This window comes from Mangifera indica, chromosome 7 (assembly GCF_011075055.1).
Source record: "Mangifera indica cultivar Alphonso chromosome 7, CATAS_Mindica_2.1, whole genome shotgun sequence".
NCBI lineage: Eukaryota > Viridiplantae > Streptophyta > Magnoliopsida > Sapindales > Anacardiaceae > Mangifera > Mangifera indica.
In genome coordinates, this window is record NC_058143.1 from 9,982,869 (window position 1) to 10,054,957 (window position 72,089).

At 32.5% G+C, this 72,089-nt stretch overlaps 7 protein-coding genes across 7 annotated transcripts; all 7 read left to right on the forward strand.

The window, feature by feature from the left end:
- Positions 1–14,288: 14,288 nt before the first annotated feature.
- On the forward strand, positions 14,289–15,908 carry LOC123221446 (MDIS1-interacting receptor like kinase 2-like). Its single transcript, XM_044644296.1, has one exon. It carries the CDS (start codon positions 14,289–14,291, stop codon positions 15,906–15,908), a length of 1,620 nt encoding a protein of 539 aa, XP_044500231.1.
- A 641-nt stretch (positions 15,909–16,549) lies between these two features.
- LOC123220626 (MDIS1-interacting receptor like kinase 2-like) lies at positions 16,550–18,315 on the forward strand. The gene is made up of 2 exons (XM_044643161.1): positions 16,550–17,762; positions 17,848–18,315. The coding sequence occupies exons 1-2, from the start codon at positions 16,859–16,861 to the stop codon at positions 18,138–18,140; spliced, it is 1,197 nt and encodes a 398-aa protein (XP_044499096.1). The 5' UTR covers positions 16,550–16,858; the 3' UTR covers positions 18,141–18,315.
- Positions 18,316–21,131: 2,816 nt separating this feature from the next.
- On the forward strand, positions 21,132–23,012 carry LOC123221447 (MDIS1-interacting receptor like kinase 2-like). The gene has a single exon (XM_044644297.1). The coding sequence runs from the start codon at positions 21,132–21,134 to the stop codon at positions 23,010–23,012; it is 1,881 nt and encodes a 626-aa protein (XP_044500232.1).
- Positions 23,013–23,046: 34 nt separating this feature from the next.
- On the forward strand, positions 23,047–24,503 carry LOC123220690 (MDIS1-interacting receptor like kinase 2-like). The gene is made up of 2 exons (XM_044643245.1): positions 23,047–23,950; positions 24,036–24,503. Exons 1-2 carry the CDS (start codon positions 23,047–23,049, stop codon positions 24,326–24,328), a joined length of 1,197 nt encoding a protein of 398 aa, XP_044499180.1. The 3' UTR covers positions 24,329–24,503.
- Positions 24,504–25,012: 509 nt separating this feature from the next.
- LOC123221448 (MDIS1-interacting receptor like kinase 2-like) lies at positions 25,013–32,673 on the forward strand. The gene is made up of 4 exons (XM_044644298.1): positions 25,013–25,049; positions 29,512–29,922; positions 29,982–32,213; positions 32,299–32,673. Exons 1-4 carry the CDS (start codon positions 25,013–25,015, stop codon positions 32,589–32,591), a joined length of 2,973 nt encoding a protein of 990 aa, XP_044500233.1. The 3' UTR covers positions 32,592–32,673.
- A 13,566-nt stretch (positions 32,674–46,239) lies between these two features.
- Positions 46,240–47,564, forward strand: LOC123221449 (MDIS1-interacting receptor like kinase 2-like). The gene is made up of 2 exons (XM_044644299.1): positions 46,240–47,450; positions 47,495–47,564. The coding sequence occupies exons 1-2, from the start codon at positions 46,240–46,242 to the stop codon at positions 47,562–47,564; spliced, it is 1,281 nt and encodes a 426-aa protein (XP_044500234.1).
- Positions 47,565–47,631: 67 nt separating this feature from the next.
- LOC123220693 (MDIS1-interacting receptor like kinase 2-like) lies at positions 47,632–49,595 on the forward strand. The gene is made up of 2 exons (XM_044643253.1): positions 47,632–49,042; positions 49,128–49,595. Exons 1-2 carry the CDS (start codon positions 47,674–47,676, stop codon positions 49,418–49,420), a joined length of 1,662 nt encoding a protein of 553 aa, XP_044499188.1. The 5' UTR covers positions 47,632–47,673; the 3' UTR covers positions 49,421–49,595.
- The last annotated feature ends 22,494 nt before the right edge of the window (positions 49,596–72,089 follow it).

A 72,089-nucleotide genomic window follows, 5' to 3' on the forward strand; every position in this document is an offset into this window, starting at 1 on the left:
TTTGATTTATTTCTCTCCACGGGCTAAAAGCCTTAGTCCTCCATCATATTTCACATCATTTGAGGATGCTAAGATAAATTATTTAAATAACTTGTTCCAAGTTCCTAAACTATCAATACACATTTTAAGTTGTAAAGTCTTAAAACAAGATTGTGATGGATTGTATATCCAAAGTAAATAACATTTTTACAGTGGATTAGGTTATTTAACTAGGATATTAATTTCAATTAGCTAGGGGTACAATGCACTAGTGTTTCCAAATAGACATATATCATCCTAGATGTTATATAGTAAAACTCATCTTTAACCAAACTTACGGAACGCCATAAGGTGACAAACTACAAGAACAACAACTAATAACTTGACATACAAGTAGATGCTCCTTGTCTAAAGGAAGCTACATGCCAATTTACATTCTATCCTTACCCCACGTCTATGTAGAATAACAATAACTACAAGAATAATAACCAGGAAGGGACTTGCTAGATTACAATCAATCCTTCTTCCATATCTACGTAAAGAATCAATAACATCTTAGCAAATTGAGATTTGATCATTACCCTAAATTTGATTTAACAGAAATGAAAGGTTAATTTTGAAATGAAGTTTGAAATGTAATGGGTAAGGTTGTAGCCTTTCCTCTTCTTCCTATAAATACAAAAAATCATATAGGGGAAATTGAGAGCTTAGAACATATTAGGAAATGCTAAGATAGGCAAGGAAGTAATCACAAACAACATCCAACCTACTTATAAATCTCTAGAAAAGCTAAGTCCCTCTAGACAATTTTGTTGTATTTATTAAACTCTCTTGGAACACTTTTGTCTCTCATATTCATAACAACATATATTATCTAATATAGTGGATAATTCTTACTGTTTTCTTATTATGACCTATCATGCATAAGACTCTAAATTGTGCACTTCTAATGATGAAAATTCGCATGAAATTACAGTATAGTCATTTTTGAAGAGGACTTAATAATATTTAAAGAAGCGTTTGTGAACATAAATTCAGTACAAGACAAAGACCTTAATTGGGGGATAATGATTTTAAAGCTTGCAAGTCTTTGAAGGCAACATTTGAGGTGTTGCATAAGTTAGCCAGGTAAATGACATTGGATATTTTATTGATTCAAACCACGAAGACCAGGATTCATATCCTGAGGAGAGAACTCAAGAGTGAGTGTAAAGGTGAAATGTCTAGAGACCTTGATCCAGTGGTCCATACAAGTAATATCACTCCAAAATTCATCCTAAAGCAGAGTCATTTATGGAGAGCAGCATAACAATCTTTTTACAGTAGTCAAGCATGTATTCTGAAAATGCACAATAGAAGACGAAGAAGTGGAACGACTTTGAATCAGGTCTTGTAGACTTTTTGGCGCTGTATAATAGACGTCCATGAAAGCATCGGTTTAAACTGGGCAAGGCCAGTGACAAAAGGAGATTACATTACTTGTATCACTAAGAGTAAAGACTCAAATCCTGAGAAGTGACCAAAATCTGCATTATTTGGAATGAAAAACATTAATAACAAGGAGTACAGGACACAAGATTTACATGGTAAAACATTCAATTGATTATGAGAGAAACATCAACGGGCAAAGATTAGAAAGATTTTATCAACACAATTAAAGAACTACAATGACAGACTCTGTCTAAGATTATGAGAGTTCAATGGACTCTCTCACAATTGAGGAAAGGCACTTAAGGAGAATACAAGAAAGGTAAGACTTCTGTTCGAGTTGTGACAGTAAGATGGATTTGGAAAAATGAACCAAAATATTTATAGGCAACCATGACGCCAAATCAATAGGAAACTTACTATATTCATATTGTGAAGGTAAAAAATTACAACCATTAAATGTCTTCACATAATTTTCTCGAGTCTCTTACTGCCCAAAATTATTAACCCACCAAAAGTTTCTACTCAAATTAATTACCATACTACTTCTTTCTACCATCTAAATCATTGTGTCAAAGTTTGTAGGCCAATAATTATCCTGATGAAGAAATTAAATCAGGATTCTGAGATACTGGAAAATAAAAGATCGTAGAGTGTCTTTTTCCTTGTCAAGTACATAAAACCGTATCTTTGTATAGATGACTCAACAAAGTAACAAAAATCTGGAGTGAAAGATGGTGCATTGACATGTTCAAAGGTTTGAGCGTTCACATTTCTTTTTATAAATATGAAATTCCAAATTAGGCTCTGCATGCACTGCACAAAACAAGTTTAAGCAATGGCATTCTCCTCCCTCAGTAAACTCTCCATTTTTGGCAGGCACATATGGATACATTGCATCAGGTATAATATTTCAACAGTCTCATTTTAGAGTACCCTTATTAAATAATCAATGAAATTGAGATAAAATATTTCTTTCACTCTGCAGAACTTGCTTACACAGTGAAGGTGACCGAGAAATGTAATGTTTATAGCTTTGGGGTGTTGGCTATTAGCAAGTTGAGCTTGTTTGTATTTTTTTGTTAAATAATCTAAGTCAACTGTGGTAGTTGAAAATTAGTTGTGTTTTGTTTAAAATATATGGTGATCTTGTTTTTATGGATATTCTGGAAGCTTTTTACTGTATAAAGTATGGCTAGCATTTATTAAAGCATGGTGTAAAAGCTTGTACCACAAGAAATATATATATGTATAAAAATCCTTCATCAAAATGAGGGTTGTCATCGATTTCTTTCATACTCTGTGTTCTTCTGAAAACCTGATCTTCCATTTTTCTTCTTTCTCTCGGTTCAGCTAAATTATTTCTGAATTTAAATTCAATCTTTTGGTTTAGCATTACAACATGGTATCAAAGCTCTATTAGATTTTAAAGCGTTGTGAAAGTTGAAATTAAATTCTTTGATAAGTTTTTTCCATATTGATTTGCTTGATGGCTTCATCCTCTTCTTCCTTGGTTCCACCTGTATACAATGGAGAAACCTGTCACATTTGGGCAGTAAAGATGAAAGCCTTCCTTAGAGGAGTTTGTGGCAGTATGTTGAGGAGGAAAATCAACCTCCTTCCTTGGGGCTGAATCCTACCCTAAATCAAATAAGACTGCATGAAGAGGAGGCAACTAAAGCTCCTAGAACACTATCCATTCTTCATCAGGGTGTAACAAAGACAGTATTCACAAATATTGTTACTTGTGAAACTGTGAAAAAGGCCTGGGACGAGCTCCAAGAAGACTTTTAGGGCAATGAAAGGTCAAGGCAGATGATGGTCCTAAATCTCATAAGAGAGTTTGAAGTACTTAAGATGAAGAAGACAAAATTTATACAAGAATATGCTGACAGAACCATGAAGATAGTTAATCAAATTAGATTGATGGGATAAAAATTATCTGATCAAAGGATTGTTGAAAAAATCTTGGTGAACATTCCGGAAAGGTATGAGGCCAAGATATTTTCTCTTGAAGACTATAAAAACTTTTTAGAGTTAACTTTATTTGAAGTGGTTAATGCCTTGAAAGCTCAAGACCAAAGGAGAGCTTTGAGGCAAGAAGAAACCATAAAAGGTGCTTTCAGTATTAAAGCAAATGAAAGAAGTCTAGCAATAGTCCTCACAAAAAATTCTCTGGTGAAAAAAGGGAAAAATAGAAACAAGCAGGAAGTGAAAGCTAGAAATCTAGAGATAAGAAAGGAAGGTATCAACCTTGTCCTTACTGTAAAAGAGAGGCCATTCTCCAAATTTTTGTTAGCATAGACTCGATGCTAAATGTAGGATCTATAATCAATTTAGGCATGTTGATACAGTTTGCAAAAACAAAGGAAGTAGCTCATTTCAGTAAAGTCAGCAAGTCCAAGAAGTGGAGAAACAAAATGAACCAAGTGAGCATCTGTTTATGGTGTCCAATTGTGACACAACAGAAGAACATTCCACTTGGCTAATAGATAGTGGATGTTCAAATCATATGACACATGACAGTGATTTATTGGTGAAGCTTGACTGCATTTACACTTCTAAAGTGAAGATCGGGAATGGTGAATTGCTAGATGTAAAAGGAAAAGGTTCAATCCTCATTGAGTCTCCAATAGGCATTAAGGTGATTAATGATGTCTTTTATGTTCCTCAAACCAATCGTAACTTATTAAGTGTTGTTAAAATGCTAGAGAAGGGTTATGCCCTGCATTTTGAAAATAAAGCATGTGTTATAGTTGATCCTGAAGGAAATAGATTAATAACTATAGAAATGCATGATAAAAATTTCATCATTAATTGGAAACATACTGGTTATAATGCTTATCAACTCAATGAAGTGAATTCCACTATTTGGCACAAAAGACTTGGCCATTTTAATTACACTACATTGAGTAAGATGTATTCTCAGCATATAGTTTAAAATTTACCTACTGTGAGTGAACGTGATAAAATTTGTGAAGTTTGTCAGCTAAGAAAACAAACCAAACTTCTTTTCTCAAGCAGCACCTCCAAAGCCTCTAAAAAACTTCAATAAGTTCACTCAGACTTGTGTGGCCCTATGAACACTCCTTCTTTGAATAGAAGTAGGTATTTTTTTTATTTTCATAGATAACTATTCAAGGCTCACCTGGATTTATTTTCTAAAGCAAAAATCTAAAGTTTTAAGTAAATTCAAAATGTTTAAGGCAAAGGCTGAAAGGCAATCAGATTGTCAGTTGAAGGTACTCAAGTTTGACAATGGATCAGAGTACACTTCCAATGAATTCAATTCCTTTGGCAAGGATGAGGGAATTTTACACCAATTGACATGCCCCTATATTCCACAGCAAAATAGAGTAAGTGAGAGGAAGAATAGGACAATTATGAAGATGACTCGATGCTTAATGATTAAAAAGAAACTTCCCCAAATGTTTTGGGCTGAAGCTACCAATACTTAAGTCTATTTATTAAACATGCTACCTACAAAAGCTTTGGATTATAAAACAACCTTTGAAGTATGGCATGGCTTTAAGCCATCAGTTGAACATTTAAAAGTCTTTGAGTGTGTTTACTATGTGCATATACCCAGTGAAAAAAAATCTAAGTTAGATGCCAAGTCTGAATTGGGAATATTTGTTGGCTATAACAACCTATGTAAAGGGTATAGAATATATAATCCCTTGACTGAAAAGATGATAATCAGCAGAAATGTTAAATTTGAGAAAGAGGCTACCTAGAATTGGAAGAGTGAGAAAGAAAACTCAACTAAGTCAAAACCTAAACCTTTGAAAATAAGAGATGAATTTTGCTCAAGTGATAAAGAAGAAATTCTTGCAACTAGGTAGAGATCTTTAACTGAAGTCTATAGTAGGTGCAATGCGGTAGTTGTTGAACCTACCTATTTTGATGATGCAGTAAGCCAAAAAGGGTGAAAAGCAGCCGTGGAATCAGAATTGGAAATAATCAACAAGAATGCAACTTAGAGCTTGGTTGATAGACCTGAAATCACAAAGTCATAGGAGTGAAATGGATTTACAAAACCAAGTACAATCCAGATGGTTCCATAAACAAACTCAAAGCCAGATTAGTTGTTAAAGGATATCTTCATCAACCTGGGATAGATTTCTTTAATACATTTGCACCTGTGGCCAAGTATGATACAATCAGAATGTTAATTGCTTTGGTTGCAAAAATGGAATGGAACATCTATCACATGGACATTAAATTAGTATTCCTAAATGGGGTTCTAAATGAAGACATCTTTGTTGAACAACTTGATGGCTTCAAAATACCAAGACAAGAAGGAAAACTATACAAATTACATAAAGCCCTTTATGGCCTTAAGCAAGCCCCTAAGGCTTGGTATTGCAAAATTCATTCTTATTTGTTGGATCAAGGTTTTGAGTGCAGCTTGAATGAATCCACCTTATATATGATGAAAAGAAGGAATGACTTGGTATTAGTTGTCTCCTTGTATGTTGATAACCTCCTAGTGACAAGAGGAGACTTAAGTTCAATGGCCAAATTTACTAAACACATGAAAAGGAAGTTTGACATGATTGACCTAATTAAAATGAAATATTTTTTAGGTATGGAGATAAATCAGAAAATGAATGGTATTTTCATTTCACAAAGAAAATATGTGCATGATCTTCTTAAAAGGTTTCACATGGAGCATTATAAACCTGTCTCTACTCCTTTGGTGGTGAATGAAAAATTCAGAGAAGTTGAATCAGATGTGAAACTAGAAGCTGTAGTATATAGAAGCCTAATTGGTTCCTTGTTGTACCTATGCTTTACCAAGCCAGATATCATGTTCTCCACATCTTTTCTATCAAGGTTCATGCAATCACTTGGAAAGAATCATTTGTGTGCTGCCAAAAGAATTCTCAGATACATAAAGGGGATTGAAAATTTTGGCCTCTAGTATTCAAAACAAGAAAGCAGTAATCTGTTGGGATACTTGGACAGTGACTAGGTTGGAAGCTTGGAGGACTTTAAGAGTACTTTAGGCTATTATTGTTTCTCTTTTGGAAGTGTTGCGTTTTGCTGGAATTCAAAGAAACAAGATGTCATTGCTCAATCTTCTATTGAGGCAGAATATGTAATAACTTGTAGTGTAACAAACCAAGCCAAATGATTGATGAAATTACTTACTGATTTGAATCAAGATCAGTAAGGAAATGTCACCATATATGTAGACAGCAAGGCAGCCATTGTTATCACAAAAAATCCAATTCTTCACAGAAGAACAAAGCACATCAATGTCAAATATCATGCAATCCGAGAGGCTGTGAGACTTGGAGAAATAACTTTGATGCATTATGGCTCTAAGAACAACTAGTTGATATCATGACTAAAGCACTTCCTAAAGCTCAATTTGAGCTACTTAGAATGAGACTTGGACTTGTGCCAAACAACTCAAAGGAGGCGTGTTAGCAAGTTAAGCTTGTTTGTATTTTTTTGTTAAATAATCCAAGTCAGCTATGGTAGTTGAAAATTAGTTGTGTTTTGTTTAAAATATATGGTGATCTTGTTTTTAAGGATATTCTGGAAGCTTTTTACTGTATAAAGTATGGCTGACATTTATTAAAGCATGGTGTAAAAGCTTGTACCACGTGAAATATATATATATATGTATAAAAATCCTTCATCAAAATGAGGGTTATCATCAGTTACTTTCATACTCTGTGTTCTTCTGAAAACCTGATCTTCCATGTTTCTTCTTTCTCTTGGTTTAGCTAAATTATTTCTGAATTTGAATTCAATCTTCCAGTTTAGCATCACAACATTGGCATGGGAAGTGATCCAAGGGAAGTATCCTATGGATATTATCTCCGCTTTTTCAGGTACGTTTTTGAATCAATTGTTTTTAGGAAAGTTTATCATAGTTCCGAGATTCAGCAACAATTAGATTTGAAAGTGATTTGCTACAAAACTCATTTTAGCCGTTGAAACAAAGTAGTTGGCACTGGCTACAAATTATTGCTCATTCTTATTTAAAATTTGTGTTCTTATCATTTTTGAAGTGATTACATAATTTACTATTTCTCGATGCCAATTGCATAAACTTGACTTGTCATAGATTGTATAAGAGTTTGAATTAAGTCCTGAAAATTTTCAAGCACAATAATCAAGATGGTCCCTTTTACTTCCAAAGAATTTTCAAGCACAAAATTATTGATTATGAATTTTTAATGAATTTTGAGGGACAACTAATTACTTTCAAAGAGTTTCACTTTGGGAGAATAGGTGGGAGGAAAATTCATCCTGATGCATATCAATCAAGGTGGTCCTACCTCTTAACAATAATCAAAATACTTTGAAAATGCGCTAAAATAAAGGCAAAGACCTAGAGACAGATTAACATTTTAGGACAGTGAAGGAGTCTCACTTTGAGTACTGAGAGACATTGCAAAGACTTTTCAAAGTCTCGATGGCTGAATCTGAAGTAACTTTGCATTACGCAGAAATTGAATAAACAATGGCTTCTGCCTTGCAGAGAGCAATCTCGGATGCTTTTATGATATTGTTTGTTCTGTTTCATTTTATACTTAATGTTGTTTTTGATTCTACTCAAGAAGCACAAGCTCTTCTCAAATGGAAAAAACCAGCCTCCAATACAAGAGGCATTCTCTCCTCTGTTCATGGTCTTTTTATCATTTTAATGACACCAACATATCTGACCAATTCGGCCAAGATAAGCCCTTGTATTTGGTGTGGAATTTCTAGTGAACATGAATGAAGAGTCCATAAATTTAACCTTTCTATCACTGGTTTAAATGGTACTCTTGATGAATTGTCATTCTCATCATTTTCCCATCTTACATATGTTGATTTCGGTATGAATGAACCCTTTAAGTGGCATTTGGTCAGATGGAATAAAAGATTACTCTAATAATCTATATTTTATAATTAACAATACTTTGTTTGGTTATTAAATAATAAAAAATTCTGATAATCTTTTATTATTAATGATAATATAACAAATAATATATGAGATAATATGATTATCAATGTAATCCTAAATTATTAAGATAAGGTTTTTTTTTTTTTTTGTGTGTGTTGATCATTTGAACAAATATTTGGGTCATAAAATTGAGAATATTTGAATTTAACATCCTATTTTGAGATGACGGTAGTAGATTTGAGTGTATGAAGACTGTTTGGATGCGGCCACGTACGAATATTTCTTTTATTTGTGCGGTGGAATGAGGTAATTTAAATTAATACCTCAAGAGTTTAAAGTCAGAATTTCATATTGTTTAGGGAAAGATATTGAAGTCGTGCTATTTGACCTCTGCCATTGAAGCAGCTCACTCTGACATTTGTACATAATCTAAGTTCTAACATCCAAATAAAATTGGAACATCCAGATTTATTGACAGATTGTTGTCAAGTGCTGACATCCTTTCTATCTAAAGTGAATGATGAATGGCTTTGGATGCAATTCTATTGGACAATTGTAACTGAAATTTACTTTTTTTGTGTAGCAGCATCATTGCCGATGCTGTGGCAGGACATAATCAAAGTCCCTTATTATTATTAAGGAGAAGGATTATTTCCCACCCAACTTTAGATGCGTTTTCAAAATGTTACTCACGACAGATAGAAATCCACTTTTCCCACCCATAAGCCGTTAATATGGATGATTTCTGTTTGCATAAGGGTAAAATGTCTATTTTACCCTTGTTAGATGAAATGACAAAAATACCCCTCAATTTAGTCTGCAAAATTCATCCCAAAATTGATAAAGGGTTTTACCATTCACCCCCCTTAGGTTTTAGAAACTAACATTTCACCTTACCTAAAGTTTTTAAACTTTGAAAACTAATATTTTCACCCCCAAACTTAGGGTTTCCATATTTTTCAAAATGCAGCGGCCCCCCATAACTTTCAAAACTAGCAGTTTCACCCCCATTCTTCAACTTCATCTCCCGACGTGGTCTCCGACGTCATCACCAGCCTCCTCCTTCTCCTAGTGCGACGACGGTGGTGCGATGAAGAGACGGAGATCTCTTCATCGCACGATGCGACGAAGAGACAGAGATCTCTTCGTCGCTCCACCCAGACGACGAAGGACGACTCTTCGCCGTCCTTCATCGCTCGTTGCGTGGTCTAGAGGCTACAACGAAGGACGATGCTGGGTGACGAAGGGTCGTCCTTCATCGTCCTTTGTAGTTGGAGATGACAGATCAGTCGATTGCGTCAGCCGTCGGTGGTGGCCGGTGAAGGAAGCAAACCCTAGGGGTGAAATCTAAACTTTTCAAACTTTGAGGATGGGTAAGTTATTAGTTTTTAAAACCTAGAGGGGGGAAACGGTAAAATTTTAAAGTTTTAAAGAGTAAATGACGATTTTGCCCCTGTCCTTAACTAAAAAATTGGACGGCAGTTTGGCCATGGGTGGGAAAGGTGGATTTTCATCTGCCGTGGGTGGCATTTTGAAAACGTATCTAAAGTTGAGTGGGAAATAGTCCTTCTCCCTTATTATTATTATTTTTTGAAATCGAGCAAATGTTTATTCTGCTCTCTGAGATTGAATTCAGGCTTCACCAAGTTTGGCATTAGTGTGCACCGATTATTTTAATATTCTTCTTGGTGGATTAATCCTGACTGATCTTGATCGGATTGCCGCTTGTTGTTTTGTTGATTTTTTACAACATGGTGTTTTATTTTTTATAACTTATGTGTATTTTATAATAAGATAAGATAGTTGACATGGAGCATGCTTGCATTTTCTTATGGGTTCATTTTGTTGAAAATCAAAATTTTCATATAATTTAACATCTAACTTATATGTTTTAATTACTTCAACATAAACGAATATGTCCAAATTTTCATATAATTAAGGTTAGGGCATTTGGAATACCATAACACATATAGTGTTTTTTGGACATATTTTGACTGTAGTTAGTATGAGTATAGAGATTTCATAGAGGACCCATAACATCTTTATGAAGTTTAATGCCAACTTTGGATGATAGATAATTTGGGTCGAGATTAAAGGTATCTTGGAAAATTCAAATGTTTTCCTTTGGAGGACAATATTTCTAGAGGGGGTATTATATTCATACCTACCATCAATATTGCTTATGCAAATATTTGATCTCCTACCAAGATTTTGGTAGACTTCATAACTTTGTATTGATATCTATTATCTAGAACATGCCTTTGAAATGCATCTTGTAATGTTTTTTTTATTGTAGAAAATATCATTTACTTTGAAATTCACATCACACTATGTGGCAACATTACCAATACCCTCATGGTGAACATCCACCCCTACGTTATGAACATTTATTAGACTTCTCTCAACTTCTTCTGTTTCATCTAACTCAAGATCTTCCACCATAATATTATCCTTCTCATCCCTTTAATTGAATGCACCCCATATTGGAACTCTCTCCATTTAACCATAGACCCGTTCCTCAATAGTCGCATACAAGTTTACATCATCTAAAAAATACTCATCATCAACATTGATGTTCACAATACACCTTTTATCTTCTTTTAGGCTACGTCGTGGCTATGCCTTTTACACATTAATATATACCAAATAGTCATTCTCATTTGTTCTTTTGTATGTTATTTTTCAAGATACTTTTCTTGAAATTAGTTATTCTTTTCTTATGATTCACTATCACATAAAAACGTATTGTTTAGCCTTTTCTATTTCTCGATAATGCTATCAAAGCTCAAATGTCATGATTATCTCAAACCCCGTAAGGAAAACCATTAAGTGAGCTTTCAACATTCTTACACACACACACACACATATATATATATATATATATATATTGTTGGACTCAATTTGTGAAAAAGGAAATTGAAATTTTTAGCCTTTTTAGTTACCGTGTATATATATATACAACTCATTCTAAAGCTTAAACAAATATATCACAACAATAATCTACTTTTCCAAAATACCCCTCTTGAAATGACCCATATAGAGTTCTCTCTTTTTCTCTGCAATTTTTTCTCTCTTCTTCCTCAGCTGAAAAAGGAATTTTTGCAGCATGAAAAAGATAAAATAAAATATTAATGGAAGAAGACACGTGATTGAACAATAAAACCTGTGAGAAAACCATTAGAAAAGATTCAACTTGGACACAAGGGAGGGAGAGATGAAAATTTAATTTTATTGTGATTTCATGTTGTTAGATTGTTTAATGTTATTATTTCATGTTGTTTTTATTGTATAAAGTTGTTATAATATTGTTTAATATTGTAGTGATAGTTATAAAATATCAAAATGCAAGCCAAAAAAAATTCCAGAAGAAAAACAGGTTGGCGTTAACGCCAACCCTTGGTGTTAATGCCAACCCCCCGGGCCGCAGTAAATTTATTTATTTTTTTCTGTTTTCTTCAATTGCACTTAATTCCTTTATTTTTTATGCATGTATATTCCAATCTGATGCTCATGTGTGTATTGTTTTCTTTGTTTTGATAGAGAGTTACATAAAAAAATTATAAAATTGCCACTGTCATTTTCTTCTATTTTTTATTGTATTAATTTAAATTTGAATCAAATTTCAAATTAATATAATCAAATCAAATTAATTTAAATTTGGATTAAATTAAAATTTAATTTAAAAAGGGTGGGCGTTCAAACTTTTTAAACAAAATTAAAAAAAAAAAAATGGCGTTGAGACGCCAACCCCTTTTAAAATGGACGCCAACCCTTTTCCAGAAAAAAGGGTTGGCGTCTCAACGCCATTTTTTTTTTTAATTTCTTTAAAAAATTTTTTTTTAAAAAAAGTTTGAACGCCCACCCTTTTTAAATTTTTTAAATTAAATTTTAATTTAATCCGAATTTAAATTAATTTGATTTGATTAAATTAATTTGAAATTTGATTTAAATTTAAATTAATACAATAAAAAATAAAAGAAAATGGCAATGATAATTTTGTAATTTTTTATGTAACTCTCTGTCAAGACAAATAAAACAATACGCACACGAGCATCAGATTGGAATACGCAAAGATAAAAAATAAAGGAATTGAGTATAATGGAAGAAAACAGAAAAAAATAAATAAATTTACTAGGGTCTGGGGGGTTGGCGTTAAGGCCAACTTGTTCTTCTTCTGAAATTTTTTCTGGCCTGTATTTTGGTATTTTATAACCGTCACTACAACATTAACAATATTATAACAATTTTATATAATAGAAACAACATAAAATAATAGTATTAAATAATTTAACAACATGAAATCATAATAAAATTAAATTTTCGTCTCTCTCTCTCTTATGTCCAAATTGAATCTTTTATAATGGTTTTCTTACAGATTTTATTTTATTATTAATATTTTATTTTATTTTTTTTATATTGTAGGGATTCTTTCCTCAACTAAGAAAAAAGAGAAAAAAAATTACAGAGAAAAAGAGAGAATCTCTGTATGGGCCATTTTAAGAGGGATATTTTAGAAAAATAAATTACTGTTATGATATATTTATTTAAGCTTTAGAATAATTGATATATATATATATATATAAGCTAAAAATTTTAATTTCCTTTATGAAAATGCATTCGGTATAAGACAAAGACCTTAATGGGGGGATAATGATTTTAAATCTTGCAAGTCTTTTAAGGCAACATTTGCGGTGCTGGATAAAGTCCGACAGGTCAGTGACATTGGATGGGTATTATATATTAATTCTAACCACAAGTACCATGAGGAGATCTAAGTCAACAGTATAAAGGAGAAATGTCTACAGACTTTAATCCGCTGGTCCATACGACTAATATCACTCCAAGCCTCATCCTAAAGGGTAGTCAGGCTTGTGTTTTGAAAATGCACAGTACAAGACAAAGCCGTTGAACGACTTGATTTAGCGTTTTTATAGCTTTTAAGTCAAGTCTTGCAGATTTTTTGGTGTTCTAGAACGGCCGACAGTGCATTATATAAGGCAAACGCCAGTAACAAAATTGGAGATTACATTATAAAAAATATAATATTATATAAATTATCTAAAATATTAATAGTTATAATTTATTATAAATAAAAAATATAAATAATTATTATATTTGATAATTAAAAAATATTAAAATATTATTTTATTTAAATATAAAAAATTATTAATTATAATTATTTTAAAAATATTTTTATGTTAATTATTATATTAATTGAAACAATAAAATTATATCTACACACTTTTGGTATATAAATATGTATACTCACAGATGTGTCATGATATAATTTAATGATTTTGAATTAATGATAAAATAATACATAATCATATAATAACACATCTTTATGTAGACATATTTATGTATTAAAAATTATTATATATAATATTATTTTAATTAAAAATAAAACTATTTTTATCTTAACAAATTAATATATTAATAAGAGAAAATTACCAAAATATTTAATTATTAACAAATATGTTAATAATACTTGAATATCTTAGACAAAACGCCATATAAGGATAAAGACTCAAATATCATTTTGTGAAGGTAAAAAACTACAAGCATTTAAGTGTCTTCACATAATTTTGTCGAGTCTCTTACCGCCCGAAAATTATTAACCCACCAAAAGTTTCTACTCAAATTAATTACCATACTACTTGTTTTTACCGTCTAAATCACTGTGTCAGTTTGTCGACCAATAAATATCCCGAGGAAGAAATTAAATCAGGATTCTGAGATACTGGAAAATATAAGATCGTTGGGTGTCTTTTTCCTTGTCAAGTACCAATCAAAGACTGATGCACATGATACCGTATCTTTGTATAGATGACTCAACAAAGTAACAAAAATCTGGAGTGAAAGATGGTGCATTGACATGTTCAAAGGTTTGAGCGTTCACATTTCTTTTTATAAATATGGAATGCCAAATTAGGCTCTGCATGCACTGCACAAAACTTAACAAGTTTAAGCAATGGCATTCTCCTCCCTCAGTAAACTCTCCCTTGTTTTCTTCATCTTCTTTGTTCTGCTACGTTTTCAACTTAATGCTGCATTTAATTCTACTCAAGAAGCACAAGCTCTTCTCAAATGGAAAGCCTCCCTTCAACCCCAGAGTCATTCTGTCCTCTCTTCATGGACACTATATCCTGTTAATGCCAGCCACAATTCTACTCAGCACGCATCGAAAATGAGCCACTGTTCCTGGTATGGAATTTCTTGCAACCATGCTGGAAGTGTCCATAGATTGAACCTGTCTAATGCAAATTTAAAAGGTACGCTCAATGAATTATCATTCTTATCATTTCCTCGTCTTGCGTATCTTGATCTCAGCATAAATGAACTTTTTGGAATCATCTCATCACAAATTGGTAATCTTTCCAAACTTAAATATCTCGACTTATCAACTAATCAATTTTCTGGAAAAATACCGATTGAAATTGGTCTCCTAACTCATCTAGAGACCTTGCACCTAGCTGAGAATCAATTGAATGGTTCATCAATTCCTAATGAAATAGGACTATTGAATTCTCTAATTGATCTTGCTTTGTATAGTAATGGTTTGGAGGGTTCAATTCCTGCTTCTTTGGGAAATTTGAGCAACTTGGCTTGGCTATATCTTTTTAATAATTCACTTTCAGGTTCTATTCCTTCAGAGATAGGAAACCTCTCTAATTTACTTGAACTTTACATAAATACCAATAGTTTAACATGTCAAATCCCTACCACTTTTGGCAAGCTAAGAAAACTAAATGTGTTGTACATGTTCAAAAACCAACTTTCTGGTTCCATTCCTCAAGAATTAGGAAATTCGGAGTCCCTCTCAAATATTAGTCTTCATAGCAACAATCTTTCTGGTCCTATTCCTGCGTCTCTAGGTGGTTTAAAAAATCTGAACATTCTTCATTTATACCTTAACACACTGTCTGGCTCTATTCCTACTGAAATAGGGAATCTGAGAAACCTTGTGGATTTAGATTTGAGCCAAAATCAACTCATTGGTTCTGTCCCCAATTCCTTTAAAAATTTGAGCAAGCTAGAGTTTTTATACCTTCGACAGAACAATCTTTCTGGAACCATTCCACAAGAAATTGGATTCATGAGGCTCATTCATTTGCAATTAGACAGCAACCACTTCACCGGTCACTTGCCCCATAATATTTGTGTTGGTGGTTCTCTGGAGAGGTTCAATGCCTCTGAAAACAATTTTTTCGGTCCAATTCCCAAAGGCTTAAGAAACTGCACAAGCCTAACAAGAATTGTTATGCATCGAAACAAACTTCGTGGACATGTTTCTGAAAGTTTTGGAGTGTATCCAAAGCTAGAATTCATAGATCTCAGTCATAATATGTTTTATGGTGAAATTTCATCTATCTGGGGAAAGTGTCCAAAATTACAAACTCTAAAGATGGCAGAGAATCATATTACTGGCAGCATACCAGTTGAGCTTGGAAACTTAACTCAACTAGGTAGACTCAATCTTTCTTCTAATTTTTTGGTTGGGGAGATTCCATATGAACTTGGAAAATTGAGTCTGTTGGAGGAGCTCATTTTGAATGGGAATCAGCTTTCTGGTGCTATACTGTTAGGGTGAAGGTGTATGTCAAAAGGAAGAGCAAAGGAGGAAGAAAGAGTAACAGCCAAGGGAGAAAGGCAGAGAACAACCCAGCAAGTTGTGAGAGCTTTTCAAATCAAAGCAACAGGAGTAAAGTGATCCTGGGGAAGTCAAATGATGAGGTGGCAGAACATGAGTGGGGGACAAGAGGTAGAGAAATGGGAGACTAGATATAGACTTGCAAGAGGGAAGTATGGAGAGTTTTTTGGAGGGAAGATGGATAGAAGGGGAGAGTACAGCCTCTCGGATAGCTGTAGGGAGAATGAGCAGTTGAGTTGGTGAGGATATTGTGGAAAGTGTCATTTTGAATGAATAGTTCTTTTTAGGTTAATTCTGGAAATTATTATTGTATTGCACAGTAGCCCTTTCATTCTTTTGTAAGAAAGTTCATTGTGATGCTCAAGTAATCTTCCATGTTTGTAATCAATTTCTATTGAATGAAAGTAATACAACTCTGAGTGTTCTGTTACATGGGATAATCTGTATTTTACTGTTACATTGCTCACTATCTCTTTACATTGTATGGTGCGGCTATTCTGAGATCGTTGATAACTGGAACTGCTGCCTGGGTTTCTTGCTCTGCTGGACTGGGAACTTCACATTCTCCAGGTCTGTATCATATACCTCCGGGAATTGGATCACTCACAGAAATTACCCGTCTTGACTTGTCCACAAACAAGTTGTGCAAATCAATCCCTGCAACTCTTGGGAACTTGTTGAAAATTCATTACTTGAATTTGAGCAACAACCAGTTTACCCAAGAAATTCCACCTCAATTGGGGAAACTAAGCCCGTTGACAGATCTGGATTTGAGTCATAACTTCCTTAGTGGAGATATACCCTCTGAAATCTGTGATTTGAAGAACTTGCAGGATCTTAATATCTCCCACAATAACTTCTCTGGTTTCATTCCTAGAGAATTTGAGAAGATGAACCTGTTGAGTATTGACACACCCTACAATGAGTTGCAGGGTCCGATTCCCAACAGCACAGCCTTTCGAAATGCTACCATAGAAGAATTACAAGGGAACAAAGATTTGTGTGGTGATGTTAGAGGTCTACGGCCTTGCGGTACTTTATTACCAGCAAAACATGGCTTGCACAAGGGTTGGAAAATCTTTCTCACAGTTTTTTTCCCTCTTCTAGGAGCTCTTGTTCTTTTGGCTGTGATGATCTGTATACTTTTTAGTTCCAAAAGGGCGAAGAGAGACTCTTGTGATCAAGAAAATGCTATGCAGAATGAAGAATTCCTTTGGATATCAACTTTCAAAGGTAAAAAGATGTATGAAGAAATCATAGCAGCAACAAAGGATTTTGATGCCAATCACCTTATTGGAGAAGGCGGCCATGGAAGTGTTTACAAAGCCGAGTTGTCACCAGGGAATATTGTAGCAGTCAAGAAAATCCACTCTATGTATACTGGTGATATAGGCCATCAAAAGGAGTTCTTGTGTGAAATAAGGGCATTGACAGAGATAAGACATCGAAATATCGTAAAATTTTTTGGTTTTTGTGTACATTCACGACACTCATTCTTAGTCTATGAGTATCTTGAAAGGGGTAGCCTGGCAACCATTCTTAGCAATGAAGCAGAAGCAGCAGTGTTGGATTGGAGTAAGAGAGTGAATGCCATAAAAGGTGTGGCACATGCTTTGTCTTACATGCATCATGATTGCTTCCCACCGATTGTTCATCGCGACATATCAAGCAAGAACGTGTTGCTCGATAAGGAATATGAAGCTCATGTCTCAGATTTTGGAACTGCTAAGCTTCTCAAGCGGGATTCATCCAATTGGACTCAACTTGCAGGCACATATGGATACATGGCACCAGGTATAATATTTCAACAGTCTCATTTTAGAGTACCCTTATTAAATAACCGATGAAACTGAGATAAAATGTTTCTTTCACTTTGCAGAGCTTGCTTACACAATGAAGGTGACTGGGAAATGTGATGTTTATAGCTTTGGAGTGTTGGCATTAGAAGTGATCCAAGGGAAGCATCCTGTGGATATTATCTCCACTTTTTCAGGTTCATCTGGCAACATGAACATAGAGCTTGATGATATGTTGGATCCAAGGCTTCAATTTCCCTCCCTGGAACTGCAGAATAAACTGATTTCCATCATGGATGTGGCTTTTTTATGCTTAGATGTAAATCCACAGTCTAGACCAACCATGCAAATTGTGTCTCAGCTTCTGAGCAACTAAATTCTTGTTGCTGAAGTAATCACACTTGATTAACAATTTTTGTCAGGTAAGTTTTTAAATCAATTGTTTGTAAGAAAGTTTATCATAGTTTCAAGATTCAACAACAATTAGATTTGAAAGTGATTTGTAACAAAACTCATTTTAGCTGTTGAAACAATGCAGTTGGCACTGGCTACAAATTATTGCTCATTCTATTTAGAATTTGTGTTCTTATCAGTTTTGAAGTGATTAAATAATTTACTGTTTCTCGATGCCAATCGCATAAACTTGACTTGTCACTAGATTGTATAAGAGTTTGAATTAAGTCCTGAAAATTTTCAAGCACAATAATCAAGATGGTCCCTTTTACTTCCAAAGAATTTTCAAGCACAATAATTATTGATTATGAATTTTTAATGAATTTTAAGGGACAACTAATTACATTCAAAGAGTTTCACTTTGGGAGAATAGGTGGAAGGAAAAATTCATCCTGATGCGTATCAATCAAGGTGGTCCTACCTCTTAACAATAATCAAAAGACTTTGAAAATGCAGTAAAATAAAGGCAAAGACCTAGAGACAGATTAACATTTTAGGACAGTGAAGAAGTCTCACTTTGAGTACTGAGAGACATTGCAAAGACTTTTCAAAGTCTCGATGGCTGAATCTGAAGTAACTTTGCGTTATGCAGAAATTGAATAAACAATGGCTTCTGCCTTGCAGAGAGCAATCTCAGATGCTTGTATGATATTGTTTGTTCTGTTTCATTTTATACTTAATGTTGTTTTTGATTCTACTCAAGAAGCACAAGCTCTTCTCAAATGGAAAAAACCAGCCCCCAATACAAGAGACATTCTCTCCTCTGTTCATGGTCTTTTTATCATTTTAATGACACCAACATATCTGACCAATTCAGCCAAGATAAGCCCTTGTATTTGGTTTGGAATTTCTAGTGGACGTGAATGAAGAGTCCATAAATTTAACCTTTCTATCACTGGTTTAAATGGTACTTTTGATGAATTGTCATTCTCATCATTTTCCCATCTTACATATGTTGATTTTGGTATGAATGAACCCTTTAGGTGGCATTTGATCAGACGGAATAAAATATTACTCTAATAATCTATATTTTATTATTAACAATATTTTGTTTGGTTATTAAATAATAAAAGATTCTGATAATTTTTTATTATTAATGATGATGTAACAAATAATATATGAGATAATGTGATTACTAATGTAATCCTAAATTATTAATTTTTTAGATATATGTAAGCTTTATTAAGATAAGGATTTTTTATAATTTAACAACATAAAATCACAATAAAATTAAGTTTACGTCTCTCCCTCCCTTATGTCCAAATTGAATTTTTTATAATCGTTTTCTCACAGGTTTTATTGCTCAATCATGTGTCTTTTTCCATTAATATTTTATTTTATTTTTTTCATATTATAGGGATTCTCTCCTCAATTAAGGAAGAAGAGAGAAAAAATTACAGAGAAAAAAAGAGAATTTCTGTATGGATCATTTTAAGAGAGATATTTTAGAAAAATAGATTACTATTATGGTATATTTATTTAAGCTTTAGAATAAATGATATATATATATACACGGTAAAAAAAAGGCTAAAAATTTTAATTTCCTTTATAAAAATGCATTCGGTATAAGACAAAGACCTTAATGGGGGGATAATGATTTTAAATCTTGCAAGTCTTTTAAGGCAACATTTGCGGTGCTGGATAAAGTCCGACAGGTCAGTGACATTGGATGGGTATTATATATTAATTCTAACCACAAGTACCATGAGGAGATCTAAGTCAACAGTATAAAGGAGAAATGTCTACAGACTTTAATCCGCTGGTCCATACGACTAATATCACTCCAAGCCTCATCCTAAAGGGTAGTCAGGCTTGTGTTTTGAAAATGCACAGTACAAGACAAAGCCGTTGAACGACTTGATTTAGCGTTTTTATAGCTTTTAAGTCAAGTCTTGCAGATTTTTTGGTGTTCTAGAACGGCCGACAGTGCATTATATAAGGCAAACGCCAGTAACAAAATTGGAGATTACATTATAAAAAATATAATATTATATAAATTATCTAAAATATTAATAGTTATAATTTATTATAAATAAAAAATATAAATAATTATTATATTTGATAATTAAAAAATATTAAAATATTATTTTATTTAAATATAAAAAATTATTAATTATAATTATTTTAAAAATATTTTTATGTTAATTATTATATTAATTGAAACAATAAAATTATATCTACACACTTTTGGTATATAAATATGTATACTCACAGATGTGTCATGATATAATTTAATGATTTTGAATTAATGATAAAATAATACATAATCATATAATAACACATCTTTATGTAGACATATTTATGTATTAAAAATTATTATATATAATATTATTTTAATTAAAAATAAAACTATTTTTATCTTAACAAATTAATATATTAATAAGAGAAAATTACCAAAATATTTAATTATTAACAAATATGTTAATAATACTTGAATATCTTAGACAAAACGCCATATAAGGATAAAGACTCAAATATCATTTTGTGAAGGTAAAAAACTACAAGCATTTAAGTGTCTTCACATAATTTTGTCGAGTCTCTTACCGCCCGAAAATTATTAACCCACCAAAAGTTTCTACTCAAATTAATTACCATACTACTTGTTTTTACCGTCTAAATCACTGTGTCAGTTTGTCGACCAATAAATATCCCGAGGAAGAAATTAAATCAGGATTCTGAGATACTGGAAAATATAAGATCGTTGGGTGTCTTTTTCCTTGTCAAGTACCAATCAAAGACTGATGCACATGATACCGTATCTTTGTATAGATGACTCAACAAAGTAACAAAAATCTGGAGTGAAAGATGGTGCATTGACATGTTCAAAGGTTTGAGCGTTCACATTTCTTTTTATAAATATGGAATGCCAAATTAGGCTCTGCATGCACTGCACAAAACTTAACAAGTTTAAGCAATGGCATTCTCCTCCCTCAGTAAACTCTCCCTTGTTTTCTTCATCTTCTTTGTTCTGCTACGTTTTCAACTTAATGCTGCATTTAATTCTACTCAAGAAGCACAAGCTCTTCTCAAATGGAAAGCCTCCCTTCAACCCCAGAGTCATTCTGTCCTCTCTTCATGGACACTATATCCTGTTAATGCCAGCCACAATTCTACTCAGCACGCATCGAAAATGAGCCACTGTTCCTGGTATGGAATTTCTTGCAACCATGCTGGAAGTGTCCATAGATTGAATCTGTCTAATGAAAATTTAAAAGGTACGCTCAATGAATTATCATTCTTATCATTTCCTCATCTTGTGTATCTTGATCTTAGCATAAATGAACTTTTTGGAATTATCCCTTCACAAATTGGTAATCTTTCCAAACTGAAGTATCTCGACTTATCAACTAATCAGTTTTTTGGGAAAATACCGATTGAAATTGGTCTCCTAACTGATTTAGAGACCTTGCACCTAGCTGAGAATCGATTGAATGGTTCATCAATTCCTAACGAAATAGGACAACTGAATTCTCTTATTGATCTTGCTCTATATAGTAATGGTTTGGAGGGTTCAATTCCTACTTCTTTGGGAAATTTGAGCAACTTGGCTTGGTTGTATCTTTATAATAATTCACTTTCTGGTTTCATTCCTCTAGAGATGGGAAACCTCTCTAATTTACTTGAACTTTATATAGATACTAATAGCTTAACAGGTCCAATCCCTGCCATTTTTAGTAAGCCTAGAAAACTATCTGTGTTATACATGTTCAAAAACCAACTTTCTGGTTCTATTCCTCAAGAATTAGGAAATTTGGAGTCTCTCTCAGATATTAGTCTTCATACCAACAATCTTTCTGGTCCTATTCCTGCGTCTCTAGGTGGTTTAAAAAATCTGAACATTCTTCACTTATACCTTAACACACTGTCTGGCTCTATTCCTACTGAAATAGGGAATCTGAGAAACCTTGTGGATTTAGATTTGAGTCAAAATCAACTTAGTGGTTCTGTTCCTGATTCCTTCAGAAATTTGAGCAACTTAGAGATTTTATACCTTCGACAAAACAGTCTTTCTGGATCCATTCCGCAAGAAATTGGATTCATGAGGCTCATTCATTTGCAATTAGACACCAACCACTTCACTGGTCACTTGCCCCATAATATCTGTGCTGGTGGTTCTCTGGAGAGGTTCAGTGCCTCTCACAACAATTTTTTCGGTCCAATTCCCAAAGGCTTAAGAAACTGCACAAGCCTAACAAGAATTGTTATGCAACGAAACAACTTTCGTGGAAATATATCTGAAAGTTTTGGAGTGTATCCAAAGCTAGAATTTATAAATCTCAGTAAAAACAAGCTTTATGGTGAGATTTCATCAATCTGGGGAAAGTGTCCAAAATTACAGACTCTAAAGATGGAAGAGAATCATATTACTGGCAGCATACCAGTTGAGCTTGGAAACTTAACTCAACTACGTAGACTCAATCTTTCTTCTAATTTTTTGTTTGGGGAGATTCCAAAAGAACTTGGAAAATTGAGTTGGATGGAGGCTCTCATTTTGAATGGGAATCAGCTTTCTGGTGCTATACCTCCGGAAATTGGATCACTCACAGAAATTACCAGTCTTGACTTGTCCTCAAACAAGTTGAGCAAATCAATCCCTGCAACTCTTGGGAACTTGTTGCAAATTAGTTACTTGAATTTGAGGAACAACCAGTTTACCCAAGAAATTCCACCTCAGTTGGGGAAACTAAGTCTGTTGACACATCTGGATTTGGGTCACAACTTCCTTAGCGGAGATATACCCTCTGAAATCTGTGATTTGGAGAATTTGCAGGATCTCAATATCTCCCACAATTAACTTCTCTGGTTTCATTCCTAGAAAATTTGAGAAGATGAACCTGTTGAGTATTGACATATCCTACAATGAGTTGCAGGGTCCCATTCCCAACAGCACAGCCTTTCGAAATGCTACCATAGAAGAATTACAAGGGAACAAAGATTTGTGTGGTGATGTTAGAGGTCTGCGACCTTGCAGTACTTTATTACCAGCAAAACATGGCCTGCACCAGGGTTGGAAAATCTTTCTCACAGTTTTTTTCCCTCTTCTAGGAGCTCTTGTTCTTTCGGTTGTGTTGATCTGTATACTTTTTAGTTCCAAAAGAGTGAAGAGAGACTCTCGTGATCAAGAAAATGCTATGCAGAATGAAGAATTCCTTTGGATATCAACTTTTAAAGGTAAAAAGATGTATGAAGAAATCACAGCAGCAACAAAGGATTTTGAAGCCAGTCACCTTATTGGAGAAGGCGGTCATGGAAGTGTTTACAAAGCCGAGTTGTCACCAGGGAATATTGTAGCAGTAAAGAAAATCCACTCTATGTATACTGGTGATATAGCCCATCAAAAGGAGTTCTTGTGCGAAATAAGGGCATTGACAGAGATAAGACATCGAAATATCGTGAAATTTTTTGGTTTTTGTGTACATTCACAGCACTCATTCTTAGTCTATGAGTATCTTGAAAGGGGTAGCCTGGCAACAATTCTTAGCAATGAAGCAGAAGCGGCAGTGTTGGATTGGAGTAAGAGAGTGAATGCCATAAAAGGTGTGGCACATGCTTTGTCTTACATGCATCATGATTGCTTCCCACCGATTGTTCATCGTGACATATCAAGCAAGAACGTGTTGCTCGATGAGGAATATGAAGCTCATGTCTCAGATTTTGGAACTGCTAAGCTTCTCAAGCGGTATTCATCCAATTGGACTCAACTTGCAGGCACATATGGATACATTGCCCCAGGTATAATATTTCAACAGTCTCATTTTAGAGTACCCTTATTAAATAACCGATGAAACTGAGATAAAATGTTTCTTTCACTTTGCAGAACTTGCTTACACAATGAAGGTGACTGAGAAATGTGATGTTTATAGCTTTGGAGTGTTGGCATTAGAAGTGATCCAGGGGAAGCATCCTGTGGATATTATCTCCACTTTTTCGGGTTCATATGCCGACATGAACATAGAGCTTGATGATATGTTGGATCCAAGGCTTCAATTTCCCTCCCTGGAACTGCAGAATAAACTGATTCCCATCATGGATGTGGCTTTTTTATGCTTAGATGTAAATCCACAGTCTAGACCAACCATGCAAATTGTGTCTCAGCTTCTGAGCAACTAAATTCTTGTTGCTGAAGTAATCACACTCGATTAATAATTTTTGTCAGGTAAGTTTTTGAATCAATTTTTTGTAAGAAAGTTTATCATAGTTTCAAGATTCAGCAACAATTAGATTTGAAAGTGATTTGTAACAAAACTCATTTTAGCTGTTGAAACAATGCAGTTGGCACTGGCTACAAATTAATGCTCATTCTTATTTAGAATTTGTGCTCTTATCAGTTTTAAAGTGATTAAAAAATTTACTGTTTCTCGGTGCCAATCGCATAAACTTGACTTGTCACTAGATTGTATAAGAGTTTGAATTAAGTCCTGAAAATTTTCAAGCACAATAATCAAGATGGTCCCTTTTACTTCCAAAGAATTTTCAAGCACAATAATTATTGATTATGAATTTTTAATGAATTTTAAGGGACAACTAATTACATTCAAAGAGTTTCACTTTGGGAGAATAGGTGGAAGGAAAAATTCATCCTGATGCGTATCAATCAAGGTGGTCCTACCTCTTAACAATAATCAAAAGACTTTGAAAATGCAGTAAAATAAAGGCAAAGACCTAGAGACAGATTAACATTTTAGGACAGTGAAGAAGTCTCACTTTGAGTACTGAGAGACATTGCAAAGACTTTTCAAAGTCTCGATGGCTGAATCTGAAGTAACTTTGCGTTATACAGAAATTGAATAAACAATGGCTTCTGCCTTGCAGAGAGCAATCTCGGATGCTTGTATGATATTGTTTGTTCTGTTTCATTTTATACTTAATGTTGTTTTTGATTCTACTCAAGAAGCACAAGCTTTTCTCAAATGGAAAAAACCAGCCTCCAATACAAGAGACATTCTCTCCTCTGTTCATGGTCTTTTTATCATTTTAATGACACCAACATATCTGACCAATTCGGCCAAGATAAGCCCTTGTATTTGGTTTGGAATTTCTAGTGAACGTGAATGAAGAGTTCATAAATTTAACCTTTCTGGATTAAAGCGTACTCTTGATGAATTGTCATTCTCATCATTTTCCCGTCTTACATATGTTGATCTTGGTATGAATGAACTCTTTAGGTGTCATTTGTTCAGACAGAATAAAAGATTATTTTGATAATCTATATTTTATTACTAACAATATTTTATTTGGTTATTAAATAATAAAAGATTCTGATAATCTTATATTATTAATGATGATATAATAAGTAATATATAAGATAATGTGATTACCAATATATTCCTAAATTATTAATTTTTTAGATATATGTAAACTTGATTAAGATAAGTTTTTTTCTTTGTGTGTTTTGATCATGTGAACAAATTTTTTGGTTATAAAATTGCGAATATTTTAATTTAACATCCTATTTTGAGAGGAAGGTAGTAGATTTGAGTGTATGAAGACTGTTTGGATGCGATCACATACAAATAGGGCTGGACTCAAGCCGAGCCAGCTCAAGCCGACCTTAGCTGAGCTCAAGCCCGAGCTACTTATTAGATTTTTTAATTAAAATTTTTATACAAAACGACATCGTTTTGACTAAAAATGTATTGAAACGACGTCGTTTTGATTACGAAAAATTAGCCAAACTCAAACTCGGCTCGGTCGAACCGGAAACAAGCTAGCCTTAGCCGAGCTCGGTCGAGCTCGAGCTCAAACTCGAGCCAACCATAGATGAATCAAGCCAAGTTCAAACTCAAATGAGCTCGAGCTTGGCTCGGTTTGAATCCAACCCTACGTACGAACATTTCTTTTATTTATGCAGTGGAATGAGGTAATTTAAATTAATACCTCAAGAGTTTAAAGTCAGAATTTCATATTGTTTAGGGAAAGATATTGAAGTGGTGCTATTTGACCTCTGCCATTGAAGCAGCTCACTCTGACATTTGTACATAATCTAAGTTCTAAGATCCAAATAAAATTGGAACATCTAGATTTATTGACAGATTGTTGTCAAGTGCTGAGATCCTATCTATCTAAAGTGAATGATGAATGGCTTTGGATGCAATTCTATTGTACATCATTGCCGATGTTGTGGCAGGACATAATCAAAGTCCCTTATTATTATTATTATTATTTTTTGAAATCGACCAAATGTTTATTCTGCTCTCTGAGCTTGAATTCAGGCTTCACCAAAGTTTGGCATTAGTGTGCGCCGATTATTTTAATATTCTTCTTGGTAAATTAATCCTGACTGATCTTGATCGGATTGCCACTTGTTGTTTTGTTGGTTTTTTACAACGTGGTGTTTTATTTGTTATAACTTATGTGTATTTTATAATAAGATAAGATAGTTGACATGGAGCATGCTTGCATTTTCTTATGGGTTCATTTTGTTGAAAATCAAAATTTTCATATAATTTAACATCTAGCGAATATGTTTTAATTACTTCAACATAAACGAATATCCCCAAATTTTCATATAATTAAGGTTAGGGCATTTGGAATACCATAACACATATAGTGTTTTTTGGACATATTTTGACTGTAGTTAGTATGAGCATAGAGATTTCATATATGACCCATAACATCTTTGTGAAGTTTAATACCAACTTTGGATGACAGATAATCTGGGTCGAGATTAAAGGCATCTTGGAAAATTCAAACGTTTTCCTTTGGAGGACAGTACTTCTAGAGGGAGTGTTTTATTCATACCTACTATCAACATTGCCTATGCAAACATTTGATCTCCCACCAAGATTTTGGTAGACTTCATAACTTTTTAGTGACATCCATTCTCTAAAACATGCCTTTGAAATGCATCTTGTAATGCTTTCTTATTGTAAAAAATATCATTTACTTTGAAACTCACATCACGCTATGTGGCAACATTACCAATACCCTCATGTTGAACATCCACCCCTACGTTATGAACATTTATTAAACTTCTCTCAACTTCTTCTGTTTCATCTAACTCAAGATCTTTCACCATAATATTATCTTTCTCATCCCTTCAATTGAATGCACCCCATGTTGGAACTCTCTCCTTTTGACCATAGACCCATTATTCAATAGTCATATACAGGTTTACACCATCTAAAAAATACTCATCATCAACATTGATGTTTACAATACACCTTTTATCTTCTTTTAGGATATGTCATGGCTATGCCTTGTACACATTAATATATACCACATAGTCATTCTCATTTGTTCTATCTTATGTTATTTTTCAAGATACTTTTCTTGAAAATAGTTATTATTTTCTTATGATTCACTATCACATAAAAACGTATTGTTTGTCCTTTTCTATTTCTTGATAATGCTATCAAAGCTCAAATGTCATGATTATCTCAAACCCTGTAAGGAAAACTATTGAGTGAGCTTTCAACATTCTTACACACACATACACGCGCACACACGCGCGCGCGCGTGCACACACACGTATATATATATATTGTTGGACTCAATTTGTGAAAATGCATTCGGTATAAGATAAAGACCTTAATGGGGGGATAATGATTTTAAATCTTGCAAGTCTTTTAAGGCAACATTTGCGGTGCTGGATAAAGTCCGACAGGTCAGTGACATTGGATGGGTATTATATATTAATTCTAACCACAAGTACCATGAGGAGATCTAAGTCAACAGTATAAAGGAGAAATGTCTACAGACTTTAATCCGCTGGTCCATACGACTAATATCACTCCAAACCTCATCCTAAAGCGTAGTCAGGCTTGTGTTTTGAACGACTTGATTTAGCGTTTTTATAGCTTTAACTCAAATCTTGTAGACTTTTTGGTGCTCTATAATAGCCGACAGTGCATTAAATAAGGCAAACGCCAGTTACAAAATTGGAGATTACATTATAAAAAATATAATATTATATAAATTATTTTTATGTATACGTATTTAAATATTAAAAGTATATATATAAAATATTATTTTAATTAAAAATATAAATATTTTTATTTTAAAAAATTAATATATTAATAATAAAATATTATTAAAATATTTTATTATTAACAAATATAATGTGAATTATGAATACCATGTTAATAATATTTAAATATCTTAGACCAAACATCATCCAAGGATAAAGACTCAAATCTTGATAAATTACTGAAATCTCCAATATTTTGGTCTGAGAAACAATAATGAGAAGGAATAACGGATACAAGATTTACATGGTAAAACATAATTAATTACGAGAGAAACATCCCAAGGCAAAGACCGAAGAGATTTTATTATGACAACAAAAGAATTACAATGACAACCTCTGTCTAAAGTTAAGAGAGTACGATGGACAGTTTCTCTCACAAGTGATGTTGTGATGGTGGGGTGGATTTGGAAAAATGAACCATGTTTTTATAGGGAACCATGAGTGTCAAATCAATAGTAAACTTACCATATTCATTTTGTGAAGGTAGGATTAGATTCAAATCAAATTTATTTAAGTTCGAATTGAAATTTAACTCGAATAAATCTGAAATACGTCAACCTTATACAAGCTCGCTCAAGCTCAAGCTAACACTTTTAAGTGTGAGCTTGAGCTACTTATCAAATTTATAAATTAAAAATTTTAATACAAAATTGTATCGTTTTGATCAATATATATTAAGACGATATTAGTTTAATAATGAACCAAACCGAATTCAAACTTAACTTTCATAAGCTTAAACTTAAACTCGAGTTTTAGCAATCCGCGAGCTTGGCTTAGCTCTAATATAGCCCCATGTGAAGGTAAAAAAATTACAAGCACTAAATGTCTTCACATAATTTTGTCCAGTCGCTGACCGCCCAAAAATTATTAACCCACCAAAAGTTTCTACTCAAATTAATTACCATACTACTTGTTTTTACCATCTAAATCACTGTGTCAGTTTGTCGACCAATAAATATCCCGAAGAAGAAATTAAATCAGGATTGTGAGATATTGGAAAATATAAGATAGGTGGGTGTCTTTTTCCTTGTCAATTACCAATCAAAGACTGATGCACATGAAACCGTATCTTTGTATAGATGACTCAACAAAGTAACAAAAATCTGGAGTGAAAGATGGTGCATTGACATGTTCAAAGGTTTGAGCGTTCACATTTCTTTTAATAAATATGGAATTCCAAATCAGGCTCTGCATGCACTGCACAAAACTTAACAAGTTTAAGCAACGACATTCTCCTCTCTCAGTAAACTCTCCCTTGTTTTCTTCATCTTCTTTGTTCTGCTACGTTTTCAACTTAATGCTGCATTTAATTCTACTCAAGAAGCACAAGCTCTTCTCAAATGGAAAGCCTCCCTTCAACCCCAGAGTCATTCTGTCCTCTTTTCATGGACACTATATCCTGTTAATGCCAGCCACAATTCTACTCAGCATGCATCGAAAATGAGCCACTGTTCCTGGTATGGAATCTCTTGCAACCATGCCGGAAGTGTCCATAGGTTGAACCTGTCTAATGCAAATTTAAAAGGTACTCTCGATGAATTATCATTCTTATCATTTCCTCATCTTGCGTATCTTGATTTTAGCATAAATGAACTTTTTGGAATCATCCATTCACAAATTAGTAATCTTTCCAAACTGAAGTATCTCGACTTATCAACTAATCAGTTTTCTGGGAAAATACCGATTGAAATTGGTCTCCTAACTCATCTAGAGACCTTGCACCTAGCTGAGAATCAATTCCTAATGAAATAGGACAACTGAATTCTCTTATTGATCTTGCTCTATATAGTAATGGTTTGGAGGGTTCAATTCCTACTTCTTTCGGAAATTTGAGCAACTTGGCTTGGCTATATCTTTATAATAATTCGCTTTCTGGTTTCATTCCTCCAGAGATGGGAAACCTCTCTAATTTAGTTGAACTCTATATGGATACCAATAGCTTAACAAGTCTAATCCCTGCCACTTTTGGTAAGCTTAGAAAACTAACTATGTTGCACATGTTCAAAAACCAACTTTTTGGTTCCATTCCTCAGGAATTAGGAAATTTGGAGTCCCTCTCAGATATTAGTCTTCATAGAAACAATCTTTCAGGCTCTATTCCAATGTCTCTAGGTGGGTTGAAAAATCTGACCACTCTTCATTTATACCAAAATACTTTGTCAGGCTCTATTCCCACTAAAATAGGAAACCTACAAAACCTTCAGGATTTAGATTTGAGTGAAAATCAACTCAATGGTTCTGTTCCTGATTCCTTAAAAAATTTGAGCAACTTGCAGTTTTTATGCCTCCGACAAAACAATCTTTCTGGAACCATTCCCCAAGAAATTAGATTCATGAGGCTCATTTATTTGCAATTAGACAGCAACCACTTCACTGGCCACTTACCCCGTAATATATGTGTTGGTGGTTCTCTGGAGAGGTTCAGTGCCAATGGCAACAATTTTTCTGGCCCGATTCCCAATGGCTTGAGAAACTGCACAAACCTAACAAGGCTCCGTATGGAAGGAAACAATCTTCAAGGAAATATATCTGAAAGTTTTGGAGTGTATCCAAAGCTAGAACTGATAGATCTCAGTCATAATAAGTTCTATGGTGAAATTTCATCTATTTGGGGAAAGTGTCCAAAATTAGGAACTCTAAAGATGGCAGAGAATCATATTACTGGAAACATACCAGTTGAGATTGGAAACTTAATTCAACTAGGTAAACTCAATCTTTCTTCTAATTTTCTGGTTGGATGGATTCCAAAAGAAATTGGAAAATTGAGTCTGCTGGAGGAGCTGGTTTTGAATGGGAATCAACTTTCTGGTGCTATACCTCCAGAAATTGGGTCTCTCACAGAAATTACCAGTCTTGACTTATCCACAAACAAGTTGACCAAATCAATCCCTGCAACTCTTGGGAACTTGTTGAAAATTCATTACTTGAATTTGAGCAACAACCAGTTTTCCCAGGAAATTCCACCTCAGTTGGGGAAACTAAGTCTGCTGACAGATCTGGATTTGAGTCATAATTTCCTTAGCGGAGAGATACCATCTGAAATCTGTGATTTAGAGAGCTTGCAAGATCTTAATATCTCCCACAACAACTTCTCTGGTTTCATTCCTAGAGAATTTGAGGAGATGAACCTGTTGAATATTGACATATCCTACAATGAGTTGCAGGGTCCAATTCCCAACAGCACAGCCTTTCGAACTGCTACCATAGAAGAATTACAAGGGAACAAAGATTTGTGTGGTGATGTTAGAGGTCTGCGACCTTGTGGTACTTTATTACCAGCAAAACATGGCCTGCACAAGGGTTGGAAAATCTTTCTCACAGTTTTTTTCCCTCTTCTAGGAGCTCTTGTTCTTTCAGTTGTGGTGATTTGTATACTTTTTAGTTCAAGAAGAGCAAAGAGAGACTCTCGCAATCAAGAAAATGATATGCAGAATGAAGAATTCCTTTGGATATCAGCTTTTAAAGGTAAAAAGATGTATGAAGAAATCATAGCAGCAACAAAGGATTTTGATGCCAGTCACCTTATTGGGAAAGGTGGTCATGGAAGTGTTTACAAAGCCGAGTTGTCACCAGGGAATATTGTTGCAGTAAAGAAAATCCACTCTATTTATACTGGTGATATAGCCCATCAAAAGGAGTTCTTGAGTGAAATAAGGGCATTGATAGAGATAAGACATCGAAATATAGTGGAATTTTTTGGTTTCTGTGTACATTCGCGACACTCATTCTTAGTGTATGAGTATCTCGAAAGGGGTAGCTTGGCAACAATTCTAAGTAATGGGGCAGAAGCCGCAGCGTTGGATTGGAGTAAGAGAGTGAATGTCATAAAAGGTGTGGCACATGCTTTGTCTTACATGCATCATGATTGCTTTCCACCAATTGTTCATCGTGACATATCAAGCAAAAACGTGTTGCTCGATAAGGAATATGAAGCTCATGTCTCAGATTTTGGAACTGCTAAGCTTCTCAAGCGGGATTCATCCAATTGGACTCAACTTGCAGGCACATATGGATACATGGCACCAGGTATAATATTTCAACAGTCTTCTTTTAGAGTACCGTTATTAAATAACCGATGAAACTGAGATAAAATGTTTCTTTCACTTCACAGAACTTGCTTACACAATGAAGGTGACCGAGAAATGTGATGTTTATAGCTTTGGAGTGTTGGCATTAGAAGTGATCCGAGGGAAGCATCCTGTGGATATTATCTCCACTTTTTCAGGTTCATATGCCAACATGAACATAGAGCTTGATGATATGTTGGATCCGAGGCTTCAATTTCCCTCCCTGGAACTTCAGAATAAACTGATTTCCATCATCGATTTGGCTTTTTTATGCTTAGATGTAAATCCACAGTCTAGACCAACCATGCAAAATGTGTCTCAGCTTTTGAGCAACTAAATTCTTATTGCTGAAGTAATCACACTTGATTAATAATTTTTGGCAGGTATGTTTTTGAATCAATTGTTTGTAAGAAAGTTTATCATAGTTCCAAAATTCAGTAACAATTAGATTTGAAAGTGATTTGTAACAAAACTCATTTTAGCTGTTGAAACAATGCAGTTGGCACTGGCTACAAATTATTGCTCATTCTTATTTAAAATTTGTGTTCTTAACATTTTTAAAGTGATTAAATAATTTACTATTTCTCGATGCCAATCGCATAAACTTGACTTGTCATAGATTGTATAAGAGTTTGAATTAAGTCCTGAAAATTTTCAAGCACAATAATCAAGATGGTCCCTTTTACTTCCAAAGAATTTTCAAGCACAATAATTATTGATTACGAATTTTAATGAATTTTAAGGGACAACTAATTACTTTCAAAGAATTTCAGTTTTGAGAGAATAATTGAGAGAAAAAATTCATCCCGAAGCATATCAATCAAGGTGGTCCTACCTCATTACAATAATCAAAATACTTTGAAAATGCACTAAAATAAAAGGCAAAGACCTAGAGGCGTATTAACATTTTAGGACAGTGAGGATGTCTCACTTTGAGTACTGAGAGGCATTGCAAAGACTTGTCAAAGTCCTGATGGGTGAATCTGAAGTAACTTTGCGTTATCTAGAAACTGAATAAACAATGGCTTCTGCCTTGCAGAGAGCAATCTCAGATGTTTGTATGATTTTGTTTGTTGTTTCATTTATACTTAATGTTGTTTTTGATTCTGCTCAAGAAGCACAAGCTCTTCTCAAATGGAAAAAACCAGCCTCCAATACAAGATACATTTTCTCCTCTGTTCATGGTCTTTTTATCATTTCAATGACTCCAACATATCTGGCCAATTCAGCCTAGGTAAGCCCTTGTATTTGGCTTGGAAATTCTTGAGAACATGAATGAAGAGTCTATTGGGAAGAAAACAATTAAACTAGAAATACCAAAATCAAACTCTCCTCTACTTGATTGAATTATATGATGACAAACAATGAACCAAAATATGATTTTATCATACTAAATAATCAAAAGCAAATATAGTTTTTCAACGTGAAGAGTACAACCATGGGGCCTTGCCCAAATAAACCAATCTATTATATCAAAAAATAGTACACTATTTTTAGCCTACAAATAAGTACACAACTCTCTAAAACAACAAAGCAAAGAAATAACACAGCTACAGAATAATAATGAATATTAAAGCAAACTCAAAAGCTTATATCTCACGTTACAAGCATAAAAACAAATCTTCACCATCCAAATTATGACACCAGATATGCCTAAAATATTGCTAAAAATTGAGAGCAATCCAATGGTAGATGAAGAGAAAGAGATGTTTTTCTAAGAGTGGTCTAAAGAGAACTGCACAACACAACCAGTCAAATTTCAGTATAGATAACTGCTTACTTGAAAATTAAATAGTGATCTTCACCGTTCAAAATGAAGAACGATGAGTCTTCTACCAGTAATCCAACAATTAGAGCAATCCAACGACGAAATTAAAAGAACAAGAAAATCTCCCACAAACATGCACTAAAAACCCAAGACAACATTTTTGTCTATTCTTCTTTCTTCTCTTTATGCTGACTTTAATGTGATATTTATAAGTACATTGAACTCTTATTTTAGCCTCCTTTATGAATATAGTGGTTCGGGTTTTTTTATTAAATAAATTTGGGTTTCTCCACATAGAAAAGGACTAAAAAACCCAACAATTCCCCTTTTCTTAACTATATGGAGGAAGATGCCAATCCGACGATCATGCGACAAGTCTCAAACTCCTCTCTTGGTAACGATTTCGTTAACATGTCAAAACCATTATCATCAAAGTGAATCTTCTTAAGTTCAATCAACTTGTCATTAAGAACACTACATATCCAATAATACCTCACATCAATGTGTTTTGACCTCGCATGAAAAGTTGAATTCTCACAAAGATGAATAGCATTTTGACTGTCACATATCTCTTCTGTATGAAGCCAAGCTTTTGCTTCAACCTGTAAACCCATCGGTTCTTCAAAGCTCTTTTACCTTGAGAAAGCTTTACTAACTTAAATGTATCATTGTCATATAGGGATTTCATCTCATCATTCATAGCATCAATCCAATGTTGCTTCTGCTTAGTCTCCATAGCCTTTTCATAACATTCTAGCTCTCCCTAATTAGTAAGAAACATATAGTCACTAGAAGAATATCTCGTAGATGGTGTCCTTTATCTGGTTAACCTTTGAAGTGAAATAGTTGGAGGAATTGTAGTAGGTGCATGTTGCAAATCATCAACATCACTTACAGGAGCATTCAAATCACTTGTGTGAGTATCATTATGCATACCATGCTGAATGCCATCATTAACCAAATTAGGCGAAGATGCTAAGGTAGTCAAATCCACATTAATTAGCTTGTCACTGCCTTGAGGAACTATATTATTTGTATTCTCAATCTCTTCAATAGTCTAATCCTCAAAAAATATCACATCTTTACTTCTAACAAGCTTTTTCTCAATTAGAACATATAATTGGTACCCAAACTCATCTTGACCATAATTAAAAAAGATGCATTGGTGAGTCTTGGCATTTAGCTTCGACCTTTCATCTTTTGGAACCTGCACAAATGCCTTGTAGCCAAAAATATGCAAGTGGTTATAAAAGACATCCTTGCTAAATAACTTTGTTAGAGACATCACCTTTCAAAGAAATAGTAGGAGATAAATTGATCACATGTATAACTATATTCAAAGCTTCACCCCAGAAAGACTGTGGTAACTTTGCCTCAAAAAGCAAACATATAACCCTTTCTACCAATGTTTTGTATATCCTTTTTGCCATGCCATTCAATTGAGAAGTCTTAGGAGGTGTCTTTTTGTGTTTGATACCTTGTGATTGACATTCACCACCATTATTAGATCAGATGTATTTCAGTTTCTTTCTTATTTTCCTTTCTATTGATGCTTGAAACCGTTTGAACAATCAAGTGCCTGGTTGTTTATCTTCAAAGCATAAACCCATAACTTTCCTGAACAATCATCACTAAAGTGACAAAATACAATGCACCACTATGTGACTTTTCATTCAATGGACCATAAACATCTAAATATACCAACTTAAGCAAATTAGATTTTCTAGAACATGAATGACTCTTAAACTAGGCCCTTATTTATTTCCCAGCCAAACAATGTGCAGACCTATCTAGCCTTGGACTTTTTACTCTAGATAGTATATTATTCTTTGCTAAATAGTCAAGCCCCTTTGCACTCATGTGACTAAGTCTTTGATACTATAGTTTTGACAAATTTTCATTTTCTATCACATTCACTGTGCCCTTAGCAATAGAGGCTTGCATCAAGTACAAATTAGAAAATTTCTTACCCCAAGCCATAATAAGAGGACCTTTGTTGAACTTCCACTGACCCTCACTAAAAATGTTGTAATAACCTTTATCATCAAGCTTACTAGTCAAAATCTAATTCAAATGAATGTCAAGTGTATATCACACATCTCTAAGTATCAACCATGTCCTAATGCTAGTTTGCAAGCAAATATCTCCTGTATCAATAACATGTGCTTGACCATCATTGCTCATCCTCAAAGTCACCGAAAGTATAAGATGTGAATAATTCCTTCTAGGATGTAACATGAAAAGAGGAACCACTGTTTATCACCTAAGTAGTGAGATCATCAAACCCAATAATGAGATCGTCAAACCCAACCGTAACAACTCAATCATTATTCTCTGCATTTTTCTTTTTTTGCCTATCATTACCTTTGCTGTCTTTGTTCTCTTTTTTCCACTTGTAGCAAAATTTCTTGATATGTTCATTTTTGCCACAATGATGACACTCAAGATTCTTATACTTTGATCTTGATTTGCTTTGGTTTTTATCTCTGAAAGTTTGATCTTTTTGTTTGTTTCTCCCCTTATTTTTAGAAACTAGAACATCTGTCTGTGATAATGAACCTTGAGACTTTCTTTTCACCTCTCTAGTAGATTTTAAAGACATAATCCTATTAGGAATTGAATTGGTAAGTGAGACACAAAAAGTTTCCCAGTTATCCGGAAGAGCCACAAATAGCCATAACCCAAGAACTTCATCATGAAATTTAATATTCATGTCAGACAACTAATCAACAATCCCTTAAAACTCATTCAAGTAATCTGCCACAGAGGTTCTTTCACTATATTTCAATTACATCATCTTCTTAAGAAAGAATAACTTATTGTTACCTGATTTTGAAGCATACAATGATTCAAGTTTATCCTATAAAGAACAAGTATGTGTCTCATTGCAAATATGGTTGTAAAAATTATTATCAACATATTGCCTAATGAAACCATATACTTGCTCATGCTCAAATGCCTACTCTAAATCACTCTTCGATTCAGGCTTCTCAAAAGCAAATACTAAGAGATGCAACATTTTCACAAACAAAAGATCTTTCACCTTATTCTTCCATATACGATAATTGGTGTCATTCAAACAAATCATCTTACTGAAGTTCAACTCCATCATTCAATCAAGTCAATCAATCACAATCGAAACTAAAGCTTTGATACCACTTATTGGGAAGAAAACGATTAAACTAGAAATACCAAAATCAACTCTCCCCTACATGATTGAACTATATGGTAGCAAACAATGAACCAAAATATAATTTTATCACATCAAACAATCAAAAGCAAAAATAGTAGAAAAGAACACCATAATTTAATGTAGAAATCTCTTCAATGTGAAGAGTAAAACCACGAGCCCTTACCCAAATAAAACAATTCACTATATCAAAAAATATTAAATTCTTTTTAACCTATGAACGAGTACACAACTTTCCAAAGAAACAAAGTAAAAAAATAACACAACTGTAGAAAAATAATGATATCACAATAAACTCAAAAGTCTATATCTCACTTTATAGGTATAAAAAAGATCTTCACTATCCAAAATATGACACCAGATGTGCTTAAAATATTGTCAAAAATTGAAAGTAATCCAACAATAGACAAAAGCGAAAGAGACGTTTTTCTAAGAGCCATCCATATAGAACTACACAACACAATCAGTCACATTGTAGCATAGACAACTACTTACCTGAAAATCAAACAATGATCTTCACCATTTAGAATGATGAACGATGAGTCTTTTACCAATAATCCAAAAATCAAAGTGATTCAATGGTGAAATTGAGAGAACAAGAAAATCTCCCACAGACGCGTATTGAAAACTCAAGAGAGCGTTTATGACTATTCTTCTCTCTTCTTTTTATTTTGACTTTCATGTGTTATTTATAAGTATATGTTTAACTCTTATTTTGACTTAATTTATGAATATAGTGGGTCAAACTTTTTCATTAAATAAATTTGGATTTCTCCACATAGGAAGAGACCCAAAAGCCTAACAAAGTCCATAAGTTTAACCTTGCTATCACTGGTTTAAATGGCACTCTTGATGAATTGTCATTCTCATCATTTTCCCATCTTACATATGTTGATCTTGGCATGTATGAACTCTTTAGGTAGCATTTGGTAAGATGAAATAAAAGATTACTCTGATAATCTATATTTTATGACTAACAATACTTTGTTCGATATCAAGTAATAAAAGATTTTGGGTTAAACCTACCTTTTTATATATCTGACAATGGTCTGCCTTCTTTAATTCTTATGTTTCTCATTCATTAGTGTTCTTTAAGCTGAAACATTTTTGTTTGGGTTCTAAATATTCCAACTTATTAAGCCTTGCTCTTTTTATAATAACTGTTTGTTGGTAGTCTTATCACTCTCTAGTATCTTTTTCCTAAATGTGTTATATATGAACTAACTCTGGTAATATCCTCTAGATGATTGTGATACCAATCATTGATCTTACTTGAAACTTTATATTCAATATGAACTTAATTAACTTGTGATTTTGTTGTCTCAACTTCAGTTGCTGAATTTTGTTTACACTTTCCATCATGAAGAATTCTGCTTGCTCCTGTTCGTCTAATCACATCTCTGGATCTTTTATGGGATTTATTGGAGGCCCTGAATCAATTGGAGGAAGGTTTGAGCCCTGAATCAACTGGAGGAAGGTTTGAAGGATAACATTAAAAGGTTGTCTAATATATTGGATTATAATCACTTGAACTGTAACAATAATTTTAACAGCACTTAAAGTGAGGCTACATCTATTTCTTCTACTTAAACAATCACATCCACAATTGAAAAAACCATAAGATACTTTCATTAATTTTTATGACAGTTAGTTATTTTTTGCTTGTTTTCTAACACGAACTTTGAAACTTTAACCATGACATTATTTTTTAAGAGTAATGTTATTATTCTCTTATCTTTTCATAAAGAGAACCATTAATAGGGTAAAACTCTAGTTAATATATATATATATATATGTAAAGCAAAATGCATATGCCTGGTCTTAAATGGGTGCACTAGGTTCTTGCATATATATCATTAAAATAAATAATTTAATTTTTTTTAATTATGTTATATCATTTTAATCCACTTTTTATGCATTATACAATTAAAGTCAAGAAAAAAATTTTATTGAAATTATCATTACTATATATAAATGTTGTTTTACCACATTTTCTTTGTTTAACGAGCCTATCCCTCTCCTACCTCTCAATTGTTCTTTCGCTTTTTGATGAAATCTTCATTTTTCTTCATTTTCTTACTCATAAGTATCTCTAAAATTACTTCACAAGTTAGTAATTGGAGCTTTTTAGCTTAGTTTTTGTGTTTGTTTTGGTTTGACTGGAAGATACAATTATCAACTTCATTGTCATATTTTTTAAGTTTGAGTAGATTAAAAATGCTTATTAGTTCGCCTAGAAAGTGAAAGTGTTGAAACTGTTGTTATAAAAAAAAATGAATATTTTATTAGTAGGATTTAAATTTTGAATTTTAATTAGTCATCTATGGTTTTTTTTTTTTTAAATTTTAAATTGATTGTTAGATGTTGAAAAAATGCTCTAGATTAATCTTTTGACCAATTTTACTAGAAATGGAATGATTTTCATGTCATTGAATACAAAAAACCTATTGCAAATCATCCTCGGATGACAATAAACAAATTATAAGTAATCAATTGAGTAGTATTGATTCACCCAATTAATAGCAATCTGACAGATTTATCTGCCAAGTTACAATTGCATTGTGCGTACAAGGGATATAAGGCAATTGGGATTTTCTACAATTACAAGTCCTTTATCATATATCTACAATGTCAATCTTTTGCCTAGAATGTGGTATGTTAGCCAATTTACGAACATGTCCAACCATTCTTTCTTCGGCGTAGGGTGTTAGTGGATAAATACAAGCATTTGAACAAATAAAAAAAATAGTAATTAGTAAACATATTAGAACACAACATAATCATAAATAATTTGAGCCAATATTTACTTGCCATGTTTTGTCTATTGTAAAGCTATTTATGTAGGGTTCATCTGAATTTTTTTCAAAATCAAACAATTTGATTGTTTCATGAAATTAAATGTCTTAACTTCTTGAAGCTTGCTTCAATCTATAAATAGATTAATATAACTTGCATACCTTATATCTTTTAGCAGTGAATACAAAACCTATAGGTTGTTCTATATATATGTTTTTCTTAATGAATCTATTGAGGAACATCGTCTTAATATCCATTTGCCAAATTTCATAATCATGGTATACCACAATAACTAGCATTATCTAGATAGATTTAATCATAGCTACAGACAAAAAAGTTTTCTCATAATCCAATCTTTGTTTTTGAGTATAACTTTTTGCTATTAGTTGAGCTTTATAGGTCTTCACTTGTCTATCCTTATCAATCTTTCTTCTGAAGATCCATTTACAGCCTATAGGAATAATTCATTCTAGTGGATTAACAAGTGTCCATACTTGATTAGCATGCATGGATTCCATTTTAGAGTTTATTTCTTTTAGCCATCTTGTAATATTCACCTTTTAATTATTATTATCATTAGTATAATTATTATCATTATTTTAAATAGGATAAAATTTAAATTTTAGGGGATAAGGTGAGTTTAATTTTTAAAAATATTTTATTAGGTAAAATCTAGATAATAGTTAAATTTTTCCATTAAGAGATGAGATATTTTATTTGTGATAAATGTAGGCTTATTTTTAAGAACTTATCTTTGAAGAAAAATAAAATCATTATTAATAAAGGGAGAGAGAGGATTTTCTTATTTTCAAAACAAAGAGCAAGGTTTGGAGTAATGATTTTAGGAAGAGAAGAATTGTGAGTAGGAGACTAAAGCAAGGAAATAGTGTTTTTTTATTTCATTAAGGTATGTCTCAATATTTTATTATTTTGATATATAGGTGTTTTATGATTTGAAGAATAGGGTTTCTTTTAGGATTCAACTCAATTTTGCATTGTAAATTGTCTGTTTCATGATAGTTTTATATTAGTTTGTAAATTTACTAAAAACAAAAGGAAATTATGTACCTTTAATTCTATTTTTATTTTATATATTAATTTCGTTTTATGAAAAGAAAGAAAAAATAATAATAATACAAATTTTTAGTAATTTGTTGATATCTTAATTTTGTAAAAGATTTATTTATTTTTATATATTTTTTTTCATCGTTTTCAATTTAAATATTTTTTTTTACAAATATGTCTAGTTATGTTCTGAAAATTTTCATAATTTTATCTATTTAATAGAATTTATTAAAATTGTTAAAGTATTGAGTGTTAAACCTGAAATTTATTTGACAGAATTTGTGACCAGTAAAGAAATATAATTTTCAGTTTATTTTTGAATTGATTGTGACTCGAATAATTTTTTATAAGTAAATTAGCATATATAGTTTAATTCTGGAAGTTTTCAAAATTTTGTAAGTTTTATGTTATCTACTAAAATTATTATAAGAGTATATGTTCAATCTGGAATATTTTTGACAGTGTTAACGGTTTGTGATAAAAATTTCGTTTTGCATGACTTTTAAAATATTTTTAGGTTCATATTTTTTTGATAAAAACTTCAATATGTTAAGTTTATATTTGCAAAATTTCGTGAATTTTCGAGTTATACAGAATTTTATAAAATTGCTGGAAGCATGAACTGTCAAACTTGAAAACTGTTGTTGTGATTAGGAGCTGTGGACGGAAGTAATTTTTTTTAGAAGTTTATATTTATTTTTTAAGCTGAATAATTTTTGGGTAAACCATCTATATGTCTTCTTTGTCCTTGCAGAGTTTTGTAACGTTTTAATTTGTGTAAAAATTTATAATATTCATAGAACAAAGGTTATACAGTATAAATATGTGTTAGTTAAGTCTAGGATTATTCACCTTAGACACTCTTAGAATTTGTAAAATTAGTTTTGGAATTGAGGATTTTCAGCGGGATTTAAGGATATTACTAAGAGTATTATTACAATTTGAATTCATTGGTTTTGGCTAGGATCCGAATAGGTTGTACATGATAGCTTGGATCGTATAAGGGTTTGTGTAGTCTTTTGCTGGTAGTCGAGGTAAGTAGAAACTATTCTTTTTATATGCATATAAATGTTATATGTTTGGAAATGATAGTTAAAGCTGAAAAATTTGGTTTTCATAAGCTATATAATATTTTTATAAACGTTTTCTATCAAACCCAAAGAATTTCTACAAATGTTTTGTTTAGATAATATAGATATTTCTTTGATTTTTATATTTATATATATATATATATATATATATGTATTTATATATGATTGTTTTGTTCATATACATGGGTTGTAAGTTATATAAATGATATTTCATTCTGTTTGTATGAAATGACTTTTGTAAGTTATAAAATATTTTTGTATACTTTTTGTTCCACTTAAATTTTAATTACTTAGACATTGATTCAATAAAATTATTTACAGTACATTTATAATTTGAAATTTTGTTTATATATATACGATTTGACTCATTGTCCGTAGTCTTTGAATATCTGCTCTGAACTCTGAAACTATAAGTTTGGTCCAGCTGGATTATTTGTTCTGTTGTGCACATTTCTGAAATTCTGGCTAGGTCATCGGGAGTACAGGTGACACTATGTGACAAGAATTTAAAATAAATTTTGACTTAAGTTTGGTAGTTTGAAAGGTTCTGAAATAATTTATTTATTTGTGGTTTTATATGTGTAAGCACTTGATTTTCTGTTTGACCTTCTTTTATTTGATTTTCTTTATTAATATTTGAATTAAATGTTTAAGTATGCATATATAACGTTTAGCTTCTGTTTACCAAGTTGACGACTTACCCCTCGTCATTAACATTTTTGCAGATTAAAGATGTCATAAAGTATGAGTTTCTGTTTAGCTTTGGGGAATAAAGAATAAGAGAAGTTAGCTGGGAAGATTGGCTAAAAGAAAAAAAAATCAATTAGTTTAGTAACTATTTGATTGTATGTTTTGTTTGAAAGATTTTTGTTTTTCATGCTTTTGTGGTTGAAAAACTTTGTATTCAAGATTTGACTTTATTTAAGGGATTTTTGAAGTCTTTTGAAGTCATATGTTTTATTATAGTTTTGGGATGTTACACATCTACCTAAATTAGTATTTAATATAGCTTCCTTATAACTTCAAGGATCATCACTATAATCAATTTCTCTTACTAAGTAGGATTTAAAATCCTATTATTGAAGAAATCTATATCTTTTCAAAGGTCTAAATACCCTAGAAGATCTTCGTGCTAGAATTGTAATAGATATTGAGGTTTGCTAAATGGAAGGTCTAATCTCAATAATGTTTGTTTTAGGCTCTTTGGAATTTTGCTCAAGCTCAATGTTTCTTCCTACACCATCTTTTTTCTAAAAAATCATTCTTGTGAAAGTGTGCATTCCTACTTAACATTATTCTTTGATCAATTGGGAAGTAAAAATAATACCCAAAACTATTTTAGGATATCTTATGAACTAACCCTTCTCTAATTTAACATCTAGCTTACATGTTTTAATTATTTTAACATAAGTTGGATATCCCCAAATTTTTATATAATTAAGGTTAGGGCATTTGCAATACCATAACACATATGGTGTTTTTTGGACATATTTTGACGATAGACAGTATGAGCATAGAGATTTCAGATAGGACCCACAACATCTTTGTAAGGTTTAATGCCAACTCTGGATGACAGATAATGTGGGTCGAGATTAAGGGTATTTTGGAAAATTCAAACGTTTTCTTTCGGAGGACGGTACTTCTAGAGGGAGTGTTACACTCATACCTACCATTAACATTGCTTATGCAAACATTTGATCTCCCACCAAGATTTGGTAGACCGCATAACTTTGTATAGATATCCATTTTCTAAAACATGCCTTTGAAATGCATCTTGTAATGCTTTCTTATTGTAAAAAATATCATTTACTTTGAAACTCATATCACGCTATGTGGCAACATTACAAATACCCTCATGTTGAACATTTACCCCTGCATTATGAACATTTACTAGACTCTTCTCAACTTCTTTTGTTTCATCCAACTCCAGATCTTCCACCATAATATCATCCTTCTCATCCCTTTAATCGAATGCAGCCCACGTTGGAACTCTATCCTTTTAACCACAAACCCATTCCTCAATAGTCGCATACAAGTTTACACCATCTAAAAAATATTCATCATCAACATTAACGTTCACAATACAACTTTCATCTTCTTTTGGGCTATGTCATGGGTATGCCTTTTACACATTAATATGCACCAAATGGTCATTCTCATTCGTTCTTCTGTGTGTTGCTTTTCAAAATGCTTTTCTTGAAAATAGTTACACTTTTCTTGTGATTTACTGTCACATAAAGACTCATCGTTTGTCCTTTTCTATTTCTTGATAATGCTATCAAAGCTCAAATGTTATGATCATCTTAAACCCCGTAAGGAAAACCATTAATTGAGCTTTTAACATTCATACACACACACACACACACACACACACACACACACACACACACACACACACACATATATATATATATATATATTTGTAGGGCTCAATTTTGTGAAAATGCATTCGGTATAAGACAAAGAACTTAACTGGGGGATAATGATTTTAAATCTAGCGAGTCTTTTAAGGCAACATTTGCGGTGTTGCATAAAGTTAGACAGGTCAGTGACATTGGCTGGATATTATATATTAATTCTAACCGCGAGTACCTTGAGGAGATCTAAATCAACGGTATAAAGGAGAAATCTCTAGAGACTTTAATCCGCTGGTCCATGCGAGTAATATCACTCCAAACCTCATCCTAAAGCGTAGTCAAGCTTGTGTTTTGAAAATGCACACTAGAAGACAAAGCCGTTGAACGACTTGATTTAGCGTTTTTACAGCTTTAAGTCTAGTCTTGTAGATTTTTTGGTGTTCTAGAATAGCCGACTGTGCATTAAATAAGGCAAACGCCAGTAACAAAATTGGAGATTACGTTATAAAAAATATAATATTATATAAATGATCTAAAATATTAATAATTATAATTTATTACCATGATGGATAAAAAATAATAAATATAAATAATTATTATATTTAATAATAAAAAATATTATTTTATTTAAATATATAAAAAATTATTAATTATAATTATTTTAAAATATTTTTATATTAATTATTATGTTAATTGAAACAATAATATTATATTTATACACTTTTGATATATAAATATATATATTTACTGATGTGTCATGATATAATTTAATGATTTTGAATTAATAATAAAATTAATATTTAATCGTATAAAAACACATCTTTATGTGTACATATTTATGTATTAAAAATATGTATATATAATATTATTTTAATTAAAAATAAAAATATTTTTATCTTAAAAAATTAATATTTACACATATGTCAATAATTCTTGAATATCTTAGACCAAACGCCAAATAAGGATAAAGACTCAAAGCTTGATAAGTCACTGAAATCTACATTATTTTGGTATGAGAAACAATAATAACAAGGAAAAACCGACAGAAGATTTACATGGTAAAACATAATTAATTACGAGAGAAACATCCACAGGCAAAGACCGAAAAGATTTTATTAAGACAACAAGAGAATTACAATGACAACCTCTGTCTACAGTTAAGAGAGTACAATGGACAGTTTCTCTCACAAGTCATGTTGTAATGGTGGGATGGATTTGGAAAAATGAACCATGTTTTTATAGGCAACCATGACTGCCAAATCAATGGTAAACTTACTATATTCATTTTGTGAAGGTAAAAAACTACAAGCATTTAAGTGTCTTCACATAATTTTGTCGAGTCTCTTACCGCCCGAAAATTATTAACCCACCAACACTTTCTACTCAAATTAATTACCATACTACTTGTTTTTACCGTCTAAATCACTGTGTCAGTTTGTCGACCAATAAATATCCCGAGGAAGAAATTAAATCAGGATTCTGAGATATTGGAAAATATAAGATCGTTGGGTGTCTTTTTCCTTGTCAAGTTCCAATCAAAGACTGATGCACATGATACCGTATCATTGTATAGATGACTCAACAAAGTAACAAAAATCTGGAGTGAAAGATGGTGCATTGACATGTTCAAAGGTTTGCGCGTTCACATTTCTTTTTATAAATATGGAATGCCAAATTAGGCTCTGCATGCACTGCACAAAACTTTACAAGTTTAAGCAATGGCATTCCCATCCCTCAATAAACTCTCTCTTGTTTTCTTCATCTTCTTTGTTCTGCTACGTTTTCAGCTTAATACTGCATTTAATTCTACTCAAGAAGCACAAGCTCTTCTCAAATGGAAAGCTTCCCTTCAACCCCAGAGTCATTCTGTCCTCTCTTCATGGACACTATATCCTGTTAATGCCAGCCACAATTCTACTCAGCACGCATCGAAAATGAGCCACTGTTCCTGGTATGGAATTTCTTGCAACCATGCTGGAAGTGTCCATAGATTGAATCTGTCTAATGAAAATTTAAAAGGTATGCTCAATGAATTATCATTCTTATCATTTCCTCATCTTGTGTACCTTGATCTTAGCAAAAATGAACTTTTTGGAATTATCCCTTCACAAATTGGTAATCTTTCCAAACTGAAGTATCTCGACTTATCAACTAATCAGTTTTTTGGGAAAATACCGATTGAAATTGGTCTCCTAACTGATTTAGAGATCTTGCACCTAGCTGAGAATCGATTGAATGGTTCATCAATTCCTAACGAAATAGGACAACTGAATTCTCTTATTGATCTTGCTCTATATAGTAATGGTTTGGAGGGTTCAATTCCTACTTCTTTGGGAAATTTGAGCAACTTGGCTTGGTTGTATCTTTATAATAATTTACTTTCTGGTTTCATTCCTCTAGAGATGGGAAACCTCTCTAATTTACTTGAACTTTATATAGATACTAATAGCTTAACAGGTCCAATCCCTGCCATTTTTAGTAAGCCTAGAAAACTATCTGTGTTATACATGTTCAAAAACCAACTTTCTGGTTCTATTCCTCAAGAATTAGGAAATTTGGAGTCTCTCTCAGATATTAGTCTTCATACCAACAGTCTTTCAGGTCCCATTCCAACGTCTCTCGGTGGTCTAAAAAATTTGAACATTCTTCATTTATACCTTAACACACTGTCAGGTTCTATTCCCACTGAAATAGGAAACCTGAAAAACCTTGTGGATTTAGATTTGAGTCAAAATCAACTCAATGGTTCTGTCCCCAATTCCTTTAAAAATTTGAGCAACCTAGAGTTTTTATGCCTTCGACAGAACAATCTTTCTGGAACCATTCCCCAAGAAATTGGATTCATGAGGCTCATTTATTTGCAATTAGACACCAACCACTTCACTGGTCACGTGCCCCATAATATGTGTGTTGGTGGTTCTCTGGAGAGGTTCAGTGCCTCTGACAACAATTTTTTCGGTCCAATTCCCAAAGGCTTAAGAAACTGCACAAGCCTAACAAGAATTGTTATGCAACGAAACAATCTTCAAGGAAATATATCTGAAAGTTTTGGAGTGTATCCAAAGCTAGAATTCATTGATCTCAGTCAAAACAAGCTTTATGGTGAAGTTTCATCTATCTTGGGAAAGTGTCCAAAATTACAAACTCTAAAGATGGCAGAGAATCATATTACTGGCAGCATACCAGTTGAGCTTGGAAACTTAACTCAACTAGGTAGACTCAATCTTTCTTCTAATTTTTTGGTTGGGGAGATTCCAGAAGAACTTGGAAAATTGAGTCTGTTGGAGGAGCTCATTTTGAATGGGAATCAGCTTTCTGGTGCTATACCTCCAGAAATTGGGTCACTCACAGAAATTACCCGTCTTGACTTATCCACAAACAAGTTGACCAAATCAATCCCTGCAACTCTTGGGAACTTGTTGAAAATTAATTACTTGAATTTGAGCAACAACCAGTTTTCCCAGGAAATTCCACCTCAGTTGGGGAAACTAAGTCTGCTGACAGATCTGGATTTGAGTCATAATTTCCTTAGCGGAGAGATACCTTCTAAAATCTGTCATTTAGAGAGCTTGCAGGATCTTAATATCTCCCACAACAACTTCTCTGGTTTCATTCCTAGAGAATTTGAGAAGATGAACCTGTTGAATATCGACATATCCTACAATGAGTTGCAGGGTCCAATTCCCAACAGCACAGCCTTTCGAAGTGCTACCATAGAAGAATTACAAGGGAACAAAGATTTGTGTGGTGATGTTAGAGGTCTGCGACCTTGTGGTAAACATGGCCTGCACAAGGGTTGGAAAATCTTTCTCACAGTTTTTTTCCCTCTTCTAGGGGCTCTTGTTCTTTCGGTTGTGGTGATTTGTATACTTTTTAGTTCCAGAAGAGTGAAGAGAGACTCTCGCAATCAAGAAAATGCTATGCAGAATGAAGAATTCCTTTGGATATCAGCTTTTAAAGGTAAAAAGATGTATGAAGAAATCATAGCAGCAACAAAGGATTTTGATGCCAGTCACCTTATTGGGAAAGGTGGTCATGGAAGTGTTTACAAAGCCGAGTTGTCACCAGGGAATATTGTAGCAGTAAAGAAAATCCACTCTATGTATACTGGTGATATAGCCCATCAAAAGGAGTTTTTGAACGAAATAAGGGCATTGACAGAGATAAAACATCGAAATATCGTGAAATTTTTTGGTTTTTGTGTACATTCACGACACTCATTCTTAGTGTATGAGTATCTCGAAAGGGGTAGCTTGGCAACAATTCTTAGCAATGAAGCAGAAGCAGCAGTGTTGGATTGGAGTAAGAGAGTGAATGCCATAAAAGGTGTGGCACATGCTTTGTCTTACATGCATCATGATTGCTTCCCACCGATTGTTCATCGTGACATATCAAGCAAGAACGTGTTGCTCGATGAGGAATGTGAAGCTCATGTCTCAGATTTTGGAACTGCTAAGCTTCTCGAGCGGGATTCATCCAATTGGACTCAACTTGCAGGCACATATGGATACATTGCACCAGGTATAATATTTCAACAGTCTCATTTTAGAGTACCCTTATTAAATAACCGATGAAACTGAGATAAAATGTTTCTTTCACTTTGCAGAACTTGCTTACACAATGAAGGTGACTGAGAAATGTGATGTTTATAGCTTTGGAGTGTTGGCATTAGAAGTGATCCAGGGGAAGCATCCTGTGGATATTGTCTCCACTTTTTCGGGTTCATATGCCGACATGAACATAGAGCTTGATGATATGTTGGATCCAAGGCTTCAATTTCCCTCCCTGGAACTGCAGAATAAACTGATTTCCATCATGGATGTGGCTTTTTTATGCTTAGATGTAAATCCACAGTCTAGACCAACCATGCAAATTGTGTCTCAGCTTCTGAGCAACTAAATTCTTGTTGTTGAAGTAATCACACTTGATTAATAATTTTTGTCAGGTAAGTTTTTGAATCAATTGTTTGTAAGAAAGTTTATCATAGTTTCAAGATTCAGCAACAATTAGATTTGAAAGTGATTTGTAACAAAACTCATTTTAGCTGTTGAAACAATGCAGTTGGCACTGGCTACAAATTAATGCTCATTCTTATTTAGAATTTGTGCTCTTATCAGTTTTAAAGTGATTAAAAAATTTACTGTTTCTCGGTGCCAGTCGCATAAACTTGACTTGTCACTAGATTGTATAAGAGTTTGAATTAAGTCCTGAAAATTTTCAAGCACAATAATCAAGATGGTCCCTTTTACTTCCAAAGAATTTTCAAGCACAATAATTATTGATTATGAATTTTTAATGAATTTTAAGGGACAACTAATTACATTCAAAGAGTTTCACTTTGGGAGAATAGGTGGAAGGAAAAATTCATCCTGATGCGTATCAATCAAGGTGGTCCTACCTCTTAACAATAATCAAAAGACTTTGAAAATGCAGTAAAATAAAGGCAAAGACCTAGAGACAGATTAACATTTTAGGACAGTGAAGAAGTCTCACTTTGAGTACTGAGAGACATTGCAAAGACTTTTCAAAGTCTCGATGGCTGAATCTGAAGTAACTTTGCGTTATGCAGAAATTGAATAAACAATGGCTTCTGCCTTGCAGAGAGCAATCTCAGATGCTTGTATGATATTGTTTGTTCTGTTTCATTTTATACTTAATGTTGTTTTTGATTCTACTCAAGAAGCACAAGCTCTTCTCAAATGGAAAAAACCAGCCCCCAATACAAGAGACATTCTCTCCTCTGTTCATGGTCTTTTTATCATTTTAATGACACCAACATATCTGACCAATTCAGCCAAGATAAGCCCTTGTATTTAGTTTGGAATTTCTAGTGGACGTGAATGAAGAGTCCATAAATTTAACCTTTCTATCACTGGTTTAAATGGTATTTTTGATGAATTGTCATTCTCATCATTTTCCCATCTTACATATGTTGATTTTGGTATGAATGAACCCTTTAGGTGGCATTTGATCAGACGGAATAAAAGATTACTCTAATAATCTATATTTTATTATTAACAATATTTTGTTTGATTATTAAATAATAAAAAATTCTGATAATTTTTTATTATTAATGATAATATAACAAGTAATATATGAGATAATATGATTATTAATGTAATCCTAAATTATTAATTTTTTAGATATATGTAAGCTTTATTAAGATAAGGATTTTTTTTTTTTTTGTGTGTGTTTTGATCATTTGAACGAATATTTTGGTCATAAAATTAAGAATATTTTAATTTAACATCCTATTTTGAGAGGAAGGTAGTAGATTTGAGCGTATGAAGACTGTTTGGATGCGACCACGTACGAATATTTCTTTTATTTGTGGGGTGGAATGAGGTAATTTAAATTAACACCTCAAGAGTTTAAAGTCAGAATGTCATATTGTTTAGGGAAAGATATTGAAGTCGTGCTATTTGACCTCTGCCGTTGAAGCAGCTCACTCTGACATTTGTACATAATCCAAGTTCTAACATCCAAATAAAATTGGAACATCTAGATTTATTGACAGATTGTTGTCAAGCGCTGAGATCCTATCTATCTAAAGTGAATGATGAATGGCTTTGGATGCAATTCTATTGTACAATTGTAACTGAAATTTTACTCTTTTTTGTGTGGCAGCATCATTGCCGATGTTGCGGCAGGACATAATCAAAGCTTTTTTTTTTTTTTGGTGAAATTGAGCAAATGTTTATATTAATGAGAAAATTTGTCTTCCCTGTCGTTAATAGTTTTGATTGGAGAAACTATAAAACTCTTTAATAACGAGAAATAGATTTTTAGTGTACATTTTTCCTCTTGTTGGAACACATTTTTTGTAGTATATGCATGTATGTATTTTAAAAAATTATGGTTTATGGTTTAGTTCGATTTGAAAATCATCTAAATTGTAACTCAAACCTTATTCTAAAATTTATCAATCAAAACTAAAATGTTTTATAAATAAACCAAACTAAATCATAATTTTTGAATAGTTTGATCCAGTTTCATTGTTTGAGCTGAATTATACATACCCTAATCTAGGAAACTAGGATTAGGAAATAATTTTAATAGCTTTAATTCTAACTAAAATTGATCTTTTCCAAAAAAAAAAAATCTTAAAGACACTTTATTACATTGATTAACTCAAAATAGGACTATAAACAACATTAATTAACATAGAACTCAAATTTGAAAAAATAACAGCTTTGTCCTAGATGTGAGCATGCTGCGACATTGAACTTTTCCTTCTAGGGCTTGAAGTTTTTGCCTGAATTGTGTTGGGGTAGAATTTATTTTAAGTCAGGGCATTAAGCTTAGGTCCAATTTATTCATTTTTTTTTTTGTTTACGTATTTTTGGCATTTTATTCGCTTTTTCCACACAACCTTTCTTTTAATTTGGATTTTCATTTGGCCTATTTTCTCTTCACCTTGGCTTTGCTTTCCTTCCATGGGTTAAAGGCCTTGATCTTCATCACATCCGACATCATTTGGGTTGTAAAACCTAAAAGTAAAATTGTGATGAACTATGTGTCCAGATTGGATAATATTTTGACAATAAATTAGGTTGTTGGACTAGAATAAAATAACTACTAAGGGTACAATACACTAGTATTTTCTAATAGACAAGCATCACTCTAAATTTTATTTAGTAAAACTTATTTTAAGCCAAACTCACGAAATGACACCTAATGAGGTAACAAACTACAAGAATAATAATTAGTAACTTGCATTACAAAAAAAACTGGTAATAGCGAGAAGAAAATAACAAGCAAATAAATATTTGGTCGTTATAATGATCGAATATATATCTACTTATTATTTTTTCTCTCGCTATTGCCAATTTTTTTTTAATTTTTGTAATACTGACATACAAGTATAGACCCCTTGTCTAAAGGAAGTGACTTGTCAATTTACATTTCATCTTTATCTCATATCTACATAGGATAGCAATAACAATTACAAGAATAATAACTAATAACTTAATATATGGGCAGACACCTTTCGTCTAGAGGAAGGGATTTGCTAGTATAAATTCTATTCTTCTTCCATGTCTAAATATAAAATCAATAATTTCCTAACAAATCGGGATTTGATCATTATCCCAAATATGATGTAACATAAATGAAATGTTAATTTTAAACATAAATTTGAAAAATAATAGATAAGACTGTAACTTTTTCTTTTTATCCTATATATAAAAAATCATAAAAGGGAAATTGAGAACTCAGAACATTTTTAGAAATGCTAAGATAGACAAGGAAGTACTCACAACAACATCCAACCTACTTATGAATCTCTAGAAAAGCAAGTCCCTCTAGACACTTTTGTTGTAACCATTAAGCTCTCTTGGAACACTTGTATCTCTCTATTTATAATCACATACATTCTTTAATATAATGGATAACAAAATTAATTAGCTAATTCTAATTTCTTAATATTGTAACATATCTTACACAAAACTCTATATTATGTACTTCCAATTGATGACAAAAAATTGCATAACACTAACGCATAGCCACTTTCAAGAAGGTCTTAAACATGCACTTGTGAAAATGCATTTGGTACAAGACAACGAGCTTAATTGGGTGATGATGATTTTAAAGCTTGGAAGTCTTCTAAGGCAATGTTTGCAGTGTTGCAAAAAGGTTGTCAGGTCAATGACTTTGGATATTATATTAATTCTAGCCACGAAGACCAAGATTCATATCCTGGTGACAGACGAGTGTAACAGTGAAATGTCTACAGACTTTGATCCAGTGGTCAATGCGAGTAATATCACTTCAAAACTCATCCCAAAGCGTAGTAATTTATGAGAGCAATATAGCACGGTCTTTACAATTGTCAACCATGTGTTTTGAAAGTGCACACTAGAAGACAAAGCCGTTGAACGACTTGATTTGGCGTTTTTATAGCTTTAAGCCAAGTCCTGAAACGTCAACAAGTGAAGACCGGGAAGATTTTATTAAAACAACAAAAGAATTAGTATGACAACCTTTATCTAAGATTATAAGAGTACAATGGAAACTTTCTCTCACAAGTGAGGAAAGACACTTAAGAAGAATACAACATATTCATAAGCAATTTGAGTTGTATTTACCTGCTAGGTTTTGTCTATTATAAAACCATTTCTGTAAAGTCTCCCAAATAAATTTTATAAGGACGGTGATTGACAAAGTATAAGCATTTCTCACCAAGGCATTGAAGGACTTTGTGATCCTAGTCATCATTATATTCTAATGAAGGCTATTAAAATGAGCACATGCCCATCTATGGTACCTAATGTTAGTCAAATAATCAGTTGCACTTGGATTAACATTGTAAATTCTCCATATAGTATCATCAATATTAGAGACACGATATGCTTATGTTAGGGAACATATATGTTTATTGTAGTCTAATAGATGTGTGAATGAAAAAGAGATAACACACTATGTTACTCGCGTGGATAAGGTGTCGAGTCTCTGCCTCAACCTAAATTGATTGACATAGTAAAGTTTTTTAAGAAAAATGATGTTTTATGAAATGAAATGCTTTCACAAATATTATATAAATGTTTTTCAAGAATGCAACATGGCCATCAAAGTTCCAAGTCTAGAGGTGTACCCTAGATGATTAAGTATATATTTTTAAGACATTCTGCATTATCAAAGTTGTTCGAAGGTGTAACTTAGATGATTAAGTTCAAGTGTTCAAGGAATGTAAAGTAATAGAATGGAGAGGATTAAGAGACATGAAGTGTAAGATGTATAATCTACGACTCACTTAATCATTATGACGCACTCCTTTCTTCTAATTGTTTTCCATGTAAAAGGTCATTTATGGTGGTTGCAAGAAAAATGGCCAATTGAGGAGGTTTGATGTAATATATATTAGTCTATGTAATGATGTTATTATTTCGTTTATGTTTATTTGAGTTTTTGTACTATACACTTTAGCATGAGTATTTTATGTATGTACATCTTTTGACACTTTTATTGGATGGTTTTAATAAAAGAGTATTTAAGTAATTATGAGGTGTTTTAAATTTTGCACATGTTTTATTAACTTATATCATGTATTTAGTCAAGTGACATAGCATCTCTCTCTAGAGGGCAATATTTCTAGATAGAGTGTTACACAGAATTTATGAAGGATTATGATTACTCTTTCCATTATCACCTAAGGAAGACAAATATGGTAGATGAGGTTGTAACACAGATAGGTTTGTTATAAGGGAATTTGATTATTTCCTATTATTGTTATATGATGTGATAATAAAATGTGGCTAACTATAGAAGAAATTTGAAATTTTAGCTTAATGCATGATAATGCATAGTAGATACACAGTTGTGCACTAATTTTCCATATAGATGATAAGAGAATTGTGTTGTAAATTAAGGAAGAGATAGACACACGATCGTGCATCAAAAGGATGCATGCCTGTGATGCCCATTATAATCGAACTCTATTTATTTATCATCATCCTATAATTGTTACCACGATCAATCCTATCTAATATTTGAGAGTTTTCAAACCAGAGAAGAGAAAGAGTTTTTCATGCCTATGCACTAGTGTTTTTCGATCAATTTAGTGAAGTTTTCTGCAATCTTGAAGTTGGTGGATAGTATGCTCAAAGGAATTTTGCTTTAAATTGTCCAACATAGGAGAAGAGGCAAGTAGGATGTTATTCCTATGTTTTATGCTTCATGTTAATGAGTTTTACAATTTGGAATGATGGTTATATGATCTGTCAAGATATAGAGTTTATTGTCTTTAGATATATTTTTTCTATATGATTGGTATGTTGTATGACTGATGATGGAGAAATAAAGACTAATTCATTTATGAATTTTTGGAGAATTAGGTGTCTGTGAATGTACCTTAGACTCTAGTTTTGATTGATCATCTATGTTTATTATGTTAGACTAATATAATGACATGTATAATAAGTTATGTAGGGAAGAAAAAATGAAAATATTCGATCTTTGTTGAAAAATAATGACTTGGTTTTGCTGTATTTTTTATTTAGTAATTAGGTCCATGTTGTTAGGTTAATTTGGTATGAAAATACATTATTATTTGGTATAAGATCACAAGGTTTTGTTATTATGCATGTTTGGATAATAGCCTAGAATAATACTTCTAGATATCCATGCACAATTGTCCAAAGGATAGGGATGACCATGATATGCATAAACTTTTCTAATCCATTTGTGATGCACAATTGTGCACAAGGACATGTCCTTATGTCTAATAGGCTAGAGATGCCAATGTTTGGTGGACAACCATGCAAAAGATACACGCGATCATCTATGCCATATGGGATTGTTTGGTGGATGATCGTACAGAAGGGATGTACAAGCATACACTTAAAGGAAAAGATGATTTTACCCTTAGGTGTTTAGCACGCCTATTAGGTGAGTAAATGATGTTGTAAATTAGGAAGACATGCACGACCATGCCTAAGGCATATGCATGATTGTGCATGGTGTCATGACCAAATATGCCTATGAATGGTAGCCTATGCATGTAAAAAGTATATGCACACTAGTGAACCTAAATGTATACACCCGCACACTTATTCGAACATGTATAGATACACTTATAAAGGATCTAATGGTTGATAGGGGTGACTCGAACAACACTTTAGTACGTGTATGGTATGATAAGGTGCCAAGAAGTGCTAGAGAAAGGGCATAAGCATGTAGGTAATATGTGAAAGCTAGAGTTAAGATAAGTAAGTAATGGCTCAATATAGGAGATAGAGTAATCATGACCTTTCGAGAGTAGGGTGATGGGACATAAAGATCCTATAGACTACATGCGACACTTGGAGATCTTGAGAATACATGTATGAGGACAAAAAGATCTTGAGGAAGAGATAGATTGACATCGCCTATGATAAGTATGACTAACTTATAGTAAATCTTAGAAGGCTATCATGAGAGGGGCATCCGTGACAAAGATTATGCATCTATACAGAAGTGTTATAATCTTAGAGAAGACATACCTTTTATCATATATACTTACCATAGTGGCACTTACATAGAGGTGTTTTGAGAGAGAGATAATGCTCATAGAATAGCATCCAAAGAGAAATGCCAAGACAAGTTTATACATATTATAAACTGTGATAGCCTGAAAGATGAGTCACGTAGCCAAGGTGTCAAATACTTATTTTACCCTAGTCCAATTGGTATAGTGATGAGATGAGATAAAAAGAAGAAAGAATGCTTTCACCATTAAGAATGAACAAATATATGTAATGTATTCTATTTTGTTTGAGGAAGGGTATAGATAAACCCTAGATGACTTAAACCATAAGTTTCAAAGAGAAATTGATAAATTCCCTTCTAACCACTTCTCCTTTGATTTTTTCTTCTTCTTCTTGCAACCGAATGATATTGATGAATTCCCTTATTGGTAATTTATTTGATTTGTGCCCTAGCTCATCATACTTGAAGCACTTCAAACGCTTATTTGGCTATACCTTTTCTTTTCCCTTGACTTCAATTGCTTTAGATTTCACTTCTCATGTGTTTGAACCTGAATTATGGCATTCATTGTGAGTAATGTGTGTTTTAATTCAATCTACTGCTATATTTTATTAATATTCCTCGGTAACCTTAGATTTTTCAAAATCCTCTTAACTTATAAAGCAAAATTTTGAGCTTGACCCATTGACTATATGCTTTGTACCACCAGTTTATCTTGAATGGAGTATCTAAATCCATTCATGTGTCTTGCTACTTGTTGGTCTTTAGTTTAATTTAAGTTACACCTAAACTATAGTATAAAAAATTCCTCTGTATAGATAATCATTATTCTCATTCCTTGGTAGCAATTTTAAAGTCGTTAGAACAAAGTTTTTGCATACTTAAAGGGTAGAAAACGAGTTTTAAAAAGTGTTTTCATAGATTCCCAACCCTTACAATTTGTTGACCCCTCATTCTCAATTGATCTTGATGTCTTTGCCACTATACTGCAACTCTTTTAGGTTTATAAGCTACCAAGTTCATCTTTTATTGCTTAATGTCAAATAACCTTTCAACTTTATTAATCCAATCAAGAATAAGTTCATTGTTGACCACAACATTGAAATTTGGTAGATAGACTTGAGTTTATAGGGTTCGTTAGTTTGATAAGCTCTCTTATTTGTTGTTTATAGCCTTAAGTTATAATTTCCATCGAATTATTTATTAATTTCATGTTCAATGTGTGTAGAACTCTCCTATCTTCTTAGTTTCATTCTTTTTGCTAGCATAGAAACCATCATTTGTAGGTTAGGAATAGTTCTTTTTGCTTTGGACATTGATAAGTTGGCATGCATCTCATCCATTTGTGTAGTTAGTCATTCCATGGCTTTTGCTAATATTGCAATTTGTTGCACCAATTAATCAAAATGATCTCAATCGTCTTCTTGCCTATCCATTTTAAGATATGACTTATATACGAGTTGACGCATGCAAAACAAGCATAGTTGGAGTTGTGATCTTGTTTATAAGGACACAAAATGTTAATGTCGTTTATTAAGACAAAAGGATAACAAGATAACAATACTAATATGCATGAAAATCTTAAGAGAATAGATTGAATTTTTTTAACACTCATCTATAAATATATACCCCTAGATGGAATATGTATCCAAAAATACATACTATTGTAAAACTTTACTCACATATACAATAGATAATTGGCATAATTAACATCATTTAACTACCAAAGCGTGCAAAAAGGTATAAACTGAATCAATTGAAATTGCATCAATACCATAAGTAATAAGTATCACATCATCCACAAATACAATAGTGTTTGAAATTCACAACACAAATTAATAGTGCATAAATGGATAATATCTCCATAATTACATAACAAAAATTAAAATGACAAATAAACCAATTTGCCCTTCTCCCATGCAACATTTCATGTTGGCCCAGTAGCTCCTTTGTAGCATTGTTACTCAACACACTTACCTATAAAACCATAATGAGGAAAACAATAAATGATAAACACTTAATAAATAAGTGAACTTTTGACACCTTGTATACAACAAATCCATATTTAGTTTTCCAAAACTATCTCATAAAATGTTATTTTCAGATGTCCCTATATTATCTTGCATGCCTATTTGATCGATTTAAGCTCATTCATGTCATAACTCTATCGATAGTGACATCTTGGATGACTATTGCCATACTTGAACTTTGACATCCTAGATGCCATGCGAAAGCATACTAAATCCTAGATGTATATCATATAAGTGCATACAACATAGTGTTAGTCTGGTCACATGAGGAATCGAATCATTGTCCCTTCTTTATAGGACTATTAACAAGATTACCTTCCCATAATGGTCCCAACCACGGATGCATAAATGTTACATCTTTATAACCATATGGGGAATAGAAGTAATGCAACTCTATCTTACCATGCACTTATACACAAATATGAGTTGCTAATGTGTCCCAACACAGAATGTATAATGCATCTCACAGGTATCTATCTCTTAATCAATCCTATTGCTTCCATATATATCGTCTCTTTGTATACAACTAGTGGCTAGATTGATATACATCACTTTTCTAAACTTTCTTAATTTTTGAACCCATATCCACTTCAGTCGAGGTTCATGTTGTTATTCATATAGTTAAATACCCCAAAATAGCCAATTAGCTTAATTTGCCTTCATTAGGACCTTTCTATGTCTATCTTCTTCTCAACATATAACATAGGGGTAAAATTATCTTTTTAACATTATATGAATAGGTGTCATTACCCTTACTCCCTGTTCCTTTCATATTAACCTTTAATAGATGTTCTATCCTATTGTAAATAGGCAATCATATATTCACTTAACTAATGAAAAACTAATAACTTCAATCCTATTCACCTATCATGGTTGTTCATTCATATGTCGATCATTCATCCTAAAGCATTATGAATGGATGTTCACCCTATATTGAACGACTATTCATGTCAAAACCTTAGAAAAAAACATGTGTTAAGTGCAAGATTAACTACTACCTTGTAACAGCCACAAGTATGTTTTAAGAATAAGACAGTCTTTTGCATGAGTTAGAATGATTTTGAAAGTCAAAATATGGGTTTTAAGTGACACATGATCATGTATAGTAAGGTCATACTTATATGTCATGCCACATCAGTCAGATAAGAGAATCCATGTGAAATTCAAATTTAAGTGACATACGCCTATGTGCCACGATCGTGTGTGTAACATATTTTTAGTTTATATATGACATGCTACTATATTTTTGGGATTACAATTTCATATTCCCTAAATGTATGAACCTTAAAGGAGAAGAAAGAGATACTTTAGCCTGATCATCTGACTTCTGTGTAGTACCTTTAATGACCTATTTCTGACAATGTGGTGATAAGAAGAGAATAGGAAAGAAGGCTTGCTTGTGTGCTCAATTTTTGCAAAGTTAAGGTAAGTAGGTTTGACCTATCTCTTTGATGACTTTATGATGAAAAACTAATAGATATCATTGGAATGATGAAGATTATGAATTTAGAATGATTAAGTTGATGATTGAATGCAAACTTTTGTATATTCTTTAATGAAACAACTTCATATGCATGATAGGTTCATATGTTTGACAGTGCCTTTATAAAATTTATTTTCTTGGCGGGTTATAGTGGTTGCTTGATAACCTTATAGAGATTATAAAAGTATGGATAATGGTTATTTAGTATGCTTGATAATGTTATTATGTTTGATAATGTTGTTAATTGTCATTATTTTGATTTCTAATTCTCTTATGTTGTGTGAAAATTTAATTCTAGTTAATAGAAGTATTTATCTTTTTGCAATTAGGAAGTTTTAAGCATTTTCAGAGTAAGTTGGGCCAATAAGACTAAAATTGGAGCAGACTTACCAGTTAACAAAATCCGTGATACTAACTAAGCGTGGGCACGTGAAATGACGATAGCAAAATTTGATATTTAAATTTGGATGTTTAGATCAGCTAAGATATTCCATAAAAGTCAAGATTTGCTTCCTAGAAAATTGGTGATAATTAGCTAGAAAAGGGGATTATTTTAGATAAATAAAGAATATAGATAAGGAAGGATATATATCAAGATATATATCTTTTCCTTTCTTTTTGGGAAGATACATATTATTGTTGCTTGGTTGGATTAGGAGATTATTATTGACTTGTATTTCCGGATTTGAGTGAGGGGGGGGGGGGGGGAGGGGGGGGGGGGGGGGGAGGGGGGGATATAATATATATATATATATATTATTTTGTTGAGGATTATTGTAATTGGAGAAACGTTTTTCTGGAATTTTGGCTAGCTTAGGATGGTGTACAGTGGCTAAACTCTTTTATCTTGGTTGAAGGGATCTGAAACCATGAAACTACAGGAATTGTGAGATTAATTTTTTTTTTTAATGCATCTTTTAATTATTCAAGTATTGATTATTTTCCTGGATTATTTATTATGATTGGATTAGTTTATTGCTAAGCACGCGATTAGTTTATTGATTAATATGATCTACTGCTAGTTTAGATGTTAAATCCGTAATTGTTCAATTCATCTAATCAAAGTGGCAATTGGGATATATTGTTTGCTGCATCAAAAACTGTAATTCCTAGGAAAAATATTCAACTAGATTAAATGCAACATCATATGCTTGTATTGTTTTGTTTTGTTGGTCTTTTTAATTCTTAATACTATTGTTTAATTAAATTCGAGATCGTATCCAAGTTATTAATCAATAAGGGTTAACTATAATATATGTTTTTGGTTAACTAATCATAAGAAAAGATAGGTAATTAATATCACAACGAATATTTAAATAATTAATTTGATATTTTTGGGTGTCAATGATTAGTCGTAGTTCCAATGATGCATAGGACTGTAGTCCAAGGTTTGTTTAATTAATTATTTGTTTTATATTATTTTGCTAAATTTTTATTTACTGTTTTTAATTATAATTCACATTCAATTCAAAACCCTCTTATTTCCTTGTTTTGATTGATTTTTGATGATGTACTAATTGGAACTCTTCGAGGGAACGATCCCTACTTTCCTTTACTACATTTTTATTGTAGAAATTTAGGATTTTAATTTGGATGTCGATGACAACACTTACCAAATTTTGGGACTGTTGCCAGGGAGTTTTTATTTTGTATGTTCATTACACGATCTTCGAGACAAACTGATTTACAATTTGATCCAAAGATTGAAAAGACTACAAAAAGGTTAAGAAAAGAATCGAAAAAGAAACTGCAAGTGCACAGATCTGCTCACGAAACAGAAGAACACATGGTTGAGAATTGGACTTTAAGGGAGCTTGCTACTCTATATTTGAACCAACAACCTCATTGCATTACTTTTCTTAATTTGGATGCGAACATTACATTTGAATTAAAATCTAAACTAATCCATCTTTTAGCTATTTTTTGTGGCTCCGCAGGTGGAGATTCTCATTAACATTTAAAGGAATTTCATGTGGTGTACACAGTTGTAAAACTGAATGGAGTGACAAAGGAACGAATTAAGATGTGAACTTTCCCGTTTTCTTTGAAAGATGATACATAAGATTGGCTTTATTACCTACCTTCTGGAAGCATCATCACTTGGCATGAGATGAAAAGACTGTTTTTGGAAAAAAAATTTCCAGCTTCAAGAGCTGCCAGCATCAGAAAGGAAACTTGCGGCATTAGGCAGCATACTGGAAAGTCTATATACAAATACTAAGAATGCTTTAAAAAACTTTGTTCAAGTTGTCCACACCACCAAATTAGTGACAAGCTCTTTATTCAATACTTCTACGAAGGATTCCTATCAACTGATAGGAATATGATTGATGGAGTGAATGGTGGAGCATTGGCTAACAATATACTTGAAGTAGCTTGAAATTTAATTACAAACATGGCATCAAATTCATAACAATTTGAGATTAGATCGGACCACTCATCTCAACATGTCAATAAGGTAAATGTCTCTTCTCTTGAAAAACGACTTGATGATCTAATTTCGCTTATTCGTCAAATGGCTATAGGAAAAATAGAGGTAGCAAAAGTTTACGAAATCTATTCAGGAGGGGAGCATCCAATTGATATGTGCCCTACACTTCAAGAAGACTGCTTTGAGTAAGCAAATGCTGTAGGTGGATTTCTAGGATAACTACAACAAAATTATAATCCTTATTCGAATACTTTCAACCCAAGTTGAAGGGACCATCCTAATCTCCATTATGAGAAAGCACATACGAATTAGCCTATAAATAATTTTCAGCCACACCAATAACCTTACATTCCTAAGCAGTAACAGCCAACTCAAAATTCTAATTCAGGTATATCTCTTAAAGATATTGTTAAAAATTTGGTTGCTAACACTCTAAAATTTCAGCAGGAAATAAGAACCAACATTCAAAGTTTGAAAAATCAAATAGGTCAGATGGCTATTGTAATCAGTCGAGTGGACGCACATAATTCAAGTAAACTGTCATCCCAAACTGTGGTGAACCCAAAGGAGAATGCGAGTGCAATAGTGTTAAAGAGTGGAAAAGATTTAGAGATGTCACTTAAGACAACACCTACACCAACGCATCAAACAAAAAATAGAGAGGAAGTGGTGATAGAAAATAATTTTCCAGACAAGAATGCAACGACAGGTAAATATCCTGTTTCAGTGAATATAAACATGTTCCTCCTTTTCTTAAAGTTTTAAATTAGAAGTATGAACGTAATACGAATTTATATGAAACCTTCAAAAATGTGAAGTCAATATCCTACTTTTTGATGCAATCAAACAAGTGTCTCGCTATGCTAAATTTCTAAAAGAGCTGTGTACAATAAAAAGGAAGCAAAGATTTAAAAGGTGTGAAAAAATACGGGTAAGAGAAAATGTTTCAGCCATAATTCGAAAAGTTTTCCTGAAAAATACAAGGGCCCAAGTATGTTTTACATCCCTTGCACAATATATGGCACTAAAATTGAAAAGGCCATGTTAGATTTAGGAGTATCTATTAATGTAATATCATATTCCATTTATTTTGCTCTTAATCTTGGACCTTTAGAAAACACTGGTGTAGTTATTCAGTTGGTTGATAGATCGAATGTTTATATAAAAAGATGATTGAAAATATTCTTGTTTAGGTTAATGATAAACTAATTTTTCCAACTAAGTTTTATGTTCTTGACATGGAAAATAATGACCAATCAGCACCCATTTTATTAGGCAGACCCTTTCTGAAAACAGTCAAAACTAAAATTGATATTCATAAAGGTACATTGACCATAGAGTTTGATGGTGATGCTGTCCAGTTCAATATTTATGATGTGATGAAATATCCTGATATTGATTTTCTTGTTTATTCAGTTGATTTAATTAATTCTCTAACATAGGATATTTTTGAACTTGATGGTGAAGATGAATTAGAAGTGGCCAATCGAAGCATCTTTTGAAAGAAAATAATGAACTTAAATTAAATTTCGATATTTAGAATACAGTGGCAGAAATGAATGAGTTTATGAAATTGAAAAATTCAGGTAATGTGTCTTATATTGAGCTACCAACATCTAATGAAACACTTGTACCTTCTGTATTGTAAACACCAGTGCTAAAACTGAAACCTCTCCCAGATCACCTTAAATATGTATACCTTGGAGATGGGGAAAACTTACCAGTAACTATTTCTAGTAAATTGAATTAGAAGAAAGAAGAAAAACTAATGCAGATTCTAATGAGGCATAAAACAGCCATAAGATGGACCATCACTGACATTAAAGGAATCAATCCTTTTACTTGTATGCATTGAATTTTGCTTAAAAAGGGAGCTAAACCAATTTGGTAGCCATAAAAGAGGTTGAACCCACTCATGATGAAAGTGGTAAAGAAGGAGATTTTGAAGTTGCTTCAAGCCGAAGTAATTTATCCAATTTCAAACAATGAATAGGTTAGCCCTCTTCAAGTTGTATCGAAAAAGACTGACATCGCAGTGATAAAAAATCAAAATAATAAGTTGGTACCCACTCGAGTTCAAAATGGGTGGTGGGTCTATATTGATTATAGAAAATTAAATTTTGTAACCTGTAAAGATCATTTTCCATTTCCATTTATTGATCAAATGTTAGAAATACTAGCTGGTCGAGCTTACTACTATTTTCTAAATGGCTTTTTAGGTTTCAGATTGTAATTGCTCTAGAAGATCAAAAGAAGACGACTTTCACTTGCCCATTTGGAACCTTTGCATATCAATGAATGTTATTCGGAGCTTGTAATATGCCAACCACCTTTCAAAGGTGTATGGTTAGTATATTTTCAAATTATATTAAACACATTATAGAAATTTTTATTAATAATTTTACCTATTCGTAGGGATTCATTCGATAATTGTTTGCATAATCTCAGGCTTATTTTACAAAGATGTATTGAAACTAACCTTATTTTAAATTTTGAAAAATGTCTTTTTATGGTTGAGCAAGGTATAGTTTGGAGGCATGTAGTTTCAGCTGGGGGTATAGAGGTAGATAAAGCTAAAATTGATATTATTCAATCTCTGCCTTACCTCGCTAGTGTGCAAGAAGTTTGTTCTCTCCTTGGCCATGCAGGTTTTTATCGACGTTTTATTAAGGATTTTTCCCATATTGTATTGCCATTGTGCAAGTTACTACAAAATGATATAGCTTTCGAGTTTGATAAAGGGTGTAAAAATGCATTTGACAAGTTGAAGCAACTATTAACCTTTGCTCTAATTATCTAGCCACCTAATTGGAGTCTTCTTTTTGAAATAATGTTCGATACAAGTGATCATGTCATAGGAGCTATTTTGGGCCAGTGAGTTGGAATAGCCACTTAATCAACATGATGCACAGAAAAATTATTCAACCACTGAAAAAGAACTTTTGGCTATAGTTTTTGCATTGAAAAAATTTCGTTCTTATTTATTAGGTACTAACGTTATTATTTATTCTAATCATGCAGCCCTTAGGTATTTGATAACAAAGAAAGAGGCGAAACCAAAACTTATAAGGTAGATTCTTCTACTGAGTAAGTTTGACTTGGAAATCAAAGATAAAGTGGACAAGAGAGAACTATTGCTGACCATTTAAGCTACCTGGTTCATGTGAAAACAGAGCAGAATCTGTAGGAGCAATTTTTTTATGAGTAGTTATTTTCAACAAGCTGCAGGCTACCTTGGTACACAAACATTGTGAATTATTTAGTTACTAATATGTTACTAGCTGATTTATCTAAGGCTCAAAGAGATAAACTGAAAATTGATGCAAAGTATTACATATGAGATGATCTTTATTTATGGAAGCATTATGCTGATCAGGTTATAAGAAGATGCATACCTGAAACTGAAATTTCATCTATTATTACCTTTTGTCATTCATATACTTGTGGAGGCCATTTTGGAGCCAAAAGGAGAGCATGAAAAATTTTGGATTGTGGGTTTTTCTGGTCATCTTTATTTTGAGACTCTTACTCTTTTTACAAATCTTGTGAACGCCATCAGAAAATAGGTAATATTTTCTAGAAAAATAATATGCCTCAAACTTCTATTTTAGTTTGTGAAATTTTCTATATTTGGGGTATTAATTTCATAGGGTCTTTTCCATCTTCGTTTGGTTAGTTTATATTTTATTAGCTATTCATTATGTCTCGAAATGGGTAGAAGTGAAAGCTACCCAAACAGATGACTCTAAAGTTGTTTCAAGTTTCCTTTAATCTAACATATTTAGTAGGTTCGACATTCCAAAAGCCCTAATTAGTAATCAAGGGAAACATTTTTGTAATCGAACAGTAGAGGCGTTATTGAAATGGATGGTGTAATACACAAGATTGCTACATCATATCATCCGTAAACTAGAAGACAAACTAAAGTTTTGAATCGAGAGATTAAGTCTGTCATTGAGAAAACTTTTGGTCCAACTGGAAAAGATTGGAGTTTACACTTGGAGGATGCACTATGGGCATATAGAACAACATACAAAACGTCAATTGGTATGTCACTATACAGGTTAGTGTTTGGTAAGGTCTGCCATCTTCTAGTTGAATTAGAGAATAAAACATATTGGGTGGTTAATCAGTGTAATATGAACTTGGATAAGAGTGGTGAACATAAAAAATTACAGCTACAAGAATTAGAAGAAATTCACAATGACATTTACGAGAGTTCTATAATTTATAAGGAGAAAGCAAAGGCATTTCATGACAAAATGATTTCCAGAAAAGAATTTTCAATTGGCTAAAAATTTCTCCTTTATCATTCAAGACTTAAGTTGTTTCCAAGTAAATTACGATCTTGTTGGATTGGACCTTTTGTTGTTACTAACGTGTTTCTACATGGTGTAATAGAGATTTAGAGCTTAGCAACCTTGAAAGTGTTTAAAGTTAATGCCCACAAACTCAAACTTTTTTATGAAGGATTGCAAATTGAAAATATCGAACAAGTGGAGCTAAAAGATCTTGTCTACATTGATAAATAGACCAAAACACTATATCGAGCAAATGATAGTAAACAAAAGCGCTACTTGGGAGGTAACCCAAGTTTTCAATCTTATTTTAATTAATACTTCAACTTTAATTTTTTTGGACATTTATTTTTAATTTTGGTTTATATGTTTCAATTTTGATTTTAAGTTTCAGTTTTAGGATCTTTGATTTTTAATTAGCAATTATTTTTATGATTTTCGATCAAGTTTGTTTTAATTAATTTTTATTTATTTTTTACTGTTTAATCATCTTTTTCCTTTTGTTAGGTTCCAGTTAGCCTTTTGTAATTGTTAACAAGGGAGCAATCTGCATTTTAGTGTTTTGAAGCTGGGTCTTGTGTTTCTATCAAAGTCTAGCTTTTGCTATGTTATTTTCTTAAATATAAGAGGCTCATATGCTTAAGTGTAAGTATAATGTTGGGTTATATGTTTCTAGAAATCATATTTGCCAAACCCATGCACCGTACTTTCTCTCCCACTTAAGCCCTAGTAGCCTTTGTCCTCATTCTGCACTGCCATGGTAAGAACCCATTCACAACATTAAAGACCAACAAGATCCACCTATCATAAACCCCTTACGGCAGAGCCGTCACCAGAACCAGAACCATCCTCCATCGATCGCAACTCTTTATAATGCTAAATGTTATTCTTTTTTCATAGATCCAAAGAAGTTTTTTTTCCCTTTTTCTTTTATATTTCAGTGTTACTTATTGGGTGTTTTATTTAAACATTGAGAACAATATTTGGTTTAAGTGCAGGGGAGGGTTTATCTGCTTTTCTATTATACTCTATGTTATATTTTTATGTTTTATTTTTCTCTATTCTGTTCTTCTTTGTTCAATTTTTGTTCTTCTCTGTGTTTTGCTTATTCTGGTTATTCCTTATCCTTTATCTCGTTCTTTTTTTTTTTTGTTGTTCTTTGCTAGTTAAAGTTTGGTTTTTCATTGATATAGTAACTGGTGTACTCTCCTTGGTTTAGTTAGCCAAATAGTTCCATTAATTTCATTTTAAATGAATTAAATTGTATGCATGCCATGGGATTTAGCTAATTAAGTATGAGAGCAATGCACACTGATTTGTTAGATTAACTAAGGGTATGCATTTAAACAAATTTTGATAATTGAGTGCTAGAGTTTTGTTTGAAGTTGAGGTAAATTGATTTAACCAGTGAGTTTTGAGCTAAAAAAAAAGTTAAAGCATACATATCAATCTATGTTTTCTTTGATAAGTGGTATTCTCCTATGTGAATATATCTTTAGAACTTGTTTTGAATCGTTTCGAGACCGCATTGATATATACATGTATGAAAATGATAAAGGCATTCTTGTTTAAACCATTTAGCTCAACTTCCCTAGTTAGCCCCTTAAGCCTTACAAAACCCTTGATTCTTTCAGCTAAAACCATATTATAAACCCAAGCCTTCAACTAGAAATCCTTACCCAACCATGAATGTAAGTAAGGCATTTAAACTAAATTTTGTTAAATAACCCAAGGTTGACAATTGGATATTATCAGATAAAAGATTGTCAACCCTAGGTTATTTAAAGACGAGTTTCAAGCAAAACATTAATTCCTTTCCTCATTTTTAACCTTCCAGTAGCCCAAAATTTATTAATATTTTGCTTGAAGTTTCAAGCAAACTTCAAGTGGAGAGGGGGAATTGTGAGATTTTCAAGCTAAAGAGGGCCAAAGTAATAAAACTTTTGTTTTTTTTTTGTTAAAAGATGGTTTTACCCTTAACCCTAATTGAGATTTTTAATGGATGGATGAAATTTTAGGTTTTTCAAACCCCATAGGTGTGTCTTTACGATAATACTTAAACTTGGGTAGGAAATAGTCATTTGGCCTTTCTAAAAAGTAATTTGTTCGAGTTTGGTTTATTAGTCATGGATTGGATCCTTTGACATAGGGATGATAGTTATTTATTTATTTGTTTATGTACTTTCTTCCGTGCATCTAAACTCATAATCTTTTATCTGATAATATCCAATTGTCAACCCTGGGTTATTTAAAGAAGAGTTTCAAGCAAAATATTAATTCCTTTCCTCTTTTTTAACCTTCTAGTAACCCGAAACTTATAAGAGATAAAAGATTCAGCACAAAAGCTCAAGATTAAGGCAATGACTTGCGGATTTTTTACCAAGAATCAAGAAGATCAAACTCAAGTATTCTACTAGGATTTCTAAACTTCATCTACTTATTCTTTTACACATTATGAATTATTAATATGTGTTTTTGTAATAATTCTTTTATACAATATATTAACAGTGGATCAGGTTATTGGACCAACATATTATAACTATCTAAAGGTGCAATACACTAGTATTTTCCCGTAGATAAACATCATCAAAAATCTTATATTGCAAAACTCATCATTGACCGAACTAATAGAATGAAACTCAATAAGATGAAAAACTAGAAGAATAGCAACTAATACCTTGACATATAGGTAGACGTCTTGTGTCTAAAGGAAGCTACTTGTAAATTTATACTCCATCATTATCCCATGTTTACGTAGAAGAGCAATAACTACAAGAATATTAACCAATAACTTAACATATAGGTAGACAACTCTCATCTAGAGTAAGAGACTTGCTAGTTCACATTTTATCCCTCTTCAATATCTATGTAAAAAGTCAATAACTTCTTAGCAAATTGGGATTCGATCATTATCCTAAATTTGATGTAATAGAAATGAAAGGTTAATTTTAGGGAAATTAGAGTAAATGGCCATTTTACCCCTTTTTAAGCAAAAATGTCTACTTTTTCTATTCCTAAGCAAAAGTGCCCAGTATTCCTATTCCGAAGCAAAAATGCCCTAAATATTTCTTAAAAGGCCAAAGGACATATTCCCCCCCCCCCCAAAGAATGCTAATTTTTCAAGTTTTCCTCCGTTAAATTTGAAAATCATATTTACCCATGGGCGGCTACAATTAACTGAGTCCGTTGGTTAAATTATTTTCCTCTCTTAAACCCTAAAAACTAACAATTTTCCTTCAACCCAAGTTTTCAAAAACAACATTTCCCTCCAAAGTTTTCCAAACTTTTAGATAAATTTTTCAGTGATGATCGACAATCTCCAAGTGGCGTCTTCTTCTTTTAGTTGTGCTCTTTCCTATCCTCCTTAGTGTCATCCTTGACGAAGATGACTCATCTTTGGCTTTTTGTCCAAAGACGAAGACATCTTCGTCTTGACGAAGATGAGTAATCTTCATTGACGACAATGTCGAAGAAGATTGGAAAGAGCATAATCAGAAGAAAGAGACGCTAAAGAGGAAAAAGACACTGCTTGGAGATCATCGGCTGTTATCGAAAATTTCAATATGAAAGTTTGAAAACCCTAAAAGGCAAAATTTTTTTTTTAAAAAACTTAGGTTGGGGAAAATTGTTAGTTTTTAGGGTTTAGGGGGGAAATAAAATCAAATTTAAGTTTATTTTTAATATTATAGATAAAATGATAATTTTACCCTTGAAATTTATTAATAGTTTGTATTTTATGTAAATGAGGCATTGGATATTTGATAATAATTTAGGAGCTAAAAAATATTAGAAAAAATATGGGTTATTTTGATATTAAACAAAGTATGAAGGTTTTAAATGAAATGTTAGGAATAGATAGATACATTTTGCTACAAGACAATATATAAGGATGTTAAATGAAATGTTAGATAATTATAAGAGGTTAAATGAATTGTTCAAAAAATATAAGGGGCATTTTGATATTAAACATTGTAAAACAGTTTAAATGAAATGTTAAGAGTAAATAGATGCATTTTGATACAAGACAATATCTGAGGATGTTATATGAAATATTAGATAATTATAGAAGGTTAAATAAAATGTTAGAAAAATATGGGGGCATTTTGATATTAAACATTGTAAGACAGTTTAAATGAAATGTTAAGAATAGATAGATGCATTTCAATACAAGACAACATATGAGGGTGTTAAATAAAATGTCAGATAATTACAGAGAGTTAAATGAAATGTCAGATAAATATAGGGGTATTTTGATATTAAATATTGTAAACAAGTTTTAAATGAAATATTAGAAATAGATAGATGAATTTTAATACAAGACAATATATAAGGTGTTAAATAAAATGTTAGATAATTATAGGGTTAAATAAAATATTAAAAAATATGGGGCATTTTGATATTTAACATTATAAAACTATTTTAAATGAAATGTTAGTAGTAGATAGATGCATTTCGATACAAGAAAACATAAGAGAGTGTTAAATGAAATGTTAGATAATTATAGGAGTTAAATGAACTATTTGAAAAATATAAGGGATATTTTGATATTAAACATTGTATGATGGTTTTAAATGAAATGTTAGGAATAGATAAAGACATTTTGGGAAATTAGAGATGACATATATATTAATAAATGATTATTGTGGGTTTTTTCCTTATAAATGTTTAATTTTTCCTCAAAATTTTTCATTATAGGATTGATAATTATAGTGGTTGGTTATGTTTTTGTTCGTTTCCAAAGAGAATTAATCCAACATGATGAGAACACAAAAAAGGTATGTTGGAGGTTGTAAATAATTAGTTAAAATTCCCTTTGGAAGAACATTTGAAAGATTTATCTAACTTTTTAGTGAACATTGCAATATTGATCTAATCAGAAACTATATTCAACTATGTATGAAACCAAAAAGAATTAAGCTCGACTACCCTACAAAGATTGAAAATGATGAAAATGTCCAAGGTTTTATTGACATGTCTCAATACTTCAGGGAATGTATTCTTGTTTTTGTTATATGTACCCCAATCAAAGATAAGAAAAAGAAGAAGAAGAAGAAATTGGTGAAAGAATCTGATTAGGAAGACTTGATTGATTTCAATAATGATGCATTTTATATTGTTGATGAATGGGCTTGTGAAGACAAAGAGAGGGTTCCCGACTGCAGTGACTTTGATAGGAACGAGATGACTAATATTCCTCTTGATAAGGCAGAGTCCAAGAATATATCACCTGTTACTTGTGATATAACTAGTTTGTAGCTTGAAGATCCTATTATGGGTGGTGAAAATTATTCAAGACCATTTTTTGATGATGTTCCCACTAATTCGTTTAAGTGGCTTCCTAATTTTCTTCAATAGCCTTTAA

Excerpts from the sequence above, each read along its gene's own strand:
- LOC123221448 (XM_044644298.1), top strand. The coding sequence starts at position 25,013 with ATGGCTTCTGCCTTGCAGAGAGCAATCTCGGATGCTT. Across the intron at positions 25,050-29,511 it reads GAGAGCAATCTCGGATGCTT|CACAAGCTCTTCTCAAATGG; the intron begins GTATGATATTGT and ends CTACTCAAGAAG. Across the intron at positions 29,923-29,981 it reads CTTGCACCTAGCTGAGAATC|GTTTGGAGGGTTCAATTCCT; the intron begins AATTCCTAATGA and ends TATATAGTAATG.
- LOC123221449 (XM_044644299.1), top strand. The coding sequence starts at position 46,240 with ATGGCATTCCCATCCCTCAATAAACTCTCTCTTGTTTTCTTCATCTTC. Across the intron at positions 47,451-47,494 it reads GTTGGTGGTTCTCTGGAGAG|GCTTAAGAAACTGCACAAGC; the intron begins GTTCAGTGCCTC and ends CAATTCCCAAAG.
- LOC123220690 (XM_044643245.1), top strand. The coding sequence starts at position 23,047 with ATGAACCTGTTGAGTATTGACATATCCTACAATGAGTTGCAGGGTCCC. Across the intron at positions 23,951-24,035 it reads ATATGGATACATTGCCCCAG|AACTTGCTTACACAATGAAG; the intron begins GTATAATATTTC and ends TTCACTTTGCAG.
- LOC123220693 (XM_044643253.1), top strand. The coding sequence starts at position 47,674 with ATGGCAGAGAATCATATTACTGGCAGCATACCAGTTGAGCTTGGAAAC. Across the intron at positions 49,043-49,127 it reads ATATGGATACATTGCACCAG|AACTTGCTTACACAATGAAG; the intron begins GTATAATATTTC and ends TTCACTTTGCAG.
- LOC123221446 (XM_044644296.1), top strand. The coding sequence starts at position 14,289 with ATGGCATTCTCCTCCCTCAGTAAACTCTCCCTTGTTTTCTTCATCTTC.
- LOC123221447 (XM_044644297.1), top strand. The coding sequence starts at position 21,132 with ATGGCATTCTCCTCCCTCAGTAAACTCTCCCTTGTTTTCTTCATCTTC.
- LOC123220626 (XM_044643161.1), top strand. The coding sequence starts at position 16,859 with ATGAACCTGTTGAGTATTGACACACCCTACAATGAGTTGCAGGGTCCG. Across the intron at positions 17,763-17,847 it reads ATATGGATACATGGCACCAG|AGCTTGCTTACACAATGAAG; the intron begins GTATAATATTTC and ends TTCACTTTGCAG.